Source organism: Danio aesculapii, chromosome 10 (genome assembly GCF_903798145.1).
Source record: "Danio aesculapii chromosome 10, fDanAes4.1, whole genome shotgun sequence".
Taxonomy (NCBI): domain Eukaryota; kingdom Metazoa; phylum Chordata; class Actinopteri; order Cypriniformes; family Danionidae; genus Danio; species Danio aesculapii.
The window spans coordinates 2,385,565-2,457,653 of NC_079444.1; the positions used below are offsets into that span (position 1 = coordinate 2,385,565).

Below are 72,089 nucleotides of genomic sequence, written 5' to 3' on the forward strand. Positions count from 1 at the left end.
TGCTGTTTGATGAATTGAACTCATCTCTTTCACCAATTTGGAATTTTGCAAATATTTGTCAACGCTTTCAAGTTGGTTACGCAAATATTAGTGCATTGACCAACATGAAGACAATAAATAAATAGTAATAAAAAAGACCCCTTAATAAGTTATGAGAAATACAGAAACGAGTGCTGTTTTATCCAAAAGTTAGCACATATATTAGTCTGATGTTCGTCACATTTCAGGCACAAAATTGTGTGGGTTTTTTTTAATGTTTTTCCAACTTCACTCATTCATTTTCCTTCAGCTTAGTCCCTTATTTATCAGGGGTCGCCACAGCGGGATGAACCGCCAACTATTCCGGCATATGTTTTACGCAGCGGATGGCCTTCCAGCTGCAAACCAGTACTTGGAAACACCCATACACACTCATTCACACACACTCATACACTACGGCCAATTTAGTTTATTCAATTCCCCTATAGCACATCTGTTTGGACTGTGGGGGAAACCGGAGCACCCGGAGGAAACCCATGCCAACATGGAGAGAACTCCACACAGAAACACCAACTGGCCAAGCCGGGACTCAAACCAGCGACTTTCTTGCTGTGAGGCTACAGTGCTAACCACTGAGCCACTGTGCCACCTGGACTTTACTTGAACAGCACATTTGCGCATCACAGAAAAAATCTGCACTTCAGCGAGTGTTTTTTAATAAATAGTTTGGCTCCTTTGCTTCATTTAGGAATGAATCAGCCTTTTTGAGTGAATTGATTGAATGAATGAATTATTATAACCACCTAATTCAAATTAATTTTGCTTATTGAAAAAATCCTGAGGATGTTTGTTGCACAACCATAGCATCTGAAATGGATCATACTGACAGTCTACTGTGTGTGTGTATATATATATATATATATTAGGGCTACACAATATTGGAAAAATCTGATATTGCCATATTTTCTGGGATAAATATTGCGATATGAATACAGTCTCACAAGATAGTTTAAATAGCACTGTGTGACGCTTTTCAGTGGAGTCTAACAGTATTCAGGTATAGAAATGGAATAATCACAAAGCAAACAAATGCTTTTCTTTGTTTTGTCTCGTTTTCTAGTCCAAATATTTAAGAAAAATTCCTAGAGCAAGATGAAATATTGTTTCATTTTCACCGTCAGAAGAAATAAGTCAAAATTAAGAGATTTTCCTTAAAATAAGCAATAATATCTGCCTCTGGGGCAGTGTTTCCCAACCCTGTTCCTGAAGGCACACCAACAGTCCACATTTTCAACCTCTCCCTAATCAAACACACCTGAATCAACTCATCAGAAGATTAGAAGAGACTCCAAAACCTGAAGTTAATGGGTCAGAAAAAGGAGACATCCAAAATATGTACTGTTGGTGTGCCTCCAGGAACAGGGTTGGGAAACACTGCTCTAGGGTATGTGAAATAATCTTCTTTTCGCTTTGAAATGTAGATATTTGGACACGAAACAAGACAAGAATTCTAAGATAAACATTTTTTTTTTGCATAAACATATAAATTCTATATAATTATAGTGATTAAATCCAATTCTGTATCTCCTGGTCAACTAAAATTCAGACTCAACATTGCATATCTCCTGCGATATGACTATTGCTGATGCGCACATTGCAATATCGATTCTGAAATAATATATTGTGCAGCCCTTATATATATATATATATATATATATATATATATATATATATATATATATATATATGGCAAATTCTGTTACTTTTATTAAACGTTACACTGGAAATAACACAGGCTTCTCCCAAAGATAATAAAATGATGTACAAGAGTCATCATTGTGTTTTATTTACATTTAAACGATAAACTTAAGTTAGAATTTGCCTGGGGTATAAATAATTTCAGGCTTGTCTGTGTGTATAAATATAGCAAGATTTTGTCAAGGTTTTTATAATGTGCCTGCGCCTTCAAATCTCATTTTGCGTTTCACAGAGAAAACTAAACCACACGCCGCCATGCTGAAACGACATGATGCTGAGTAAAGAACCAACAGCGAGCGGCTCCTTTTAAAACACCTGCTCCGATTTGGCACCATCCAAGATAGAGAACAACGATCCAAAAACAAAACAAAAAAGCCTCCTTAAATAAATAAGAGAAACAAACACTCTAATACAATGGATTGCAATAAATAACAATAACTTAATTAAATCTCAATAAATACATTTTCATATATACTATATATATATATATTGATAGCTTTCTGGATATTAAAGATTTGCAGTCTGTTGTCATCGTGTTGGCGTCTCTCTGACATCATAAACGTGATAATAATCCCACTGAAGCTTCCTTATTCCACCAAAACAACAGGTGTTTGTTGCTCAATGAACGCTCGTGGTTCGGTAACAAAGTGAATACTGAAAACACCCTAGTCTCTTCTGGTGAGAGTCCTGTTAGTGCGCGGTCAAACACAAGCACACTTCTTAGCGGAATGCTTTTTCAGCGTGTGATACTCCAAGCTGTCGTCCAGAAAGGAGATGTCGTCATCGAATGCGATGGGCCGGCAGCAGGTTCGGGACGGCGTGTCCTTGTCCAGCTTCTTGTTGTGGGTGAGATTATTGAGGATTTTGTCGTAGTTGGTCTCGGCGTCGTGACACGGCCCGCTGCAGTAGCGGAAGATCAGCTCCTCTTTGGTCCTGTAACCCAAGTCCAGGTCTGTGACGTTCAGATGGATCTCTTTGAGAAGGCAGCCGCGGCCTTGACCTTTGACCCGGTCGTCTCTGCTCCGGGCCCGTCCGCGGCTCCTCTTGCGCTCTCCTCGCCCCCGTCCTCCGGATTTCTCAGTGTTTGCTGCTGCTGCTTTCTGTCGGACCCTGTCCCGCTTCATCTGAGGGTCTACATCTGAGGATCTGCGCAGGCGACCCAGAGTGGCTTCGATGAAGTCCATTACGTCCTCGAACTGCTCCGGGTACAGTCCCGTTAGGTCATCTTCAACAGATAAAACAACATGCGTCAGATTCTGTATCGCATTTGGCTTGATGATCCTTAAACAGCCTATTTGCAGGTTTCCAAGAGATATATGTAGAGGACACATGAAATCAGAACTAGCCATATTGATGTTGCTAGCTCACATTGCTAGTTCTGTGGTGAACAACTCATCTGTGCATGTCATTAAGATAAACAATGGTTTGCTCTTGAAATCTTTCATTGAAATCTGAAAATGCACTTCCTGTTTGTTTTCTCTTAAATTCTCAGATTAGGTCTGTCTGAGGTATTGGGCGGGGCTTACACACTTAAACACGCCCCTACAGCTGTCAGTTTTGACAACAAACCGAAATGGTGAGGAGGAGGAGTCTGTTAGGTTGGATTAACTCTCCTCAAACCCTTTCCCCCATCTTTCTGAATGAAATACCTACTTAACTACATCCAATCAGCTCGCAGTAAAAAAAACAAGCCACACCCACTATTTTCTCATTTAATATTCCATTTCTCTAGGAACTGCATCACAATCTAACAAATAAAACCTCCGGTTCATTCTGACTTTAAGACTTTTTAAGACCTTTTGTAATGCCACACAGAATTAAAATTGGCACCAGTTTTATAGTCAAGCTGGTCATGTGGAATAGTGGTAGATTCCGGTCCTTGGCCGGTCGATCAGTGCATCTCTAGATCTCTGTTTAATAATGTATGGATTACTCTCGTAAGCAAAATCTCAGCAAATGTCAGTTACTTAAGCATAATCCTCCCCATGTGTATTTTATTGGGTTCCTCCTCTTTGAAACTGACCCTTATATTAATTTATTTTTCTGATTTATGTATCTCTGCCATGATGCCAGTACATAATTTACTAGATTTTAAGATACTACACTCCCTGACTAAAGTCTTGTGGTCGATCCCAGTCTTAAGAGCAACTAATAATAACTTGACTTCTAGTTGATCATTTGGAAAAGTCTCAGAAGGTGGATTTCTCTGCTGAATCATCTGTTGAACTGCATCTCAATCATCACAAATACTGCAGAAGACCTACTGGAACCTGCATGCACCAAGATTTTCACAGAAATCAGTCAAGTTTGGTGAAGGAGAAATCATGGTTTGGGGTTGCATTCAGTATGGGGGCGTGCGAGAGATCTGCAGAGTGGATGATCAACATCAACAGCCTGAGGTATCAAGACATTTGTGCTGCCCATTACATTACAAACCACAGGAGAGGGCGAATTCTCCAGCAGGATAGCGCTCCTTCTCATACTCCAGCCTCCACATCAAAGCTCCTGAAAGCAAAGAAGGTCAAGCTGCTCCAGGATAGGCCAGCCCAGTCACCAGACATCAACATTATTGAGCACGTCTGGGGTAAGATGAAGGAGGAGGTGTTGAAGATAAACACAAAGACTCTTGATGAACTCTGGGAGTCCTGCAAGAAGGCTTTCTTCACCATTCCAGATGACTTTATTAATCAGTGATTTGAGTCATGTCAGAGATGTATGGATGCAGTCCTCCAAGCTCATGATGGAGTCAGACACAATATTCATTCTGTTTCCACTGCAGCATGACCACATATTCTATACTGGACATTATTGAAGGTTCAGTGAGCAGACTTTAGTCTAAGCAGAGTCAGACCTTACTGTCCTAATGAAATCAGTCAACATCAAGACATGATCATATTTTACTGTGGTAAAATAAGCATAATCTAGAGGCCTTTACCTTTCATATAAGCCACTTCTGATACCAAATCATCAACTAGAAGTCAAGTTAATATTTGCTGTTTCTAAAACTTGGATAGGCGACAAGACCTTGGTCAGGTAGTGTAGTATTCAGCTTAAAGTGACATTTAAAGGCTTAACTAGGGTAATTAGGGTAAAGTTAGGGTAATTAGGCAAGTCATTGTATAACAGTGGTTTGTTCTGGAGACAATCCAAAACTAATATTGCTTAAGGGGGCTAAAATATTGACCTTAAAATGGTTTTAAAGAATTAAAAACTGTTTAATTCTAGCCGAAATAAGACTGTCTCCAGAAGAAAAAATATTATAGGAAATACTGTGAAAATTTCCTCGCTCTGTTAAACGTCACTTGAGAAATATATTAAAAACGAATGAATATTTCCCAGGAGGCCCTCAGCTGTATTTGTGTTACACTGTTTATCTGTCATCCTGAATAACGGCGGATGAGATCTCGCTCTCCGCCGGACAGACCAGTCGTGTTTTCATCTCAAGACGGCGATGGAAAATCTTATAGATGATGACATTGAGGTACAGCAGAATACATCTGCTCAACCGCAAACTCGAAACATGCATGCCGCCCTCGTCTTTCACTAAAGCGAGCGCTCGTTTGATCTGCATGTATTACACCATGATTTCATTACAGTCAGAACTCCAGAGTTGACCCGCGCCGCAGTCGACCCAATGGACGCAGCGCACTTCTTGGAAAAGCTCTGATGCGTGCATGATACATGCAGCAAAACTTTCTCTTCTCCTCATTTAATAGGATTTATCCTCAAAATAAACGAGCAGTACGTTTGAAGAATGCTGTTTTATCCTACATGGAGTTGGTCGTCTCATGATGGACGCTGCACTGAGGTCACATGACCTGCTCGAGTGCTCATTTTTAGCACTGACATATAAATATGCGATATATTTATATACTTTAAATCCACTTTAAATTGAAATTGCACTAAATTGGCTATATGAGTGTGTGTGTGTTTGAATATGAGAGTTTATGAGTGTTTCCCACTTTCTGGGTTGCAGCCACTGTGTAAAACATATGCTGGAATAGTTGGTGGTTCATTCCAATGTGGTGACCCCTGATAAATAAGGGACTAAGCGATGGAAAGTTAATGAATTTATATTTTATTAACGCCATTATCAAACCATTAAGGCTTTTAGCTTAATAAACTACTAATTAGCTGAGTATAGTTAGTAAGGTGGTAGTTAGTTGGGTTTAGGTTTGGGTACTGGCTAGGATTAGGGATGTAAAATAAGATCCTACTTTATAAGTGCTAATAAACAGGTAATATCTTAATAATTAGGTAGGTAATAAGCTAGTAGTTAATGGTGTGAATTGTTCATTCAACTGAAGTGTTACTGTTTATTCTTAGTGAATAAATGTATTGACTAATTTAACCTTGTTGTGACCCACAAAACACACTCAATAGACTTGTCTTTTTAACGGAGCAGGTGTAAACACTAAGACTTTAAAATATGCACTATTTTCAGTATGATTAATATGCATTCAGTTAATAATATTAGTAATTAGCAGACTTTAACTGTTAGAGAAGAACACGCTACTGTGATTTAATGTAAGAACATGAGAAATACTGAATTCCATTCAAATTCAAGTGGAAATTCTGTCCTGATTTGCTCATCTTGAGTTGTTTTTTGTTGTTGTTGTTGTTGTTGTGTTGAACACAAAAAAAGATATTTTGAAGAATGTTGGAAACCTGTAACCATTGACTTCTATAGTAGGAAAAACAAATGGAAGGATGGTGACAGGTTTCCAACATTCTTCAAAGTATCTTCTTTTGTGTTCAACAGAAAGGAAAATCAAGCAGTTTTAATACACACACTTTTTAGTGATGTTTTTGGTGTTCAGGTCTTGACGCTTGCATCTACACTAGCATAGACGCAAGCATCTACAATATACAATGTTTTTCATTATTATTAATATGCCTTATTATTAATATACTAGTAAGCAACAGATTTTAACTGTTAGAGAAGAACAAGCAACTGTGATTTAATGCTAGCAAATAAAAAACATATTAACTGAAATATTAAAATATTAACCAGAACAATAGCAAATTCTATGTTAAAGGGATAGTTTGAAAAATGAAAATTATATCATTGCTGAATTCAACAGAAGATATTTTGAAGAATGCTGGAAACCTGTAACCCCGGGGTGTCTAAAGTTAGTCCTGGAGGGCAAGTGTAATATTCAAATATTCAAATATTAACCTGGAAAATAGCACATTTCATGTAAAGGGACAGTTCACGCAAAAGGGAAAATTCTGTCATGATTTGCTCATGAGTTTTCTGCTGAACACAAGAAAAGATATTATTTAGGAAGAATTCTGGAAACCTGTAACTATTGACTTCCATAGTAGGAAAAAAAAACAAATACCATGGAAGTCATTGGAAACAGGTTTCCAACATTCTTCAAAATATCTTCTTTTATGTTTAACAGAAAGAACCACACTCAAAAAAATAGCTAATTCCAGGTTCAACGGTTAATTCCTCCAAAAAAATGAAAATTCTGTTTCATTCTGATTTGCTCAACCTGAGTTTTTTACTGAACACAAAAGAAGATATTTTGAAGAATGGTGGAAGCCTGTAGACACAAAAGAGGATATTTTGGAGAATGTTGGAAACATGCAAACACAAAAGAGGATATTTTGGAGAATGTTGGAAACATGCAAACACAAAAGAAGATATTTTGAAGAATGTTGGAAACATGCAAACACAAAAGAAGATATTTTGAAGAATGCTGGAAGCCTGTAAACACAAAATAAGATATTTTGAAGAATGGTGGAAACATGCAAACACAAAAGAAGATATTTTGAAGAATGGTGGAAGCCTGTAGACACAAAAGAGGATATTTTGGAGAATGTTGGAAACATGCAAACACAAAAGAAGATATTTTGAAGAATGTTGGAAACATGCAAACACAAAAGAAGATATTTTGAAGAATGTTGGTAGCCTGTAAACACAAAAGAAGATATTTTGAAGAATGTTGGAAACCTGTAAACACAAAAGAAGAATATTTGAATAATGTTGGAAGCCTGTAAACACAAAAGAAGATATTTTGAAGAATGGTGGAAGCCAGTAAACACAAAAGAAGATATTTTGAAGAATGATGGAAGCCTGTAAACACAAAAGAAGATATTTTGAAGAATGTTGGAAACCTGTAAACACAAAAGAAGATATTTTGAAGAATGTTTAAAAGCTGTAACCATTGACTTCCGTAGCAGGAAAAAAAAAACACTATGGAAGTCGATGGCGACAGGTTTCCAACATTCTTCAAAATATCTTCTTTTGTGTTCAACAGCACCAAAAACTGCTTTGGAACTAGTGAATGCTGAGTAAATGATGACAGAATTGTCATTTTTAGGTGAACTATCCCTTCATAAACATTGCAGTTCACTTCAATGTAGAAAGCTGCTCTAACACCAGTTGTAAACTATATACTACACTACACAAAACTCTTGGACACTCTTTTCAGTGATTTCTGTGGCTGTTTCTGCATGCAGATTTCTCTCGCAGCACATCTGACATGCACAAACACCTGTTTCATGTTGCACAGGCACCATATGGCAGGTAAAGTCTCTGCAGGACGGAGCGCGGTGTGAATTTTCGTCTTGCCGGAGATGTTTATATGAGCTCCTGAGTTGCAGGCATGAAAAGAGGTGCCAGAATCAAGTAACCTTTACGCTGGTGTCATTTGTGTAACCCAGTTGGTTATATGATCTACAGCAGTATCAGATGAATCCCACAAACACTGGCAGCGTCTCAAAACTCTCCGCGCTGACTTTATAAACAGCATTTTTTATTATGCATCCCAGGACTAGCAAACGGCGATAAAAATGAAACAGGCAGACTTGCCTTCAATCTCCCTTTCTTTCATTTTCTATCCAAAAATTCAAGCACTGAACTAACAAGTGTAATAGAGCTTTTCAATCTAGTTGTTCCCTTTCTATACCTATCTTAAAAATACTATAGTAATTTATGGTAAAATTCATGGTAAGTCTTTAAACCATACTATAGTGAAGTACTTGAATTATCTGTTGTGGTGATTATATAGTTGCTATGGTAACACAACTATGACAGCAATGTACAGTGTTCGGCATACGCTAACTGGCCACTTTATTAGGTACACCTGTCCAACTGCTCGTTAACGTAAATTTCTAATCAGCCAATCACACGCCGGCAACTCAATTGCGTTTAGGCATGTAGACATGATCAAGACGATCTGCTGCAGTTCAAACCGAGCATCAGATTAGGGAAAGATGATTTCCCCGCTCTCTCATTGGCTGTAGGTGATCGTCGATGTTATTTTCGATCAGAACACATTTCACATGGCATGATCTGAATCGCTGACAGCTCCGGATATTCAGCATGCCAAATATCTGACAGGGCGTCGGCGACTCATCGGCGATCCTCTCAGATCGTGTTTTTAATAGTTCACACTGTGTGATTGACACACGTGTGAACAAGCACCGATTTGCCTGCGATTTCATTTGTCGGCAAAACAAATTCTGCGCATGATACGTAAGACGATTTTACCCGTGTCATATCCGCCTGCCGTTTATTTACTTTCCGCTTCTTTGAAACGGCGAAAGAATCAGTAAACGTTCCCTGTGCTTTGAAGAGAGGCGATATGGAGCATCTACAAACTGACATTAATCCTTTAATAAATCTGTCAAAGCGGACAGCATCCAAAACAACGTCCACCATGTCAGCTGGATTGGTCACATGACTAAAATGCAGCATTGTTTTTGGAAAGCCTCTGCTTTTACGGTCCACACTTTGGACAGCGTTTTCAAAAAGATCCGTTTCGGTTTCCTAAAAACGCAGTCTCTGTGTAGACCGTGTAAAAATCTGCGCTTTTAAACCTGTAAGTGTGGACTTGGCATGGGTTCCGCTGCATTCATTCCTCTATGGCGAGGTGCCACACCAAAATTCATCCCGCCACGGCTACATTTCAGCTTCTCATTCAAAACATTCAGCCCTTTATTTAAAAATAGCGGGTTATAATGCCACCAAAACGTATTAAAAGATAAGTGAATTATAACAGCGCAAACTTTTCTGTAATCATAGTAGTGCTGTGCGTTATTTGTTTAACCCTATCAGGCAAGAGTCACCAAACTTGTTCCTGGAGGGCCGGTGCCCTGCAGATTTTAGCTCTAACCCTAATCAAACACACCTGAAAAAGCTAATCAGGGTCTTACTAGGTGTACTTGAAACCCCCAGGCAGGTGTGTTGAGGGAAGTTGGAGCTAAACCCTGCAGGGACCCCGGCCCTCCAGGACAGAGATTGGTCCCTGCTGTAAAATGGCGTGCTGACTGACTGACTGACAGGTGTGTGACGCATGAGGCCAGCAAACACGACGAAGGTTTCAGCTATGATGAGTACACTTTCCATAATGACTTTATCTTGCTGGAGTTTATAACCGTTTCACTTTACTCCATGATGCATTAATGCCGCTCTGTAGGTCTATCAGAGACATTCATAAATATTCCAATCTAATAAATGTTGGAGACGTACTCGTTACATAAACGCACTAAATCGCACTTCAGCATCGAATATTTGAGAGCGCACAAGACAATCTGCACTTGAGCAGTGTATATTTGAGGGCGCACAAGAAAATCTGCACATGAGCAGTGTATATTTGAGGGCGCACAAGACAATCTGCACTTGAGCAGTGTATATTTGAGGGCGCACAAGACAATCTGCACTTGAGCAGTGTATATTTGAGGGCGTGGAAGTTTTGTGCACGAACAGAGGAAGTCGGCGCTCGAGCACAGAGATTCACGCATGCTCGTATTACATGAATGCGATCTCGACTTGTAATACTGCGCTCACGACATTTGTCAATGAAAAACGCCACAGGTAGTTGGTAGATCTGTGTAAAAGGCCCAACAGAGTCTGCCGCCACAGCTGGAAGAAATCCCAGAGGAAACACTGCATGGTATGAATGAATTTAATGCAGACACCAGAATGTATTCGGCCCATTTGAAGGGACCCCTGTAAAAGTCAGGACAATAGACGTTATATGTTACTACGTTACGTCATTTTAAAAAGTGATCAGGTTTCAGCTAAATGTAGTAAGTTATATGCTAAATTTGACTTATTATGTTTACTTAAATTACCTAAAGATATAGTTCACCCAGAAATTTGATTGGCTCATTATTTACTCTGCCTCATTATTTAAGTGGTTCCAAACCTTTATGATTTTCTTTATTAAATGACATTCATTTTCCTTCAGCTTAGTCCCTTTATTTATCAGTGGTCGCCACAGCGGAATGAACCGCCAGCTATTCCAGCATATGTTTTACGCAGCGGATACCCTTCCAGCCGCAACCCAGTACTGGGAAACACCCATACGCACTCACAATCACACACACACTCATACACTACGGCCAATTTAGTTGATCAATTCCCCTAATAGCGCATGTGTTTGGACTGTAGGGGAAACCGGAGAACTGGACCACAAGGAGAACATGCAAACTCCACACTGAAATCCCAACTGATCCAGCTGGGACTCGAACCAGAGACTTTCTTGCTGTGAAGCGACAGTGCTAACCACTCAGCCACCGTGAGCCACCATATTTTGAAGAAAGCTGAAAACCGGCTCCTGTTGAATTCCATTACTATGGATGTCACTTGGGTGAACTATCCCTTTAAATAAGCCTCTGCTGAAACACTACCCTCACAAACACATGCAATTACATAACAAACCCCAAAGCATCTGTTCAGCTACAACTGACTTCCATTACTATGGAAGTCAATGGTTACAGGTTTCCAGCTTTCTTCAAAACATCTTCTTTTGTGTTCAACTGAAGAAAGAATCCTGAAATCAGTAAAAAGGTGAGTAAATGAAGACAGAGCTGTCATATTTGGGTGAACTATCCCTTTAAAGGTCTAGTGAAGTTAGTCTTATGGATATCTATAAGCTAGTGCGCTCCAAAACAGTGACAAAATTTGCATTTATAAGATATAAACCTGATATAAACATCTAAAGTTTGCAGTTTCTTACGTCCGCTTATGTGGATCAGTGATTTTTGGTTGTTGCTAGATCAGATAGGCTTGTGGCTGGAAGTTAGCGAGAATTATTTATGTTATTTATTAAATTTCCCATTTATTGTATTTTATTAACACCTACCCCAACCCAAACCCTAAACCAAACCGTCACAGTTCTGTAAAAATATTATGTAGTGAGGTTTCACTGACTAAAGCTGCGGTCACACTGGACTTTTCTCCCCATAGACTTCCATTCATACGCACGCCAATGCGTCAGACCGGAAACGCAAGCTCGTGCCACAAGTTTCGCAGGTCGCTGCGTTGCAAAATTCAAGCTTGGTGAACTCTGACCTGCAAAATGGCATCACTTGACTGTGTGAGACCAATCGAGGATCAAAACTTGACCTCTGTGGACAGAAATTTAAAACATGGACCAATCGCTTGCTTTTTAAAATGTTTAATCCCGCCCCTTTTTGCAGCACCGTACGACAGAATTTCCCAAGTTCAAACTCAAGTGTGACCGCAGCTTAATTTCGAGAGGAGCACATGATATGATTGATCGCCACTGGTCTTTCATCTGTAATCATTAGTAAGCCAATCGGATCAATCCAAACTCACTATACATAGCCCAACTAACGTTACTCCCTCATCCACCCCATCTCCCCCTTTACGAGGGGGAGCTCTCGAGAACTTCCTGATCTCGTACTCCCTTAAAGGATCAATTATCTCCGAGCTCAGGGTTCTCTCCTGGGACAGCATGTCAAACCTGCTATTATTATCAAGCATCTCTAAGTGTGAGCTCTTGAATTGTTATACAGTGTTACTGAAATGATGCTATATTAATGTGCGTATCCACAGCTTCTAGACTTTACCAGGATTTTTTGACACCACCTCATACTTCAGTTCCTCATTAAAATCTTCTGACCAACCAAATGCTCTCTAGTATCTGACATGCCCCGCCCCTTCTTCTCATTGGCTTTTCATTTGAACACTTGAGCTCAATCACTCTCACTGGCTGAGCTGTGAGAAAAACAAAACGCTATTGGCTGTTTTTAATAAAGAGGAGGAGCTACTCGATGCCCCGCCCTCTCTTTATGTTTCAGTTGAGATTAAGCCAAACACCGAGTATAAATACACTTCACGAGAGCTTTAAAGCCTCATCTTCATTGCGTCAGACTGCAGAATTAGCTAAAGCGATTGACCCGTTTTAGTGTCTGCCAATCTGCCATTTTCAGTGATAGCGAGCGAATCCACAACACACTCAAGTCACTGAGCGATTCAACATGTGTTTGTTTTCTGCGGCTCCCATCGTATGTTTCTTCAGCACGCCTCACATTATGCAAGGCTCTGGCCCAAGGTCCCACTTGAAGAGTTTTTGGGAAATAAATTCATGCATATTTTACGAGCCAGATTGGTCGGGGGCCTTAATGGAAACCATCCCACGTGCAGAGCTTGACTTGTTAATGCTGTAATTTAGCAAATTCCCACGACGGCAAAAATGGCGATTGAGGGCCAAGTTCAAATGTTGTTCACGTCGAGACTACTGTGCAGAAGATGAGTCTGCTATTAAACATCTGGAGCAGCTGCTGTCATCTATAGTTCATGCCTTTCTTGTCACGTCACTATCTGCTTACTTGCGAGAAAAAAAAGGTCTGCTCGACTGGAAAACGGCAGAAATGTCAACAAAATGTACAGAGAAATGCCATATTCAGCTCAAGTCAAAATCCCGCATGATTAGAAGTGGTTTGTGATAAAACGTCACCAAAAAAAAAACAAGCTCAACCTGTATTATAAGGCCAAACGCCACTTTCAGTTTCGGATTTTTCTTGCAGCTGAACAGACGCGCTTTGGGGTTTGTTATGTAAAACGTGCGGTTGTGAATGTAGTGTTTCAGCTCAGTCTTACTTAAAGGGATAGTTCACCCAAAAAAAGGACACTTTCACTCATTATTTAATGACCCTCAAGCGCTTCCGAATACTAACGAATATATTTTGTTAAAGATGTGTAACCATTGACTTCCATAGTAGGAAAAGTACTGCATTGTAAAAAATTGCTGTAAACTTGACAGTATTACTGTGCTGTAGTTTTACAGCACAATTGTAATTGTTAATATACAGTGCACTTGTACTACTGTATTACTGTTAAAATGCTAGTAATGCTGTAAAATTTACAAGTCCAATACAAATAACACTTGCACTTGTAAATTTTACAGTATTACTGGCAATTTTGGTTGTCAGTAATACTGTAAAATGTACAAGTGCACTGTAAACGGCCAATCACAACTGTGCTGTAAAACTATAGCACAGTTGTAATTGCTTATTTACAGTGCGCTTGTAAGTTTTACAGTATCTTTAGGGTGAACTATCCCTTTAATATAGTCTTGACCAGTATATTGTCACAGTTGTGGTTTACTCAACATGCAAGTAATTGAAAACAGCTTGTAGTAATATCCCATTGCAATTGAAGTAAAACTACAGCACAGTTGTAATTGTTAATTTACAGTACACACGTGCAAATTTTACAGTATTACTGGCAAACTACAGCACAGTTGTAATTGTTAATATACAGTGCACTTGTACTACTGTATTACTGTTAAAAATGCTAGTAATGCTGTAAAATTTACAAGTCCAATACAAATAACACTTGCACTTGTAAATTTTACAGTATTACCGGCAGTTTTGGTTGTCAATAATACTGTAAAATGTACAAGTGCACTGTAAACGGCCAATCACAACTGTGCTGTAAAACTATAGCACAGTTGTAATTGTTTATTTACAGTGCGCTTATAAATTTTGCCAGTGCTAATGTAAAAATTGCTGGTAATACTGTAAAATTTACAAGTGCGCTGTAAATTAATAATTACAATTGTGCTGTAAAATGTAAACAATTTTAAGTGCACTTGCAATTTTTACAGTATTACTGGCAACCACAATTGCCAGTTATACTGTACATTTTACAGCATTTTTATTACAGTCTATATACGTCAACGGTGACAGGTTTCTGACATTTTTCAAAGTTTCTTTTTTGTACTTATAAAGGTTTGGAACCAATAAAGGGTGAATAAAGAAATAAATGATGACAGAATTGTCTTTTTTTAAGCTGAACTATCTCTTAAATATAGTCTTGACCAGTATATTGTCACAGTTGTGGGTTGCTCAACATGTAAGCAATCAAAAACAGCTCGCAGAAATTCTCCAGTGGAAATGAAGTAAAACTACAGCACAGTTGTAATTGTAAATGTGCAGTGCACTTGTAAGTTTTACAGTATTTTTAGGGTGAACTATCCCTTTAATATAGTCTTGACCAGTATATTGTCACAGTTGTGGGTTGAATTGCAATTGAAGTAAAACTACAGCACAATTGTAACTGTTAATTTACAGTGCACGTGCAAATTTTACAGTATTACTGGCAACCAAAATGTTTACAGTGTACTGAAGTCAATGGTGACAGGTTTCTAACATTTTTCAAAACATCTTCATTTTTTGTTTAACATAAGAAAGAAGCTTATAAAGGTTTGGAACAAATAAAGAGTGAATAAATAAATAAATAAATAAATAAATAAATAAATGATGACAGAATTGTCTTTTTTTAAGGTGAACTATCCCTCTAATATAGTCTTGACCAGTATATTGTCACAGTTGGGGTTTCCTCAACATGCAAGTAATTGAAAACAGCTTGTAGTAATATCCCACTGCAATTGAAGTAAAACTACAGCACAATTGTAACTGTTAATTTACAGTGCACGTGCAAATTTTACAGTATTACTGGCAACCAAAATTAAGAACTGGCAACCAAAATGTTTACAGTGTACTGAAGTCAATGGTGACAGGTTTCTAACATTTTTCAAAACATCTTCATTTTTGTTTAACAAAAGAAAGACGCTTATAATGGTTTGGAACAACTAAAGAGTGAATAAATAAATAAATAAATGATGACAGAATTGTCTTTTTTTAAGCTGAACTACCCCTCTAATATAGTCTTGACCAGTATATTGTCACAGTTCTGAGTTGCTCAACATGCAAGTAATTGAAAACAGCTCGCAGAAATTCTCCATTGCAATTGAAGTAAACAAATGACACTAAAAACAAAGATTTGCTGCTTGTTCAAACTACTTGAAATTACTAGCTGAATCAACACAATTCTTGAGGTTTTTGGGGGGACAACTTGGTTGTTTTATGTTCAATCCACTAATTCGGGACAACATGAAGGGATTGTGTGGAACCCACCATTTTTGACGGTGAATAATTAAATGATTTTCATTTAGGCTGAACTATCCCTCTAATATAGTCTTGACCAGTATATTGTCACAGTTCTGAGTTGCTCAACATGTGAGTAATTGAAAACAGCTCGCAGAAATTCTCCATTGCAATTGAAGTAAAACAAATTAACACCACACAGTGTTTCGGACATGCATGAGTTTCTGTGCAGGCTCACTGACTTACATTGTTCCTCCATGGAGGCTTGTTTTGGGTTTGAGGTTTCAGGTTGGGAGTCGATGATGGGGTCCAGAGCGGGGCTCTCACTGCGGACCACAGCTCTCTTGGATGGCTGCAGTTTGTGGAAAAGGGGACGTGTGGACACGGAGCTCAGGAGCAACAAACACGTGGCTAGAATGTCCCATAACTTCATTTTAGACTCAGTTCCTTTGAGGGAAGCTGCAACGGTGCAAAGGGGAAAGAGTGAACATCTGCACAATGACAAAATCCGGCATGCAAAGACTTCATTTACAGCTGAAGCCTCAATTATTTGCATTTATTTTCTTTTTTAAGTATTTCCCAAGGCGGTTTTCACAGTGTTTCCTTCTGGAGAAAGTCTGATTTGTTTTATTTCGGCTAGAATGAAATCATTTTTTAATTTTTAATATTATTAGCCCCCAATATTTTGGATTGTCTACAGATCAAACCACTGTTATACAATGACTTGCCTAATTACCCTAACTTTACCCTAATTAACCTAGTTAAGCCTTTAAATGTCACTTTAAGCTAAAAACTAGTATCTTAAAAAAATATCTAGCCAAATATGATGTGCTGCTATCATAGCAAAGATAAAATAAATCAGTTATTAGAACTATTATGTTTAGAAATGTGTTGAAAAGATCTCTCCATTAAACAGAAATTGGGGAAATACATACAGGGGAGCGATAATAACTTAAACTGTATTTCATGTGCTCATTTGATGGATGCTGTGTTTGTTTTCTGTGCTGGCTACTGAAAATCCTCCCAAAGGGAAGCAGTTCAAGATTAAATGAGAAAAAGTGCTGAATTAAATATTCTGATGAAGCCCTTTTTAGTCCAATGTGCTCTGTGGGCTGCAGCCCAGCTAATGCCGAACAGATTTCTGTCAATATTACAGAGCAGAAAAAATGTGTGTTTTCTGCCAGAGTTTCCCCCCATCCTGGATCCCAAAACTCCCGTTGATGAAAAGGCAAATAAAATCTAACAGTTTCACGAATGCAATGATGTTTACAATTACGTTTATGGCCTTTTATAACCGGGGATGACGCTTTCCTCCAATTGTTGATCGTTAAAACCTGCTGGTTGTACATGCAATTATTCAATTACAGCTTTTTTGATACTTTATAAGCCCCATAGTCGTGGGATCAGGAGGTTGAGCTATTTAGTGCATCCCAGCCGCGTACATCCCCCCACAATTGGCACTTATAAGTGTTTTGGCTATTAAAATCAGTCCATTTAAAAGCATACCGATTCATTTTTAAAGGTGCTCGTTTTGCCCCACATTGTGTTGTGAGGTAAACAGTGTATTTGAAAGCACACAGTAACTATATTTCCATCTGGTGACCCACAGCCCTCTCCACCCAGCAACACTCGGCGAATATATAAAGGAGAGCAGTGCGCTTTTTGGAAATAAAGCTTTCAGATTTTTGTTTCAAAACTATTAACAATGATTTATCGAGGTAAAGTGTGTTTTATATACGCACATTCGTTCATTTTGGAACGAAGTGACACATTGTGAGACGCTCCCTATATTGTTTACCATGTCACTTACTTAAATCGCATGTAAACATGACTTCAAAACAACATTAGCCTTATATACTTGACTTTGATAGTCATTGGCTGTTAATATGATTTCTCTATTCAGAAAAATACTGTATTATTAAGAAGAAACTCCCAAATGTGCGAATATAAAACCAACTTTACATCAATAAATGTTTTAATGTTGCTTCATTGAACCTAAAAAATAATTTAAAAAATCATATAATATAAAGCTTTCAAATTCCAATAGCCAGAATAGTTTTAAAAATGATTATTAAGAAGTATAACAACTAACTATTTTCTGTCAATATGATGGAAAAAAACATATAAATTCACCTTAAATGGGCTCCATACAGACCGGAGCTTCAGAAAAGCCAAATTCTCAGTAAATCATGCAACATTGAACAGATCCAATAGATAAAATCCGTGAGTTATCCTACAAATATCAGTGTCCCAGGTCCATTCACAACATGTTATCCGCTAGATCCAAGTGTCCAAAGGACGCGCGCGCCGCTCAGCTCACCGCGCGCAACGCAACGCGACGCGCGTGACCGTGATGCTGCCGCGCGCCGCGTTTGTAAAATAAGGAAAAATCAGCAGCAGCAGACGCTCGCATGAAGACATCGGGATCCAAACACACACATCCAACAGCCGCACTAACTCTGATAGTTTCCCGTGTCTATTAAAACGCGCCGCATTCTGCCTCCAAAACCCAGCGCACAGGTGAAGAAATCCAGGTGAACGTTCACCAATATCCGCTTTGATCAGTTGAGAGTGTGCGTGTGCGTAGACTAGCTGCAGACCGATGATGTGTGCTTGTGTCTGTCAGCTCACAGCAGTTACGATCCACACGCGCGTCTCTGAAACGCGTCTGACGCTCCCGCTGAGCTCGGAGCGCTTTTAAACACGCTCTCGGGTTCGAGCGCGCTGACGTCACGCACAGGCACCGCCCTCGTTTTTTTGAACTCCGCAGCAGCACACATCTATCCATCACTGTTTCCATCCGCACTGATACAGCTGTGTGTCAGCACCAGCAAAATCACGTGCATAATGTAAAGAACATAAACAAACAGGCTGTAGAACTTTGTGCTGAATTATTTGCATGAATTAAAAGCAGCTTTGGAATAATCATATAATTATGCGAAGCAAAATCCTTATTATTACACTAAAAATGTTTACAAAAAGTCTTAACAAGCAAATATTTTTGTTACTTTAACTTAATTCAACAGGTTAATCAGGTTTCCGCTGAATGTTTTGTAGCTATACAAATTTAACAACACATTTTTAGTCAGTTTGACTGATTTCATTTGAGATGACTAAGTTCATTTGAGTTGACCTAACAAATGAAGACAGGAAGAACTTTTTTTTACAATATGTAAAATTTCTGGTGGGGCGACATGATGCCTTAGTGGTTAGCTAGTGTCACTTCACAGCAGGAAGGTTGCTGGTTCGAGTCCTGGCTGTTCAGTTGGCATTTCTATGTGAAGTTTGCATGTTCTCCCCATGTTGGCGTGGGTTTCCTCCAGTACGCTTCCCCCAGTTTTTGTGTTCGTGAATCCACCAGAGGCCGCTGTGTACGCTTTTTTAGATCTCAAATTTCCAGAGTGCCATTCATGCCTGCTGTTCTCACGTAAATCCACCAGAGGCCGCTGTCGACTGACTGACCGACTGACCAATACCCCAACCAACCCTCTTTCCTAAACCCAACCAGCAGTGTTTTTTAAAGCAATCCAAAAAAAGAAAAGCCCTCACGGCCGCCTAATTTTTACAACTTTTTCCGATTTTACCACATTCTTATCTTATTTACTTGTTTATTTCCTGGATTCTGTTTTTGTCTTGTTTTCTGGAATCGTTCTCCAGACTCGAACCCCATCGTCACGGTCAACTCTTCTCCAGGGCCGTTTGCCTTCATTGGCTAAGGTGCCACTCTTGCTCAATCCCAAACCCTCCCTGCTCTTCACTTTGCGATCGCATCCCCCATGCTCTTAACTTTGCAATCGCACCCTGAGCCATACGTACTTCTGGGTACACAATTCACGTTCTCCAGAAATGTATACGAGGGTACTTTTTTTACAATAGCCGCATTTCCACTATCGGGCCAGTGCGAGCCAGGGCTTTAATTGGGCCAGGCCGGGCCAATAGCCCGGGAGGTTGAGAAATGAGGCCGAAATCATGTCGCGTTTCCACTGTCGGGCTAGTTGCTCGCAGCGCGTCACGCAAACACCGTCCCCAGAACGTCCCCCGAATCAAACGTCACACAACCCGTCACACAACCCGCCCACTTCAGCGGGAACAAAAAACTCAAATTATAACCACAAACACAACCTGGCATCACTACGAGAGCTGGAAGATGGAGAACACCGAAGCGATTGCTTTTTTACTGTTTGTGGTCTGTTGGTGTAAGGCCAGACAGCGATCCCTGGATAAGGACATTCGAGTTCGGCGGCATTTACTTCGAACACAGATTTTGACTGCAAGGCTAGCGCGATAGCAAAACAAATGTAAGGGAAGAAAGCATCTTGTCTCCTCTTTACCTGACAGGAAAACTCCGCCTTTGTACGTAACCCCGCCCCGAAGCCCCAGTTGGCCCTCTTTGGCCCAAGGTATTCGGCGGGCCGAAAAAGGCCGGACGCTGGCCCCAAGGAAGCCCCGCTTTGGCCCGATTACGCCCCGGAAGTGATAGTGGAAACGCGACTGGCCTTGGCTCGCCCTGGCTCGCTCGCTTTAGGCGCGATAGTGGAAACGCGGCTACTGAGCCTGTGTTGGTATTTCTTTACTTTTTATTAATTATATATATATATATATATATATATATATATATATATATATATATATATATATATATATTTGGTATTTTGTATTGAGATATGGATGTAATTACTGCAATAATTAAATCTTGGCATTATATGTGGGAAATAAATCAATCATAAACCTTAAAGATCAGAGTTTAGCTACATAATTCACGTTCTCCAGAAATGTATACGAGGGTACATTTTTACAATGAGCCTGTGTTGGTATTTCTTTACTTTTTATTAATTAATTATATATATAATTATTAATAAAAAGTATATTATATTATTAATAATTATTAATTTTATATATATATATATATATATTTGGTATTTTGTATTGAGATATGGATGTAATAACTGCAATAATTAAATCTTGGCATTATATGTGGGAAATAAATCAATCATAAACCTTAAAGTCTACAAATGCAATCTGAAAACATCACTAAATAAAAAATTAATTTGATTCAAAAACTACAGAAAAATTATAATTAACTCTATTTTTACAGCATGATCCTTATAAATATTAATCATGGTTTGATTACCAGTAAAAACAAAAACAATATTGTTAATATTACCATTTATATTGTTAAACCCTGCAGCTACATATTAACAATGGTTTTGCTATACTTCACAAAAAACTACACTATTATAGTTATAAAAACCATAGTTCATTTTAATGAGGTAAACCACCTGACAGCATTGAGTATTACACACCAACATGGCATAAATGATCTATTAAAACAAGTTTAAATAATAAAAAATGATAGTCACGTGTCGTAAACGCCCATAAAGCTATTGTAAACACATTGTCTAACTTCCCATACGATTCCTACAGCATTCTTTGAAGTGCCTCGCTGTGTCTGGTAAAAATACCATGGTATTTAGTATGGGATGTTTGTGGTGTTTAGTGTTGTGTTTGAGTTTCATTCCACAGGATTTATCCGCGTCATACAGGCTTTATTAAAACCATCTTTACTAAATCAAAGCATCCGTGACAGCAGTTTGTTTAGGGCTTTTGTTTAGACGGTCTGTCTTTATAAATGAAGCTCAGAATTCATCATTTAACCCTGACCTCACACACACACACACACAGAAATATAGACACCCACATATCTATAGTTTATATACAGTACAGTTTGTAAAAACATGTCAGGCATATTTACAACTAAAATCATTTGCAGACATATTCAAAACTCTATTTAAGGATCCCTGTTTGGTCCCCAAACACTCAGTAATTGTCTGAAACCTCTGTACGTTGTCCCTTATACCTATCCTAAGATATTTTTAATCTTTTAAAACAGAATCAAATTTAGTCTGATTATCCTTTAATATGGGTGGCACGGTGGCTCAGTGGTTAGCACTGTTGCCTCACAGCAAGAAGGTCGCAGCTTCGAGTCTCAAATCAGTTGGCGTTTCTGTGTGGAGTTTACATGTTCTCCCCGTGTTGGTGTGGGTTTCCTCCGGGTGCTCCAGTTTCCACAGTCTAAACACATGCGCTATGAGGGAATTGATGAACTAATGGCTGTAGTGTATGAGTGTGTGTGTGAATGAGTGTGTATGTATGTTTCCTTGTACTGGAAGGGCATCCACTGCGTAAAACATATGCTGGAATAGTTGGCGGTTCATTGCACTGTGGCGGCCTCTGATAAATAAGGGACCCCGCAGAACTGGATATTTTCTCTATGTCGGACCATTCTCTGGAAACCCTAGAGATGGTTGTGCGTGAAAATCCCAGTAGATCAGCAGTTTCTGAAATACTCAGACCAGCCCGTCTGGCAGCAACAACCATGCCACATTCAAAGTCACTTAAATCCCCTTTCTTCCCTATTCTGATGCTCGGTTTGAACTGCAGCAGATCGTCTTGACCATGTCTACATGCCTAAATGCATTGAGTTGCTGCCATGTGATTGGCTGATTATTGAAATTTGCGTTAAAGAGCAGTTGGACAGGTGTACCTAATAAAGTGGCCGATGAGTGTAAATTAACATACAGTTGAAGTCAAAATTATTTGCCCTCCTGTGAATTTTTTTTCAAACATTTTAGACAGAGCAAGGAATTTCTCACAGTATTTCCTATAATAAAAGTCTTATTTGTTTTATTTCGGCTAGAATAAAAGCAGTTTTTAATTATTTTAAACCCATTTTAAGGTCAATATTATTAGCCCCCTTAAGCAACATTAGTTTTTGGATTGTTTACAGAACAAACCCCTGTTATACAATGACTTGCCTAATTACCCTAACTTTACCCTAATTAACCTAGTTAAGCCTTTAAATGTCACTTTAAGCTGTATAGAAGTGTCTTGAAGAATATCTAGTCTAATATTATTTACTGTCATCATGGCAAAGAGAAAATAAATCAGTTATTAGAGATGAGTTATTAAAACTATTATGATGCGTAGATAAAATGTTTACGTTAAACAGAAATTGGGGGAACATATACAGGGGTACTAATAATTCAGAAGGGCTAATAATTCTGGCTTCAGCTTTAAATAATTCAGTGCTCTGTGTAAAATGTGTCAGCGTGAGGAGGGTTTCCCCAGCTGAGTCTTTTTTGTCCCTCCCAAGATTCCTTCTGACAGAGTCATCATCTCATCTGAGGGAGTTTTTCATGCTACTGTCATCTCTGCTCTCCCTGAGGGAGTTTGTAAAGCTCTATTCATTCCGGAGCCGCGCTGGAACAATCTGTATTGTGAAGCGCCCCATACAAACAAATTGAATTGAACAAACTGAAATGAATTAAAGCATTAAAAAGCGAAGCTCTCTAAACATCCTGCCATGAGTCTGAAAGCACAACCATGCACAAATACACCAGGGGTTGAAGAGACTGAAACATGCAGATGTGGCTGTTTGAAAGGTAATGTTGAGAATCAATCTATCTATCTATCTATCTATCTATCTATCTATCTATCTATCTATCTATCTATCTATCTATCTATCTATCTATCTATCTATCTATCTATCTATCTATCTATCTATCTATCTATCTATCTATCTATCTATCTATCTATCTATCTATCTATCTATCTATCTATCTATCTATCTATCTATCTATCTATCTATCTATCTATCTATCTATCTATCTATCTATCTATCTATCTATCTATCTATCTATCTATCTATCTATCTATCTATCTATCTGCCTGTCTATCTATCTATCTATCTATCTATCTATCTATCTATCTATCTATCTATCTATCTATCTATCTATCTATCTATCTATCTATCTATCTATCTATCTATCTATCTATCTATCTATCTATCTATCTATATCAAGTGGTTATGGAAAGTATTCAGTCTTCGCTAAAATCATTTAAGCTCATTTGTTTCCTCATTAATGTCCACACAGCAGCCCATATTGACAGAATAACACAGAATTGTTGATATTTTTGCAGATTTATTAAAAAAGAAAACCTGTAATTTCCTCAGTATTCAGACCCTTTGCTGTGACCCTCATATATTTACCTCAGGTGCTGTCCATATCTTCTGCTCATCCTTGAGATGGTTCTACACCTTCATGTGAGTCCAGCTGTGTTTGATTACACTGATTAGAGTTAATTAGGAACACACCTGTCTATACCACAGCTTACAGCTCACAATGCATGTCAGAGTAACTGAGAAACGGCCTGAAGAGCTCAGAGACAGAATTGTGGCCAGGCACAGATCTGGCCAAACAATTACAAACAATTTTTGCTGCACTTAAGGCTCCTAAGACCACAGTGGCCTTCATAATCCTTAAATGGAAGACGTTTGGGATGACCAGAACCCTTCCTAGAGATGGCCAGCCGGCCAAACTCAGCTATCGGGGGAGAAGAGCCTTGGTGAGAGCGGTGAAAAACAACCCAGAGATCACTGTGGCTGAGCATCAGAGATGCAGTCAGGAGATGGGAGAAAGTCGTAGAAAGTCAACCATCACTGCAGCCCTCCACCAGTCGGGGCCTTATGGCAGAGTGGCCCGACACATGAAAGCCTGCATGGAGTTTGCTAAAAACACCAAGATCCAAGATGGTGAGAAATAAGATTGTCTGGTCTGATGAGACCAAGATAGAACTTTTTGGCCTTAATTGTAATCAGTGTGTGTGAAGAAAACCAGGCACTGCTCATCACCTGTCCAATACAGTGCCAACAGTGAAGCATTGTGGTGGCAGCATCATCTTGCTGTGGGGGTGTTTTTCAGCTGCAGGGACAGGATGACTAGTTGCAGTCGAGGGAAAGGTGAATACGGCCAAGTGCAGGGATATCCTGGATGAAAACTTCTCCAGAGTGCTCAGGAGCTCAGACTGGGCCTAAGGTTTACCTTCCAACAAGACAATGACCCAAAGCACACAGCTAAAATAATGAAGGACAACTATTGACTGTTTTTAAATGGCCCAGCCAGAGCTCTGACTTAAACCCAATTGAGCATCTCTGGAGAGACCTAAAAATGGCTGTCCACCAACGTTTACCATCCAACCTAACAGAGCTGGAGAGGATCTGCAAGGAGGATTGGCAGAGGATCCCCAAATCCAGGTGTGAAAATATTTAATCTTTAAATACTTCAAGCCTACATATGTAAATTATTCCAGAATTGCGGGTCCATTTAAACAGATTTCCATTTAATTTTACGTAAACTTAAGTGACTCACAAGAAATGTGTATTTGACAGTAAATTAAATCATTAAGGTAAATCAATGCAAAATGGTTAAACCTTTTTAAACCACTAAGGCTGCATTTACACTGCAGATCTTCATGGCCAATATCGATTTTGTGACTGCATCTGATTTATTTTTGATGACCTCCTTACATCATATTTTAAAGGTGACACCTATCCGATTCTCTGCATTTACACTGCACACAGCAAAAGTGAAATGACCTGGAAAAAAAGAGCGGGCGCTGACTGACAGCTGTTAATAAAAGAGCCCTCGTTTCTCCATTCGTGAAGTTTAAAATTTTAAACTAATTTCGAGAGGAGCATGTGCTCATGATTGACCCAGCTGGTCCACATTAGCTAATCATGATCCTCCAATCAAAGGATCCCAAGTCACTATCTATATCTTCATTTCCTCTCTACGACTACCTTCGTCTGGAAGAAACCCTCCTCCTCCCCTTCTTCCACCTTTATCCAGAATGGGCGGCACGGTGGCCCAGTGACTAGCACTGGTGCCTCACAGCAAGAATACCAATGGCGTTGGGTCTTCACTGGGCCATCTGGTGTTCCTGTGCGGAGTTTGCATGTTCTCCGTGTGGGTTTCCCCCGGGTTCCCCGGTTTCCTCCCACCATCCAAATGTGCTCTATATTATAGATAAAATAAGCCTAAATATTTTTTCTAATGTCTTACTCTCAGGAAGTTCACCTTGGCCTCAGCAGCGGGGGAGTTTCAGATCGACCTGAGCTCAGTCTCCCCTCGCCCTGTGAAAGGAGGGAGCCCTGGGCTCGAGGATACCTTGAGCTCAGGGCTCTCTCCCGGGACAGCACGCCAAACAAGCTATGTATAAATCGTGAGCTAAGTGTGAACTCTTGAACTGAATTTAATCCGTTCACAGGGTTTAATATTTTTATTCTTAATTTCTTTTATAGAAAAGTTCTCATTTGGCCATCTTCTTTTATTCTAGGCCCTTTTAAACCAGTAGGCATCTTAATGTAATGTCCATGGCAAAATTTGTGCACGTGATGTATGCAACAGTTTTATTTATATTGTTTACATGTTGGATGTAGCTCTCTCTCTCTCTCTCTCTCTCTCTTTCTCTCTCGTTAACATGCTTAAATACTTGTGCTACATGACAATATATAAGCTGTTTTAGTCCTCGTGTATGAGATTTAAAGTTTGGACTCTGCTGAAGTCTGTTCTCAAATGAAAGCATCGTTGACGTCTTTCGCTACGGTTTTTGATGATGCATGACCCACAATTGACAGATGAAAATCCGATGGACTTGCTTACACTGCAGACATGAGGGCACCGTCCGATCCGATTCATATCAGATACATTTTCACATATGAGGCCTGAATCTGGCCTGATTGACTCAATCTGAATCCATGTGAGTTTTTTTGGTCCTGCTTAGACGTACATGGGCCATATCCCATCTGTGCCACATAGAAAGAAATTGAGTCACTTGAACCATGCAGTGTCAATGCAGTTGACATTGTCCACCATTTTGTGCTTTAGCTCAAGATGCTAACCTTAAACTAGACACCACATTGCATGTCTAAAACCAAATATTAAGTATATTCATCATATTATTATTATTACTCTTAAAAAGTGAAATGAGAAATTAACTGAAATATCACAGTAACAGAGTTGACATAACTAATCTGCTATTGGTGTATCCTTAACATTTTAAATGAGAGACGAATGATGACATGCCTCAGCGGCCTCCACAGGAAGTGACATCATTTCTAGCAAGTAAGATGCTTTTTCTATCAGCACTTTACAGATTGTTTTGCCTTTTTATAGCCAATGTAAAAGAGTTGACCAATTGCTGAAATTGCAAACAATGCTAAAAATCGATGCTCTATGCAAATGTTAATTTAGAGTAATAGTAGAGTATTAATAGTAGAGTAAACACACAAAAGAAGATGGAAATTAGACTCAATTATTTCACGATAATTCAAGCTAACAGACAAAAACAGGTATAGTGAGTTTTTGAGCTCTTTCATACACCCGGCTCAAGGCGCAAGACTTGTTTGGCGCAACTTGTTGCTATTTTCAGACCAGCGCAACAGTCATTTTCACGTTTTGCGCCATGTTGTTTAAATGGCAAATCCATTTGCACCACTTTGTGGACTCGTGTGTGCTGGTCTGTAAATGAGGTGTGTTAAGGAGCATTGTTGGAGCATTGAGGAACTGAAAAAGACAGCGCCATTGGCCGACTAAAAGCTGCTCTAAAGTCCAGCGCAGAGCGAGTCAGTTATGCACCTATGCAGATCTAAACTCTTACACACTGCTGAATACACACAGGATGAACAGCAACACACAAATATCTTTACAGATGAAAAGGATTAAAATGTTACAAAAATTATTATTTTCTGCAAAACCCAAAACCTTCATGCTTTTTTTCAGTTTATTCATGCCAATCTGCATCTGTATAATGTTATTATTATTAGCAGTATTATTTATTATATGCAGATTTATATTTGTTTGAGTAAAAACAAGTTTAGATTTGTCCACCTGTGGTGTTTTGGAGACGTCTGCATCACCATAAGGGGCATAGAAACAGGACGTGTGTTTGGATATAACTCAGTGTTTTGATCACACTTCATTATTATTGTTCATTTATTCCTTTGCTGGAGATTAAAACTGTATTTAGAAATAGTTTTTACACAAATCTTTGAGCTTAACAAACTAAATTAAACATGTCGGCTAATGGATGTGTTTAGTGGAGTGAGTTTCCACCGTTTCCTCACTCCACCAAAGTAAAGGAGTAAAAGTAAAGAGAAAGTAAAGAGGCTGAATGGAGGAGGCTCGTTCCTCACTCCACCAAAGTAAAGGAGTAAAAGTAAAGAGAAAGTAATGAGGCCGAATGGAGGAGGCTCGTTCCTCACTCCACCAAAGTAAAGGAGTAAAAGTAAAGAGAAAGTAAAGAGGCCGAATGGAGGAGGCTCGTTCTTTATCCTCGTGCTGCAGATGCTCTGTTTAACTATTTTCTCTTCAGTTTATCCACTTACAAAGTCTGCCATGTAAACACAAGTGACTCTTAAAGTGAATAAGAGATGAGACTCTGATTGGCTTAATGCACGTTATTCTCAAAACACACCCAGAACTCATTAAGAGAATAAGCACAACCCTGTTAGACCATGCTCTGGGGCACAGAGCATATTTTTTCCGTCCTTAAAATAGCAAAAATTAATTCGGACACGGCCATAATGCTTTAGCGCCATGTGCTACAGACTTTCTGCCTAGATCTTTAAAATAGAGCCCTTTAAGTTAATATTTTCAAGGCAAAATGTCTATAAATGCACATACAAACATATTTTTTTAGAGGTAACTTGACGTTATTTGTGTTATTATACAAAACCTAAACATAATTTTATATATAAAAAAAGGTTTATCTTGAAGATGCATGATGTATATCGCAAAACAAGAGCTAAAAGTACTTCAAGTAAGAGATTTTCGTATTTTGTACTCGTATTGTCTTGTGCATTCAGTGATGCCTACAAGAGTGTGTATTGTGAGGGTAAAAGCAGTGCTTGTCATTATGATTTCCTAAAGAAATCTGTCATATAATACATGAAGGGCCAAACCCTTAAATTCAACACTCAAATCCTGAAAGGCAGGATGCGGCATGTTGTCTGTGAATAGGTATTAGGTTGAATATTCAGAACTTGGACGGGTTTATAAAGCATGTTCGCTTTTAACCTTCTGTTGCCAGCGCTTTCATAATGCAGGTATGCGTGTTCCAGTCTGTCATGACGGTCTCTCTCCTTTAATTCCAACAAAATAAAGCATGCATGTTGTTGAATTGAGATCAAGCGTTCATATTTGCACCTCTTCAAACAGTCATATGTGCTTCAACGGCACAAATAAACACCAGTGTCTCTGCATTGAAATGTGCATTAACGTGTGCCCGGGTATCCGGTGTTCTTCAGCTGTGACATTGTGGTCCCGTAGTGAAGTCCGATCTCCTGTCCTGCATTTAGATACATGAGTGGGGTTATATTTAAGCAATTTTGTCATAATTGGCCGTAAGCCCAGTGCTCCTGCTTCAGCTCCTTCATTGATCTATTTTCTCACTCTGTCTTTCACAGCGCAGATCTGACACTCACTTTTTTTTTGCTGTTATTGACTGTGAATTTGACACTCGGAGGTGTAAACAGCGAGTCTAGCCTAGTTAAAACATCATGAGGATGGAAAAGAGTCCTTTGAGAGTTGCATTGTGACTTAAAGATGGCACTTTAAGGCTGCAGTATATCCGATTGTTTCATTCAGATATCCAAAAAGCACTGTCTTCTGCTGGACTTATGTTAACCCAAATGGGGTGAAGAGGTGGCACAGTGGGTAGCACTGTCACCTCACAGCAAGAAGGTCACTAGTTCGAGCCTTGGCTGGGTAAGTTGGCATTTCTGTGAGGAGTTTACATGTTCTCCCCATGTTGGCGTGGGTTTCCTCCGCATGCTCTGGTTTCCCCCACAAGTAGAAACACTTGAGGTACAGGTGAATTGGGTAGGCTAAAATGTCCGTAGTGTATGTATGTGAAGGAGTGTGTATGGGTGTTCCCAGTGCATTCTACTGTGGCGACCCCCGATTGTTGAAGGGACTAAGCTGAAAAGAAAATGAATGGAGTTATGAATTAACAAAGTTCAGTAGCGGGACCACGCCTAAACCAATCAGCCTCCTTCGTCTACTATTTAGAGGAAGTGGACCCTCCCTAAACTGTTTGATTCTCCCTCCCACCCAAATTCCCTCTAAAACTCATCCACCCATCCCCTACACCCCCCCCCCCCCCTTCCCCTCTCCATACCTCTTAACATCCCTCTCTTCCTCCACAGGCTGCATCGGGGGGGGGGATTTCTTCTAAAGGTTCTACTTTAACCTACGAGACAAAGCCCCCACTCTGAGTCTCCCTGGACAAGACTCCCTCATCAGCCAGTCCAAGGATCATCCATACTTCTCTTCTCAATCTTCATAAGCATTCCCTACTTCTCCCTACAACTAGTAACAAAGTTTCTCAAGTAACGGTTGTAGCGTGGTCCTTAATAGTGAAATGATTGATAATTAGTTTAATATATAAGGAAGAATGTTTAAATCCAAATGCTGGATGTTCATGCTAATTGCGTCACACATCGTTCATCGTTTGGTTTTTTATAGAAAAATGGAAAATATTTAATATTTACTTTTAAATATTTTTTATTAATATAATGTTTATAGGCGACAGTGTGGCGCAGTAGGTAGTGCTGTCGCCTCACAGTAAGAATGTTGCTGGTTTGAGCCTCGGCTGGGTCAGTTGGTGTTACAGTGTGGAGTTTGCATGTTCTCCCTGCATTCGCGTGGGTGTCCTCCGGGTGCTCCGGTTTCCTCCACAGTCCAAAGACATGCGGTACTGGTGAATTGGGTAGGCTAAATTGTTTGTACTGTATGTGTGTGTGAATAAGTGTGTTTTCCAGTGATGGGTTGCAGTTGGAAGGGCATTCGCTGCATAAAACAAATGCTGGATAAGTTGGCGGTTCATTTCGCTGTGGCGACCCCAGATTAATAAAATGACTAAGCCGAAAAAAAATGAGTGAATAAATGAATAATATTTATAATTGAACAATTTATTAAGAATGTTTAAATCCAAATGCTGTTTGGTCATGCTAACGACATCACAAACCCTTCAACAGGAAAAAACAAACAAACGCTTTAATATTTCAGTCCTATATTTATTTAAAGACTCCAAAAAAACAGCCTCTGTTTGCATTTACTAAATTTTAAGGTCATTTTAAATTTTTTTTTTTACAAAAATTTATTAAGATCAAGGTAATTTTTAAGGTAAGTGGTTGCAAACAATTTATATGGGCTGAATTTAAACAAACATATTTAATTTAGTAGTGTTCAACTTCTTTTGTTTACATTCAGCCCATGTAAATAGTTTGAAACCACTCACCTTAATGAGAATTTAGTAAATCCAATGAATCCTTTTTTTCTCAGTGTTGCAAAACTTCAGTAGGTGGTATTTTAATGCATCACAGTTGCATTGTAATTACAAAAGTCCTCCTGTGCTGATGAGTTGCGTGTGTTTTATTTACGCTCATAAGATGATGAAAATCCCTCACTCTTTCAGGCAGATCCATAAAGCAGCTTTGAAAGCGAAGCGCAGTTTAGCATGAATGTCAAACACATTAATGACGATTTGGAAAACATGCGTGAGTAATCAGAGATCATGAATGAAGCGCTCCGGATAATGGAATTACAGGCGTATGGGTGCAGGGAACAAAGATCAGACTGAGAGAAGGGTGTTTCCCTTGCACTCGCCACAACTCAATACGGTAAACAATTAGATAAAATAAATGTTATTGCAGAACGCCAACGATAACATCTGCCGTGTTGGTGAGGTACCAAAGTACACACTGATGATGATGATGATGATGATGATGACCCACAAATCACAGCGTTTGCATGCATAGCTGCAGAACACCTGTGAATACAACAATAGCCATTTTTATGAATCATGCCGACCTTTATCCCACATTTAATTAGATGTGTTTGTAAACCTGGCGCTGTTTTTATTTTTGCTTCAGCTGATGTGGCATCAAGGTATTAAAACGGGTTTGCTCTTCTATTAAATGCATATAATAAAGAACTAATATCAGATAAATGTGCATTACTGTTGACAGCAGATAAAACTATCCAAAACATTCTCTGTATATTTGTTTTTAGCTCTAATTATGTTAATAAAAGGCTTTTCTTTGGGGTAACACTTTACTTGAAGGTGGTGTTCATAAGACTTTCATAAATCCTTTGTAATCATGACATGACATAAATATGAGAGAATTTTTTTGAATGCTTGTGACAGCGGCGGTCATTAAGTGTCATTATTGGCTCAGTTATGTCATTTTAAATGCAAAGGTGACATTGACATTGAAACTTGACAAACAAATGCATAATAACCGGTCTATGTTATGACAACTTGACCTAAACGAATGCATCATAACATGTTTGTCATGACAACTTGACATGACCAAGACAACATAACTTGTCATAAATCTGTCATAAACATGATTGTCATGAGGCCATTATAATTGTGTCATCAATTTAAAAACAGCATTATTAATTTTGTTTACCTCAACTACTTTGGGGCAAATTGAATTTGTCATTAAAATGTGATGACATGTCATTAAATATTAATATTTATACACTTTATTAATACATTTTTAATTCATTAACTGTTTATTTTATTAGTTTTGACAAAGTATTGACACTTTTTAATGTCATATTCAGATTATTCCACTGGAAAAAAAGATCAGAAAAATATTCATGACACAATTACAATAGCCTCACGACAATCATGTTTATGACAAGTTATCATGTATTTGGTTATTTTAAGTCATCACAAAAGCAATGCCAACAGTGTAATCTTTGCATTTAAAAGGACATAACTGAGCTAATATTACTTAAGCATGCATGGAATCTCATTCATATTCATGAGATATGTCAGGGGCGTTGCTAGACATAAAGCTCTACTGGGGCACCGCCCCCAACTACCAATATACATATATATATATATATATATATATATATATATATATATATATATATATATATATATATATATATATATATATATATATTATATATATATATATATATATATATATATATATATATATATATATATATATAAGTATTCTTGTTATTATACAATTATTATTCTAAATAATCTTAAATGTAACTCAAATACAATGTTTAGACACAACTGGAGTGATATGCTAAGATCATTTAAGAAATATTTTGCATAAATATGTAATAAATATTAATTTCATTTGAATGAAATTCTATAGACAATTCAATAAAATACCAAAAAAAATGATGTTTTATAGAATTATCTGTTGTCTTAGACTTGACACATGGCAGAGAATTAGGTTTATTAAGTCTTACCTCCCTGACTCCTCATCCTTCCTCATCTCCTCATCCCTCCTTTTTGCTTCATACTAAATAAATCTATCAGGAGGCATGCTTGGTAAGATCCCCGTCATATTGTTTAAACTTTAGTTTTGTCGACTAGCTAAACAAAAAGGCCTTTACGCCGGTTTTACAACGCATGAGCGGCGCGTGACAAGCAAGTAGCCTACTTTTTAGGTGCGCATGTTAACTACCAGGACTCGCACCGACAGAAGAGCAGCGCGTGCGAGAGGCGCGCGGGTTCTCTGCGCACACGCGGAGATGCATCAGTTTGCTTTTTGATTAAACACATTGCTTTGACCAGCGTTGGTTTGGTTGCACATAGAGAGTAACGTCTTTATTTCTGAATTACCACTCTTAATAAAAACACTTGAAGTAAATCACATCTCAAAGCATTTACTGGGGCACTGGAGTTTTTACTGGGGCACGTGCCCCAGTAAAATGGGTCTAGCGACGCCCCTGAGATATGTCATGATTATAACGGTGTTATGACAGTCTTATGAACATCCCTTCTAGTAAAGCGTTACCAAATTTTAAACCTGGTTTTATGCAATGCTCCGATTTATGGAATTGCGTGAAAATGTGTCCTAAAAAGGTCAAGAGTTGTGTTGTTTCAGCTCATTTGAACAAACTGCAAACCTCACCTTTTTTGAGTGAAGGTGCATATTTTATTAAAGATTATTTTCATATTTAAACAACGTTTTATAAAACTTTATGTAGAATTCCTAAGAGCTATTTTTTTAAACTACTGATATTATATAGTACAACCCTGAACCAGAAAAAGTTGGGACAGTATGAAAAACGCAGTATGAAATAAAGAGAGTAGTGATTTGTAAATTTACTTTGATTTGTAATTCATTGCAGGCAATACAACAAACATTATTTAATGTGTTCCTCATTATTTTTATTGTTTGTTTGTTTTCTAAATAAACGCATATTCCAATTTTGGTTCTTGCAAAACATTTCAAAAATACTTTGATCAGTAAAGCATTTACCACTGTGTAATGTTGCCGTTCCTGTTCACAACGCTTAAAAGACGTTTAGGGACTGAAGACACCAAGTGATGAAGTGTTTCAGGGGTCATTTTGTGCCATTCTTCCTGCAAACAAGTCTTAAGGTGGACAACAGTACGGGGTCTTCATTGTTGCATTTTACACTTCAAAATGCACCACACATTCTCTATTGGAGACAGGTCAGGACTGCAGGCAGGCCAGTCCAGTACCTGCATCCTCTTCCTCTGCAGCAGGACTCTGTAATGTGTCAGAATGTGGTTTTGCATTGTCTTGTTGAAATATGCATGGACGTCGCAAAAGAAGGCAGCATATTGTGCTCCAAAATCTCGATGTGCTTTTCAGATATAAGGGTGTAAGAAGTGCAAGTTACCTTTGCCAAGGGCACTGACAGAACCCCATACCATGACAGACCCTGGCTTTTGGACTTGTTGCTGGTAACAGTCTGGATGATCCTTTTCTTCTTTGGTCTGGAGCACACAGCATCCGTTTCTCCTGAAAACACCTGAGATACTGATTCATCTGAGCACAGTACACGTTTCCACTGTGTGATGGTCCATGCCAGATGACTCCGAGCCCAGAGAAGCTTCTGGACACTGTTAACATAGGGCTTCCTTTTGGTACAGTACAGTTTTAACTGGCATTTGTGGATGTAACTCTGTATTGTGGTACTTGACAAAGGTTTGCCGCAGTAGTCCTGAGCCCATGTGGTGATCTGGCTTATAGATGAATGAGGATTCTAGATGGGGGATCGGAGATCATGGTTGTTCAGCTTAGGCTTGCGCCCTTGTCCTTTACGCATTGAAACTCCTCCAGATTCCTTCAATCTTTTAATGATGTTCTGCACTGTTGAAGGTGAAATATCCAAATGTCTTCCTCTCTTTCTTTGAGGAACGTTGTTTTAAACATTTCAATCATTTTCTCTTGTATTTGTTGGCAAACTGGTGATCCTCGGTCCATCTTTTGCTCCTAAAGGACTAGACCTTGATGCTGCTTTTGTACCAAATCATAATTACAATCACCTGTTGACATCACCTGTGTCACATCACATCATTATTTCAGCAGTTTACCTGATTACTGCCCTAAACTGCTCCTGTCACAGCTGGTTTTGGAGTGTGTTGCAGGTCTGAATGACATGAAAGGATGGATATTTACAATTGAAATGAAGCTGACCAGACAAAACATCAAATATCTTGTGTTCATATTGTCTGATGAAATATCAGTCAAAGTAAATTTGGAAATCACTACTTTCTACTTTATTTGCGTTTTCCATACTGTCCCAACCCTTTTCTGATTTGAGGTCGTATATTATTTTCTTGTAATATGCTAATATGCTGGCAATTTCTCAGTGAAAGTTGAACGTGATTAAATCACAAACTCTGTAAGTACGAGTAATATTGATAAAGCAGATGTTGCATGAGCTGTATATGATGCTGTTAAACAATCTAGGACAGGTTACTATTGGACAAAGTGATTCTGACCTTCGCTAGCTAAAGTGAAGTATTGCATTAGCGTGCAAGTAAGCACATACCTCAGGGAAACACTTATTGCTTTTTAGATAAATGAGTGATTATATTATTGTGGGTACCTTTTGGCATTTCAAAAAGTTAGGGAAAAACTCTTCCCTTCCCTAAACAACAATTATTTTCCCCAGGATCTTATTGAAAGCTTAGTCAATTAGAATAATTCAGTGCTTTTTTTATGTGCACTGTAAAAATGCTGGGTTCCACACATTCGATTTTTGTTGGGACAACATGGAGGAATGAAGTTAGTAGTTCATGATTTTTTTAAACAAATTTAGGTGGATTGAACTTAAAGTTGTCCCCCTAAAAAAATTCAAGAATTGTGTTTCAGCTCATTTTAAATAAGTAGTTTGAACAAACACAAACAGATTTTTTGTATAGTATTTTTTGTCAACTTTGTTACGGACAAATTAGGTCATGTGTGGAAATAACTGCATAATTATAGCAAGAATAACCCTTGTTTGTTCAGTTAGATGACCAGTCTTTATACACCAAAAAAAAAAAATAATAATAATAATTTCCTGCTTGTTTAAACTAGCGGTGGTGCAGTGGTTAGCACAATCGTATCACAGCAAGAAGGTCGCTGGTTCAAGCCTCAGCTGGGTCAGTTGGTGTTTCTGTGTGGAGTTTGCATGTTCTCCTCGTGTTTGCGTGGGTTTCCTCCGGGTGCTCCGGTTTCCCCCACAAGTACGAATACATGCGGTATGGGGGAATTAGGTAAGCTAAAAAAAATAGTCTATAGCAGGGGTCACCAATCTCGGTCCTGGAGGGCCGGTGTCCCTGCAGGGTTTAGCTCCAACTTGCCTCAACACACCTGCCTGGATGTTTCAAATACACCTAGTAAGACCTTGATTAGCTTGATCAGGTGTGTTTGATTAGGGTTGGAGCTAAAATCTGCAGGACAACGGCCCTCCAGGAACAAGTTTGGTGATCCCTGGTCTATAGTGTATGTGTGTATGGATGTTTCCCAGTGATGGGTTGCAGCTGGAAGGGCATCCGCTGCATAAAAGTTTGCGGTTCATTCCGCTGTGGCGGCCCCGGATTAATAAAGGGGCTAAGCCGAAAAGAAAATGAATGAATGGATGAATGAATGTTTAAACTGCTTATTTAAAATGAGCTGAAACAACACAATTCTTGAGTTTTTTGGGTGGACAACTTAATTGTTTTATGTTCAATCAATATAAATTTGTAAAAACAACATGTTGGGAAAACATGAAGGAATTGTGGAACCCTGCATTGTCACATTTTGCACTTCAAAATGCACCACACATTCTCTATTGGAGACAGGTCAGGACTGCAGGCAGGCCAGTAAAGTACCTGTATCCTCTTCCTCCGCAGCCAGGACTTTGTAATATGTGCAGAATATGGTGATGGCACCTGTGGACACTGTTAACATAGGGCTTCCTTTTGGCACAGTACAGTTTTCACTGGCATTTGTGGATGTACCTACATACTGTGGTACTTGACAAAGGTTTGCTAAGGTAGTCCTCATCTCCCGATGACGGTTTTAATCAATTAATAAAATAAAATTGAAGTAATGCATCAAAAGCTGTAACCATTGAGTTCCAATAGTATTTGTTTTTCCTGCTATTGATAATTTTCACCTGACGTCACACCATTAGTGATACACCCCCTGGTGGGCAAAACATTACAATCTCCTGCTTGCGATCGTGGACTCGGACATCCCAAGTTGGCAATATTCATTTCCGGGTGAGATGGAACTGATTTGCGGGAGGTTGCAGGAGTTTTCGCAACCAATCTGAAAGGCTGAGGGGAGGGGTGTTGGGTGTGCATGATGTATCTGAAGAGCAGGGAGGGATGCGGGACGTATTTGAGGACCAGGCGGGAGACATACGAATTCTGGGAGATTATCATTCGTTTGCGGGCATCCGGGAGTCTCTATGCTTTTGCGGGAGACTTCCGGGAGACTTGGGATGTCTGTGGATGGAATGATTTCCAGGTGATTGTGCTCCCTCACTTCACATTGAAACTTTTTGATAGTGGCTAATACGCATGAATTTGCACGATCTCATTCATTTTAATACGGTTCACTCATCTCCCAATGAAAGCCCAGGTTGTGTTTAGGGGCGGAGTTTGGTGGTTGGTGGTGCCATGCCTCCTTTTAAAAATCATGCATTTTCAATGCAACTGAACATGCGAATTAGCCGAATTACGAATTAGCCACTCATCTGACAAAACGTAAAATAGTTACGTTTCCTCGTGAGATCAGGCTGCTGTATCCTGTTTGTTTATCTGTTATTTGTTTATCTGCATTTTCATGCACCGTTCCCGGTTCTCTCTGCAGGATCCGGAGGGTAAAGTCTAGAAGAGATACAGCTGTGGATACTCACATCAATATAGCATAATTACTGTTCTTACATTACTGTTATGCTTTGATTAGGGGTAGACACGATTAATGGATTAATAAATACAATCAATGGATAATTTAATAATAAATAATTGTAAATATTCTCATTAACTTCAAGCCGAAGCTTTATCCCCTCTAGCAAGAACCGAGAGTCCTTGTGACCTGTCCAACAGGAAATGACACCATTTGTCAACGGCCGCTCTGCCATGCGTCTGGGTAAAGTCTAGAAGGGATACAAATGTAGATACTCCCATACTCCCACCAATAATATTTTTACATTACTGTGAGGGTTAGGGTAGGGCTAGGTGTCGATAAAATACAATTTAATGGGTAATTTAATAAATAATATGAATAATACTCTGTATACTTACTGTTTTTGCATTACCGTGAGGGTTAGGGTAGGGCTAGGTGTAGATAAAATACAATTTAATGGGTAATTTCATTAATAATATGAATAATACTCTGTATACTTACTGTTTTTGCATTACTGTGATGGTTGGGGTAGGGCTAGGTGTCGATAAAATACAATTTAATGGGTAATTTCTTAAATAATAGGGTTAATACTCTGTATACTTACTGTTTTTGCATTACCGTGAGGGTTAGGGTAGGGCTAGGTGTCGATAAAATACAATTTAATGGGTAATTTCATAAATAATATGAATAATACTCTGTATACTTACTGTTTTTGGATTACCGTGATGGTTGGGGTAGGGCTAGATGTTATTACATTATAATTTAATAGGTAATTTATTAAATAAAACTCCGTATACTTGCTGTTTATTGTGATTGTTGGGTTTAAGGTCAGGGTAGGGCTTAGACGTTAATAAAATGCAATTAATAAATAATTTAATAAATAATTCTTGTTAACTTCCAGCTGCAGCTGTATCCCTTCTAGCAACAACCATGCATCTGCTCAGGGTGTGTTTCTGCTAATAAAGCCAGATAACACCCGTATAAAGTTAAAGAGCATAGATACGTTGGACTTTCGCCACTATTCAGGGCTGTGTGTGGAATTAATAGTGCTCTGACTTTCTATTTTTACCGCACGAGTCCAAAAGGCAGCGCAGTGAAAGGCCTGTCAGGTAATGATGAAAGAGAAACTGGATTCTGGTGAAAGTGACTCAATGGCGTTTCTCAGAGGAAAGTGTTTATTGTCGTCCATCGGGAGACTTTATGGGTTTGGCTCGGCATTTGATCAGATGTTTTCCTAAGTAAAAATAGCCTGGAATGAGTCAATAGTTGACCCAGAGTAAAGAGTATATTGAGCTGTAAACTGAACGCAGAGTGGCTCGGATCATTTGGTGAGAAATGTTTGAGATTTTTGACTATTGATTGCAGACAGCATCTGACGAGAAGAATCTGCATCTGAGCAGACCTGTATCTTATCTGCATTTCATTGCACTGTTGATTTATTAATAAGATCTTGTTTGTGATTTATTTTATTTCGAGGTAGTTTTGACTTCAGTGTGTAATCAAGCTAGCTCATCTGATCTTTTTTTTTTTTTGATTGAGATGACTGAAATACTGATTCATCTGACCCGTTTCCACTGTGTGATGGTCCATCCCAGATGCCTCAGAGCCAGGAGAAGTAGGCAGCGCTTCTGGACACTGTTAACATATGGCTTCCTTTTGGTACAGTACAGTTTTAACTGCCATTTGTGGATGTAACTCTGTATTGTGGTACTTGACAAAGGTTTGCCACAGTAGTCCTGAGCCCATGTGGTGATCTGGCTCATAGATGGATGAGGATTCTTGATGCAGCGCCTCCTGAGGGATCAGAGATCACTGTTTTTCAGCTTAAGCTTGCCCCCTTGTCCTTTGATTCCTCCCGATTCCTTGAATCTTTTAATGATGTTCTGCACAGTTGAAGTTGAAATCTTTCTTTGAAAAATATTGTTTAAAAAAAATCGAATAAAACAAACGGTGAAACACTTACCATCTCCATTCAGTCTCATTAGCCGCGTTTCCACTATCGCGCCTAAAGCGAGTGAGCCAGGGCGAGCCAAGGCCAGTCGCGTTTCCACTATCACTTCCGGGGCGTAATCGGGCCAAAGCGGGGCTTCCTTGGGGCCAGCGTCCGGCCTTTTTCGGCCCGCCGAATACCTTGGGCCAAGGAGGGCCAACTGGGGCTTCGGGGCGGGGTTACGTACAAAGGCGGAGTTTTCCTGTCAGGTAAAGAGGAGACAAGATGCTTTCTTCCCTTACATTTGTTTTGCTATCGCGCTTGATCAACTCACTAAGAAGAAGAAATAAATGGATAGCAGACAGTACTGGTCAGTTGAGGACACCAGGGCTCTTCTGAACATTTGGGCCGAGGAAAATGTTCAGAGGCAAATAGACAGCATTAAATGCCGCCGAACTGGAATGTCCTTATCCAGGGATCGCTGTCTGGCCTTACACCAACAGACCACAAACAGTAAAAAAGCAATCGCTTCGGTGTTCTCCATCTTCCAGCTCTCGTAGTGATGCCAGGTTGTGTTTGTGGTTATAATTTGAATTTTTTGTTCCCGCCGAAGTGGGCGGGTTGTGTGACGGGTTGTGTGACGTTTGATTCGGGGGACGTTCTGGGGGCGGTGTTTGCGTGACGCGCTGCGAGCAACTAGCCCGACAGTGGAAACGCGACATGATTTCGGCCTCATTTCTCAACCTCCCGGGCTATTGGCCCGGCCTGGCCCGATTAAAGCCCTGGCTCGCACTGGCCCGATAGTGGAAATGCGGCTATTGTCACTACGTGAAGTTTAGTTATAAGCTAATTTCGAGAGGATCATGTGCTTATGATTGCTAGCGGCTGGATCCGCTTTATCCAATTCTCAATGCACCAATCAGATGACTCCTAAGCTACTACAAATACCCTGGGTTACGTACCACCGCTATCTTCGTTTTGAAGAATCCCCCCATCCATCCCTACTCCTCCTTCTTCCTAGATGGGTGACACGGTGGCCCAGTGCTTAGCACTGTTGCCTCACAGCAAGAACGTCTCTGGTTCTAGGCTTTACCAAACAAGCAGACATTTCTGTGCAGAGTTTGCATTTCTCCCCGTGCTCACGTGGGTTTCCTCCGGGTTCCCCGGTTTCCTCCCACCATCCATAAAACATGCAACATAAGTTAATTAACTAATCCAAACTGGCACTACAGACATGCTCCTAGTAAATGGTTATCTCTCAAGAGCAATCACTGGCTGTTCATTGATTATTACAGCAGGGGAGTTCTCGAGATCTACCTGAGCTCAAACTTCCCTCTCGCCTTGCAACGGGAGGGAGCCCCGGGCTCGAGGATCTTATGAGCTCAGGGCTCTCTCCCGGGACAGCATGCCAAACAAGCTTATAATCAATCATCAGCTCAAGTGTGAACTCTTGAAATGAGTGATATCATTGTGATTTCGTTCTTATACAGTAGTTGTTTTATTTTTGGCATGAATGCAGAATTCATCACTTGACCTTTTAGAATTTTACATTTTTGTTTTTAATGGGGTAAATGCCGAGCTAGTGCGTTTCCCATACTGATAAACCTGCGGTGACCTGTTATTGTGAGTTTTTTTTTTATATGATTCCTTCTACAGCATGGATGTTGAAATTTAATTCAAATACAATGAGTTAAACAGACTTTGGCATTCATTTTGCTGCTCAAGCGTAAAACGAAACAAAAAGCCATTTACTCGCACGCGCCTGTCAGAATCGGCAGGCTAGCGCAGAAGCTCCATTGATTATACTGGGGTAAAATAAATGCTCATATTATAAAGACATGGCAGGGAAAATGTAATTTAATGCAGTGCTTCTTGTACAATCTGAGACCCACTTTATATCGGATATCACTCAGCCAGTGGAGATCGCTGATTCTCAAAGAAAACAAGACCTTAAACTCGCTGATTTTGCATTGGCATACACCTCATCGGAAACGATTAACCCAGGTTACTGGCAAATTAAAAGTCCTATTAGCATGATTCAGCATATACCCTATTCACTTTTCTTTCATTTTCTTTTCTTTTTTATTGCATATTGTTATTTAGAATTTCGAAAACACCTTAGGGATTCCTGAAATGTTCAAAATAAATCGACTCGAGTGAGTGACAGCATAAAGAGCAATGAAATAAATGTGCAACAGTTGCATTTTATTGATGCATCAATAGACCTGCATCATCTCTGTGTGCGCGTGTCTTCGGCTCTTGTGAAGATTTCCTGCTAATTGATGCAGTGGATCAGAGCTGAATGCTGACTGGAGTCCTGATGTCCAGAGATCTGCATGACGGATCTGGGAATGATGCTGGGAATTCCTGGCAGTTTGATTCCTGTATGTGTGTGCGCGCGTGTGTGTGTGTTTGCTGGTCTGCATAAAGCCCTGAGCAGCGGCAGTGTCTCTCTGCGGTGTGGTTGCAACTCTTTCTGACTCCACAGACATGAACTCATCACATGCCTGTGCTTTGTTGTGGAACCTGTGAGCTTTAATGCTGCAGCAGCTGCTGGTGCTGATGTTCCCACAGGAGGAGCTCACATTCCCCATCACTGCACAACACACAGAAGCATGCATGATCCTTTTCTATTTAGATTATTTTGCAGGTGTATTTTTTTCAAATATCTTTATTTATTTATATATATATATATTGAGTTTGGACAATGAAACTGAAACTCTGGGCAATTTAAGCTGCAGTTCTCGCACCAGACTTCCATTTATAAACGTATGAATGTGGCAGACCGGAAACGCAAGCTCATGCAACAAGTTTCGCATGTCGTTGCATTGCAAAGTTCAAGCTTGGTGATTGATAGATCAATAGAAGAAGAAAAAAACATGACCTCTTTGTACAGAAATTTCAAATATGGAGCAATCACTCACTTTTTAATGTCTATGAAAAAAGCATTGCTCATTTATGAAGTGTGCCTCACACAGGTGAGTGGGCTTGACAAACCACCTGTAGAAAACACAGTCTTTCATCTCGCTTACACTTTAACCAACACTTGCACCAATTTTGCAGACACTTTCTTACAATCACTTCATATTTCAATAAAAAGCATTGCTCATTTATGAAGTGTGCCTCACAGGTGAGTGGGCTTGACAAACCACCTGTAGAAAACACACTCTTTCATCTCGCTGACACTTTAACCAACACTTGCACCAATTTTGCAGACACTTTCTTACAATCACTTCATATTTCAATAAAAAGCATTGCTCATTTATGAAGTGTGCCTCACACAGGTGAGTGGGCTTGACAAACCACCTGTAGAAAACACAGTCTTTCATCTCGTTGACACTTTAACCAACACTTGCACCAATTTTGCAGACACTTTCTTACAATCACTTCATATTTCAATAAAAAGCATTGCTCATTTATGAAGTGTGCCTCACACAGGTGAGTGGGCTTGACAAACCACCTGTAGAAAACACAGTCTTTCATCTCGTTGACACTTTAACCAACACTTGCACCAATTTTGCAGACACTTTCTTACAATCACTTCATATTTCAATAAAAAGCATTGCTCATTTATGAAGTGTGCCTCACACAGGTGAGTGGGATTGACAAACCACCTGTAGAAACAAAAAAACACTCTCTCCTCCTTACTCTAGCCCTTGATTTGCTGAGCACTAACAGTAGCTTTGTACTATCAGCACTTCGTGAGTGTATTGTTGATTTGCTGAATGCCTCCTCAATAGTCGCTTTGGACAAACCTTAGCGTCTGCTAAATGACAAAATGTAGTCCAGTTTGACTCTGCGATTGACGTTCTCCTCATCCTTGTTTCACGCGCTCTTCGTATTTCCCCAGGGCTATTTTGATGCTAACCTCTAGCATTCGACATGCTAAAAGTGCACAGTACACGGACTTAGTCTTGATTACATGTAACAAGGTTGCACTAATTGGAGGAGGAAGTGCCGGGGATGTTTAGTGCTGAGGGTCCAGGAATTGATCTGTGCCCGAACCGGATCCTGTTTCGGCCTCCGATTCCTCCAGGTCTGTTTTAATCCTCCGGCAGGCAAGCACAGATTTTGGCAGCACCTGCAGTAGGAGGATCAAACAGGCCAGAGTTAAGCACACACTGGATCCGTGTCACCGGATATCCACGGATATTATGGATATTATGTGGCCCTCAGCAGCTGGTCTGTGGACATTGGCGGATCATGTGTGGCTGTGAGATCCTCTCCCAAATCAGGAGGCTTCTCAAGGTCAAAGATGCTTCTGGATGCTCCACAACACCACACATGGACTGCAAACACTGCTAATTTATGTGTTCATAGCTTCAACTGGTCAGGAGACATCTAAATCTGCATCAGAGTCATCAGATTTAGCCCTCCTGTGCAATATTTATTCTATTGCAAATGTTTCTCAAGTGATATTTCATTGATTAAGGGATTTTCCCACAGTATTTCCTATACTTTTTCTTCCGGAGAAAGTCTGCATCCCTTAAAGGGATTTAAAAGGGACTTTTTCAAACTAGGTTCATTCTGAAAACGTTCCTCAGACGTTTCTGGAGACCGCGAGATATGTCCCGGCGGCACGTTTTTCTGCAGTTTTTGTTTTCGCGAATCCACCAGAGGTCGCTGTGTACGCTTTTTGAGATCTCTAATTCCTCTCGTGAGTGCCATTCACGCTTGCCGTTCTCGCGTAAACCCACCAGAGGCCGCTGTCGACTCACTTTTTGACTGACTGAGCGAACGATCGACTGACCCACCCTCCCCCTTCCCTAAACCCAACTAATTTTATAGATTGACCCGCCCACCCACTTCCCTAAACCCAACCATCACGTTTCAAAAGCAACCCCAAAAAAGAAAAACCCTCATCTGATTTATTTTTTACCACGTTTTCAGATTTTACCACATTCTCACCCTGCTTTTTTTTACTTCTTTGCTTTATATTTTGGATTCTGTTTTTGTCTTACCTGCTTTCTGGAACCGCTCTTCACCAGACTCGAACCCCGTCTTCATGGTCAACTCCTCTCTGCGTCTCAAGTCCACCGATGTACATAGTGCGCTAACAGGACAAACTGGTTGCAGCTGGAATGCCGTCCATAAGGAGATAAGCGGTCAGCTGGTAAACGCGAACGCCGTCACACCGCCCCATAGCGTTTATTTAAAAAAAAAGAAATGCAGCCATACGTACCTCCGGCTACGTAATTTGCGGCCTCCAGAAACGTCTGTAGGGCTACGTTTTCACAATGAGCCTGTGTTTGACTTTTTCCACTCAGTTTCTGTTTAAAGGAAAGAAGATTTTAACACATTTCTGAACATAATAGTTTTAATAACTGATTTCTTTTCTCTTTGCCATGATGACAGCACATAATATTAGACTAGATATTCTTCAAGATACTAGTATTCAGCTTAAAGTGACATTTAAAGACTTAACTAGGGTAATTAGGGTAAAGTTAGGGTAATTAGGCAAGTCATTGTATAACAGCAGTTTGATCTGTACAATCCAAAACAAATTTTGCTTAAGAGAGCTAATAATATTAATGATAATAATAATAATAATAATAATAATATATATAATTATTTTATTTTATTTTTATTTATTTATTTATTTATATTTTTAATTTATTTATTTTTTTAATGATAGGTAATATAACTTCCAAGTATCCAAGAATTACAACTGTGGTGAAAGCCAATGTTGTTTAACTCACAGCTCTGCCAGTCCCATAGGATGATGAAGAACAACTAATAATAATAATAAATAAATAAAAAACTTACTCCTTACCTTTACATAGCACTTTTCTGGTCACTCAAAGTGCGTTACACACTTCTGGAGGGAATCTTCTCATCCACCACCAGTGTGCAGCATTCACCTGGATGATGTGATGGCAGCAATATTGCGCCAGACCGCATACCACACACTAGCTGATTGGTGGAGAGGAGATGGAGTGATGACGCCAACTATGATACAGGATGGTTAGGAGGCCATGACAGACAGAGGCTAGTGGGCAAGTTTGCCCAGGATGCCAGGGTTAAACCCCTACTTTTTTTTTTTTTTTTGAAGGACATTCTAGGATTTTTAATGACCACAGAGAGTCAGGACCTCCGGTTGACATCTCATCCGAAAGACAGCGCTCACTGAGCAGTACAGAGTCCCCATCAATATTCTGGGGCATTAGGACCCGCACAGACCACAGGTTAAGCGCCCCCTGCTGGTCTTTAACACCTCTTCCGGCAGCAACCTAGCTTTCCCATGTGGTTTTTCCCATCCAGGTACTGCTTGGCTTCAGTGGGCGACCATGTACGAGCCACAGAGAGCTAGCTGCCGGCAACTCCCATGATTCCACACTCAGTCTCACCATCACCAAAATACACCTGTGTTTGTTAAGAATACACACAGTCTAGTGGCAAAAATGATGCTACTTTTAAATCTATTTCCATCCAAATATGCAAATTAGATTTGTGTGCAAAACTAAAACATCGCTATAAACTTTTGCGAATAAAGCAGCACATTGTAATTCCTGCTAAACTTGCACAGATATCACTGAGAGAAGTGTCGTTTGATGCACGGTTGGGATTTGCCTGGTGTGTTTTTTTTTCTCTCTAATAAATGAGTTGCGCCTCAGAAGATGAAGACTAAACAAACACTGCAAATGCGGTAGCTTTTGGAGACGTGAAACACTCTTTAGGAGCGCAGACAGATGCTGATGACAGTTCTGTAGGGAATAATAATAGCAGAATAATAATACTGAAGCACTGCGATGACAGACTGACGGAGGGCTGAGGCATTTTACAATCAGCACAACAACATTTCACATCTGCAACAATGGAGAGCTGGAAACATCTGCTGCTGACTTTTTTAAGGCACTTGCTGGAATTTACTCTGTAAATGTGTTTCCATCATAGCTTATGCACATTTCTTCTTACCAGATAAAGAGCTGATCCTATTCAGTTGTGTGCATATGATTTTTAATGTGTATTTTCACGTTTTGTCTGCATCTCAGCATTTCCATTAAGCTTTTTTTTTTTTTAAATGTATTATTACTGTAAGATTGGGTTTTAAACCACAGCGGTTCGAACTGTAGTTCTGCCGAATGACTAAAAAGTTATCAGTATTGATGGTAAAAAACTGTACATTTCTAGTCAAACCATTCTTCTGCAATCTTATATGAGTATTAATAGCTCTAAATGTGGGAGAGCGTTAATAATATGTGATTGTATTGTATTGCAATATGGAACAGTTAAATGTTGATGTTAAATCAAAAGTAATTCACAAATACTTAAAAATGAAAGGATTTGATGACAATAATTCTGTATGGTTACAACTGAATTAATTATAAAATAACTGTATAAAATGATCAAATATGGAATGATAACACATATGATATAAATTGTACCCAGCTTAAATGTATAATTAAAGTTACCAGAGGTAGAAGGAGAGACACAGGGGAGGGAGAGAGAGACAAAGAGAACAGGCCCAGAAGTTAGCCTGATTGCAGTAGAGTCAGAGAAGATTCAGAAGAGGAGAGGAGCAGAGGAGGAAAGCAGACCAGGAAAGACAGGCCAGGAAAAGAAAAGAGGCAGAGCAGCGTTTTACTATCTATTTTGTATCTTTCTTGACCATGTGACTAAAGCCCAAATGCTGAGACATTCAAACTGACCAATCAACATGTGACCACATCGTAAAACCCCCAAAGTCCACACACCAGGTCATGATCTTATCAGTAGCCGCATTTCCACTATCGCGCCTAAAGCGAGCGAGCCAGGGCGAGCCAAGGCCAGTCGCGTTTCCACTATCACTTCCGGGGCGTAATCGGGCCAAAGCGGGGCTTCCTTGGGGCCAGCGTCCGGCCTTTTTCGGCCCGCCGAATACCTTGGGCCAAGGAGGGCCAACTGGGGCTTCGGGGCGGGGTTACGTACAAAGGCGGAGTTTTCCTGTCAGGTAAAGAGGAGACAAGATGCTTTCTTCCCTTACATTTGTTTTGCTATCGCGCTAGCCTTGTAGCCAAAATCTGTGTTCGAAGTAAATGCCGCCGAACTCGAATGTCCTTATCCAGGGATCGCTGTCTGGCCTTACACCAACAGACCACAAACAGTAAAAAAGCAATGGCTTCGGTGTTCTCCATCTTCCAGCTCTCGTAGTGATGCCAGGTTGTGTTTGTGGTTATAATTTGAGTTTTTTGTTCCCGCTGAAGTGGGCCGGTTGTGTGACGGGTTGTGTGACGTTTGATTCGGGGGACGTTCTGGGGGCGGTGTTTGCGTGCACGCTGCGAGCAACTAGCCCGACAGTGGAAACGCGACATGATTTTGGCCTCATTTCTCAACCTCCCGGGCTATTGGCCCGGCCTGGCCCGATTAAAGCCCTGGCTCGCACTGGCCAGATAGTGGAAATGCGGCTAGTATCTGCCTTTGGAGCCAGTATGGACCTTCTTGAGTCAAAAAGACATGTTTTGTCATGTAAACAAACACATATAATAATTTAGCCTCTTACATTACAAAATGTGCATAAAAATAGGTGGATGGACACATAAATAGTGACAACACACTACTAACACAACTCCTTGAGAAACCTTGAGAGAAACCAGGCTCAGTTGGGCACGATCATTTTAATTTCTCCGCTGGCCAAACGTCTTGTGCAGAGCTGCAGTCTCAGTGGCGGAGGCTGGAAGCTGGCCTCAGCGAAGACTCGTCTGTCTCTGGAGCGTCACAGGGATCAGTCTCATGTTCTCCACTCCTCCATGACCATCGCAGTAGTTGCTCAGGATTCGGCCAGGTCCAGGATATGGAAACCTTGGGATCATCTCGTCGTTGGTCTTGGATCTAATCAGTGACTCTGCATAGTCTGAGGGCCTCGGGAAGAGTATCCCGAGGTGGAAATGGAGAATAAAGAAAATAATTAGCGTAGCTGCTGTTCACAGTGTATATCAGCAAGATGCAGAACCTGTGTGGAAGCCCCCAAGTGGTGCACTAAGTGTATGCTTTACTGCAAAACATATCGGCTTATTTTCAGAAAGAATAGGTCAAAATGAAGTATGCTTTTCTTTAAAACAGGTAACATGCTTTTGCTTTGAAAGAAGATTATTTTAATTAGCCCATTGGCTGATTATTTTGCTTGTTTTAAGGAAAAGCGTACTTAATTTGGACTCATTTCTAAAAACAAGACAATATTTTTTACTTATCTAGAAAATGCCGGACGACAGGTTGGCTCAGCGGATAGCACAGTCACCTCACAGCAAGGAAGTCTCTGGATTGGGCCAGCTGGCATTTCTCTGTGGAGTTTGCATGTTCTTCCCGTGTTCTTGTGGGTTTCCTCCGGGTACTCCGGCTTCCCCTACAGTCCAAACACATGCGGTATAGGGGAATTGATTAAACTAAATTGGCTGTAGTGTATGAGTGTGTGTGTGAATGAGTGTGTATGGGTGTTTCCCAGTACGGAGTTGTGGCTGGAAGGGCATCCGCTGCATAAAACATATGTCGGAATAGTTGGCGGTTCATTCCGCTGTGGCGACCTCTGAAATGGAGACTAAGCCGAAGCAAAATCAATGAATGAAAATGCTTCCGGATGCAAGTAGTTGTAGATATTTAGACTCTACGAGCATTTTATCAGTGTAAACCGTAAACTCCATTCCTGGAGGGCCGCAGCTCTGCACAGTTTTGCTAAATCCCTAATCAAACACAGCTTATCCAACTAATCAAGGTGTTCAAGACTACTAGAGCCTGTTAACAAAGTCCCTTTAAGGCAAGTCATTTCACTCAGCGGCCATCTTTGAAACGCCTCTCGGGCAGTATGCTCGAGCATTCGGTTTGAATGGGGAAACATCAAATTCTCCATGTTGCCAAGATTACAATTACATAACACATTATGAATCACCAATAAAATAAAACAACAGCTGTCTATTTCGTTTCATTTCTAAATGTTCGTATCACACAAAGTCTGCAGGAACTCATAGTCCAAGCCCCTCCCCTGGAGAATTGTCATTCTATAGCCATCGCTGATTGGCTTATGTATTAGAAGGCGGGCTTTATTCGCCATATAGTGGTCGCTGATTGGCTCATGTTCCAGAAGGCGGGGCTTCATTCGCCATATTGACTGTTGCACTTTTCCCCATTCAAAAGTGTACGAGTGACACGGCTTGTGTATTCTGTAGTCTTTGCTATTTAGCAGGTGTGAGTTGGAGGTGGTTGGTGCTAAACTACGCAGAGCCATGGCCCTCCAGGAATTGAGTTTGAAAATGTTGGAGAAAACAGAGTTGAAAGAGTAAAACAAGAGTGAAATTTTTAAGACACCTTCTTGTTTAAGACAAGAATGGTTATTGATTAATAGTTTTAAACAATTATCTTAAGCTTTTCCCATCCACTTTAATTGTTGACTACTTTAAGAAGCATCGAGTGAGTTTTCTTCTTGTCGTCATGTCAGCGGCTTTTTTATTTGCGCCTGAGGTCTTGTAAACATCACACTCAGCTCTTCAGGTCAAGCTGTACAGCGTTATCTACATCTGTATGCAGTGTCTCTGTCATACTAGAGCGCAGTGTCCGTGACACATGGTGTAAAGGTGCACTGGAGCACATGTGTCTCTCTGCGTGCTTATAAATCAGCAGCAGAAACTTCTCTCTGAAAGCGGCATCAAACACATCGTAATAGAGCCGTCGTTCGCTCCTTTGTGGAGTTTGGCTCGCCCGCATAAACTCTGGAAGCTCTCCGTTACCTTAATGTTATTCTAGCTCCTCCGCACAATGAGTGGCCATTACTAATAATTAAGATTACATAATCTAAAAATAGCACTGCAATTAGGCTGAAAATGAACGGCATGTGTTCTGCTGTCAGATAAGTCCGGCTGGATAAGAAGTTAATGATTCGTGTGTTTGTGTTTTCTGTAGGAAAGGTGCGTTTGAGGGCTTCGTAGCTCTCGTATTACTTAACATGCTGTTTTTAAGCAATTATGAAGTAATAAGTAGGCCCACACAGAATTTGCGCAGCCCAGAGAAATCTGCATATTTTGAGCCCTTCATTGAGTCTGTTAATTTACTTGTGTAAGTGTGTGTTAATATAACGTTTAGTTTTTAGATTGACTTCAGTAATATGCAAATGTATGCACAATTCACTTTACAAAGTAATATTTAATAGTCTTTATATACAGTTGAAGTCAGATTTATTAGCCCCCCTGAATTATTAGCCCCCCTGAATTATTATTTTTCCTTAATTTCTGTTTAACAGAGAGATGTTTCAACACATTTCTAATCATGATAGCTTTAATAACTCATCTCTTTATTTTCTCTTTGTCATGATGACAGTGAATAATATTAGACTAGATATTCTTCAAGACACTTCTATACAGCTTAAAGTGACATTACAGGCTTAACTAGGTTAATTAGGTTAACTAGGCAGGTTAGGGTAATTAGTCTACAGAACAAACCATCGTTTTACAATAACTTGCCTATCGAAAAAAAAAGCTTTTTAATGGGCTGATAATTTTGACCTTAATGGTTTAAAATAATTAAAAACTGCTTTCATTCTAGCCGAAATAAAACCAATAAGACTTTCTCTAGAAGAAAAAATATTATCAGACATACTGTGAACATTTCCTTGCTCTGTTAAACATCATTTGGGAAATATTTAAAAAAAAAAAAAAATTCAAAATGGGGCTAATAATTCTGACTTCAACTGTATATATATATATATATAAGGGCTGCACTATTTATCGTTTCAGCAATAGTCAATAGTCAAATCGCAGGATCTGCAGGTCGAATCAAGAGTATAGTTGACCAGGAGCCACAGTTGATTGTGCTTAAGGCGTGTGATTGTAAGCATTTAAAGCATTCACACACAAGAAATGAAAATGTTTTTAACTGTTAGATTAATTGTATTTAGGTATATACACACACAATGAAAACCACACTGTTATTTTACATTTGATTACTCCATTTGTGTACCTGAATACGGCTAGACCCCCCCCCTCCAAAAAAAACCAAACAAGCCAAATATCTGTTGTTGTTTTTTTCCAGTTATATCTTTGCTCTTCAGTTTTTATCAATACTTTTGGCTTATTCTGTTTAATGCAGATGCACTCTACAAAATGCATCGTAATCGATTATGTAAATTCTTTCCAATTAGAGCTATTCATTTCAGCTAGTGAAATTATATACAATATCTCAATATGTATCTCATTCAATCATTCATTTTCTTTTCGGCTTAGTCCCTTTATTAATCTGGGGTCGCCACAGTGAAATGAACCGCCAACTTATCCAGAATATGTTTTACGCAGCGGATGAGTGGAAAACACAATACAGTGACATATCTGTTCAGTGAAGTAGTTATAGAAGTCTTTTAACATGCAGATGTTAAGCAATTCACATCAAGGACCGGAACTATCAGGTTTATTACTTAAGGCTCTGTTTTATAGGCGAAATGAAACGCCACAAGCAGGACACGTCGCTATCAGATGTTTCGGATGATATGAGCACTTCTCTTTGGCATGATCGGTCCTTGAACCCTCATGTGATCACAATCAAACAGTGGTGGAAGGTCTTTTTTTACGTTACTACTGCACTTAAGTACATATTTGAGCTAACTGAACTTCAGGAAACCTTTAATTCACTATATTATAAACAAAATATTCTACTTCTTTATACTCTGCTATATTTCCTTCAAGAGTTCACACTTGGCTGATGATTGATTATAAGTAAGTTTGGCATGCTGTCCCAGGAGAGAGCCCTGAGCTCAAATGGTCCTTGAGCCCTTGGCTCCCTCCCGTTTGCAGGGCGAGAGGGGAGCTTTGAGCTCAGGTAGGTCCGAGAACTCCTCCTTGTTTGATAGGAGCTGATGACTAAAATGATTGCTATGAAGAGATATTCTGCTGGATGAGAGTTTGACTGTAGTGCTAAATTTAGATTGATCAATTCCCTTGTAGAGCATGTTTTTGGAATGTGGGAGGACACTGGAGAACCCAAGCGAGCACTGGAAGAACATGCAAACTTCGCACAGAAACGACAGCCAGCCTGTTAAAGGACTAGAACCGGTGACGTTCTTGTTGTGAGGCAACAGTGCAAACCACTGGGCCACCGTTCCACCCTATGAAAGGAAACGTGGAGGAGGAGTAGGGGTGGAAAGGGGGGATTCTTCAAATCAAAGATGACTGTAGTGAGAAAACCTGGCTCTTTATAGTGGGTTAGGAATCGTCTGATTGGTGGAACAAACATAGTTAATGCAGAACCAGCCGTGTTCAATCATAATCATGTGATCCTCTCGAAATTAGTTTATAAATAATCTTCGCTTAATGAAGCGGAGTAAAGTTATTTTGAAGGGTTGAAATTGTCACCTGTTCAGACATGAGATGAGTGCCAAGATAAATTGGTTCCCAAATCACTCCGAACAATAAATGTTGCTTTTGGACTGACTTGTGTTCATGAGTCGACAGTGTCCAGTAATTGATTCAGTTATTTAAACGATTCATTCAGAGTGAGTCTCCAGTAAATGATTCACTGAATCAAATTATCCATTCAGAGTGAGTCTTCAGTAAATAATTCACGGGTTCAAATGAGTCATTCAGAATGAGTCTCCAGTAAGTTAATGATCCATTCACAGTGAGTCTCCAGTAAATAATTCACTGAATCAAATGGTCCGTTCAGAAGGAGTCTTCAGTAAACAGTTCTCTGGTTCAAATGATTCATTCAGAGTGAGTCTCCAGTAAATAATTCACTGAATCAAACGGTCCGTTCAGAGTGAGTCTTCAGTAAATAATTCACGGGTTCAAATGATTCATTCAGAGTGAGTCTCCAGTAAATGAATGATCCATTCACAGTGAGCCTCCAGTAAATAATTCACTGAATCAAACGGTCCGTTCAGAGTGAGTCTTCAGTAAATAATTCACGGGTTCAAATGATTCATTCAGAGTGAGTCTCCAGTAAATGAATGATCCATTCACAGTGAGCCTCCAGTAAATAATTCACTGAATCAAATGGTCCGTTCAGAAGTAGTCTTCAGTAAACAGTTCACTGGTTCAAATGATTCATTCAGAGTGAGTCTCCAGTAAATAATTCACTGAATCAAACGGTCCGTTCAGAGTGAGTCTTCAGTAAATGAATCACCGATTCAAATGATTCATTCAGAGCGAGCCTCCAGCAAGTGATTCACTGAATATGCAAACTGATCTGAATCAGTGTGATAGATTACATTTTCTTTAAAAAAATAACTAAACACATTTATCAGTACGTACTTTTTCTTAAGGCCATCTTTGAAACGCCTCTCGAGCGGTATGCTCAGGGATTCTGACTAAAAGGGGGACCCTCAAATTCTCCAAAATTGTTAGCCAAGCTTACAATTAAACTACATTTTAGGAATCACCAATAAGATTAAACAACAACTGTCTCCAGTGCTTAATTTTTGAATCCAGAGGTCCCGGAACAGATCGGGGTAAGGGATCCGGCATGTTTCCCGAGGATGTAGAGTGTCGCGGACGAAATTGGAGAGCAGATGTGGGATGGGTTGTCGTGGACAAAAGTGGAGAGGGTTGAGAAGCAGCGGAAGAAAGTGAAAGTGAACAGTGGACCGGGGATTCTGAATCCGGCGTGTCCCGGCACAAATTAAACCCTGGCTGTCTCATAAGTTTCATTTCTAAATGCTCGAATCAAATAAAACCTGCATTTTTTTTTCAGGTTGCCCGAGCTATTGTGCACTCGAAAGGAACGAGGTCACGACACCGACCTCATTTATGGCCGTTCTACACATTATCATCCTCTGCATAATGATCGTCTGCTCTTCTAAAGTAATTCACAACCTGTTCTAGATGGTGAAGCTCCTCCAGAAATGACAGCGACTCTTTAAGTTAAGTTTGTGGGAGTTTGAGTAGCTGCTGCTGTCATGTGATGTGTGTTTGACAGGACAAAAACAAGAAAACTGTTGTGTTCAAGTGCACTTGGTTCATTTGAAAGTAGAGACTTCAAGCTTTATGTGGATATATTTCTTATGTCCGTGAAGCAAGTATTCGCTGAGATTCCAGTTTGTTTGTTGACTATGTAAAACAGGGATCACCAAACTTGTTCCTGGAGGGCCGTTGTCCTGCAGTTTTTAGCTCCAACCCTAATCAAACACACCTGAACGAGCTAATCAAGGTCTTACTAGGTATACTTGAAACACCCAGGCAGGTGTCTTGAGGCAAGTTGGAGCTAAATCCTGCAGGGACACCTCCTGGACTGGTTATTTAAAAAATACGATCTAATAGGATGAAAAACAACTGCTGCGAGGCATTTTCCCCTTTGTGTCAGTCGGCATCCTGTGCCATTTAAATGAAGCCTCGTCATCGCTAAAGTCAACATTTTCTCTTTCTTTCAAACATATAACCAACCCAAACAAATGTGCTTCACCATAATGTTTGACACACACACGTAGCCGACTCTACTGTCCCACTAACACATCGATTAAATAAGTGTCACAAAGTGAAAATTAAGAGGCATTTTGAAATGACAGAAAAACACACACCGTGGTAAATACTACACAACACAAACTAACTTTTGCACTTCAATCACTGTCTGGTTCGGCTCAGCTGCCAAAACCGACCTCCGTAGACTACAGCGAATAGTCCGGACCGCTGAATGAATCACTGGCACAACCCTTCCTACACTTCAAGAACTGTACTCTTCCAGAGTGAGTAAAAGGGCTCGCAAAATCACTCTGGACCCCTCACACCCAGCACACTACCTGTTCGAACTGTTACCGTCTGGTCGGCGCTTCAGAGCACCAAGCACAAAAACAGCCAGACACAGGATAAGTTTCTTTCCTCAGGCTGTCTACCTTATGAACAGTTAAATATTCCCCTACTGTGCAATAAATATGTGCAATACTTTCTCATACGCACTTGTACACAGCATCTTATAACCTGTATATTTATAACAATCTGTACATACAACTCAACATCCAGGTTTCTTGACTAACTGCATCTGTTTAATTTTTGGTTTTGGATTATTGGTCATTTTTGTAAATTGCATGACTTGCATACCTGTTAAGTTTCATGCCAGTAATCTGGTTTGCTCTATAATGCAGTGAAGCATTGTGAGTGAGTGTGTGTGTGTGTGTGCATGCATTGAAGAGCCGCTGAGCTAACAGCTGACAGGTCGGCAAAACATACACACTGTATTTCTGACGGCAGACACGTAAACTAGGAGAACGTTTTTTTTTTTTCTCACGCTTTAACCACACCTAACAGATTATAATGGCTTTAACACACACCTTTCAAAGTCGTGTGTCACAAAAACACTCCGTAATCCACTCAAAACGCTATTGAAACCCATTTTTGAATCGCAAATAACCTGCTGTAAACACAGCTCACAGAAGTTCCAAACATTATACCGGAAGACGCTGGTCGCAGCCAAGAAAAAGGTCTATGATTGGCTCCTGTACTAGTAGGCGGGACTTACCGTTACACTTTTCCCCATTCAAAACAATAGGAGTGACAAGTCTTGTGTATTCTACAGTCTTTGGTTCTGTTTCTATCACTTCAGGAAAATAAAAATCAAGTACTTTGACTCGAGTAATACTTCTACCGCAGTCATATTTTATTAGAGTATCTGTACTTTTAGTCAAGTGCCTGATTTGTGCACTTCATTCACCTTTGCAATCAAAACGCATCAGCGTCTACTATTGGTCATGTTGATAGTCATCTCTAAATGAGCAGATTTATCTGTGTCTGGCCTTGACGGATTATAAAAATGATGTTTTCTATGCCAAGGTCAGAGGAAGTAAAGCACAGAGCTGTTTCCACATTGGCCGTGCTCCAGCGGTGTTACAGTAATACTGCTGTGAATGATCGAGAGGGTTTCAGGACGATCTCTATTTAAAGTCCAATCAGATGTGGCCTCCTGCCAGAGCTTTACTGTGAGCCGCACATACTGTACTGTATAGAGCAGCAGAGAAATGATGGACTCGTAATCCTCTTAGACCTGCACTTGGCTAAATATTTGGACACGCTATTTCACAACCGTTAGTTTAAGAATAGACGCACGACATCATTCATATGACTGGATTTAATAGTAGATTTGGACAATCTGGGCTATATTTATACGAGTGGTGCTTTACTCTGCTAAATGTGCTGGCTTTCTGCTGTTGAAGTGTTTCAGTGTTTTGTTTAATATGTCGCATATGTAATTTTAGGGGTGATGCAGTGGCGCAGTAGGTAGTGCTGTCGCCTCACAGCAAGAAAGTCGCTGGTTTGAACCTCGGCTGGGTCAGTTGGTGTTTCTGTGTGGAGTTTTTTCCTTCACTTTCGCCAATTGGTGAACTTTTATCCTCGCTGCTGTCGCCACTGGCTTGCATGTCTCGGGACTTGTAGAGCTGCGCATCGGTGGATTTGTAGTTCAGTGTTTGAACTCTCAGCAGTGAATATTAAACCACACTGAACTGAGCTAATCTGAACTGAACTTAAACTGGACTGACACTGTTTTAATTCACTTTAGTCTTCTATGTGAAGCTGCTTTGACACAATCACAATTGTAAAAGCGCTATACAAATAAAGATGAATTGAATTGTAATCAGGTCAAGTGTATCTTCACCTGTAAAGCTTTGTTGAACTGTGTTAGAGGGTTGTTGAACCCTGTTGTCTAATTTCAGTTCATCCACTGGTGTTCACGGGATATTTTGGTGATAGTGTATCAGTCAGATACTGGTTTCTACAGTAACATGAGTTTGCGGCACAAGCAGTGATAGAGCTTGATAAACAGGACGGTGATGTTGTTTTTATGGGTTTTTCTCGAGCGTCTCTCCTTCATTATTCAGTCTGAATTCTCTCTGGGTTTGTGAAGTGCATCAGAGAGCCGAAGACTGCATGAGTTTGTCCTCTGGCACCCATATGAACTTTATCATGCTCTGAGCGTTTCCATATGTGAGGAAGAGCCTTCACTCAGCGGGCTGTTTAGATTGTGTTTCTTCATGTGTGTATGACATAGTTTAATACGAACCCTGACCTAGGATCAGTTTTCTGCCCTCATCATGACTATCACTTCTTCTTTAAGCTCAAAACAGATATGATTTTTATGTGAGGTTGTTCACCTTAGCATATAACATGTCACATCGTAAACACATTGCATAATATTATATAATGTTTTCTTACATATGTAATTTTTGAAGAAATAGGGCAGCACGGTCAGTAGTTAGCACTGTGGCCTCACAGTAAGAACGTCGCTGGTTCGAGTCCCGGCTTGGTCATCTATAAGGAGTTTGCATGTTCACCCTGGGGTTTTCTCTGGGTGCTCCGGTTTCCCCCACAGTCCAAACCCATGCACTATAGGGGAATTAAATAAGCTAAATTGGCCGTAGTGTATGAATGTGAGAGTGTATGGGTGTTTCCCAGTACTGGGTTGCGGCTGGAAGGGCAACCACTGCCTAAAACATGTGCCGTGATAAGTTTACAGTTTACAATGTACAGTTATGGTTGGGTTTAGGGGTAGTGAATAGGTATGGATTACAGTTTCCAACAAACAATGATTTTCCAGGATCAACACAGATGTTAATATAGGATCACATCATACTTGGCACAAACATGATGTGCATGTTAACTAAATTGTTGTTACTATCTTGATTGACTCTTTTTTTCAGTATTAAAATGATTATATAAGCCACATACTGTATACATACAGCCAATTGCCAAGGCTAGCTTATATATATATATATATATATATATATATATATATATATATATATATATATATATATATATATATATATATATAGGTCCCACTTTATATTAAATGTCCTTAACTACTATGTACTTACACAGAAATTAATAATTCTTTACAATGTACTTATTATATAAATACATGTATTTACTGTGTACTTATGCTTGGTTAAATACTTGTATGTAATTACATCTGTGGTTAACTTCTGTAATTACATTTGTAAATACACTGTTGACCATCTCTTACACCTTAACCCACCCTTAAACCTACCCACACCACCAAACCTGTCCATAAGCCTACCCCTATCCCAACTCAAGAGCACCACAAGTGTTCTCAAATACATTATGAACACCGTAAGTACATTGTATTTATGTTTTGATGCAAGTACATAGTAGTTAAGGACACTTAATATAAAGTGGGACCTATATAGCTAATGAATCAAAGAAACATTGACTTTCGTTGTTTCTTTGCCTACTTTCATTTAAAATTTGGGTTGGGTGTAATAGTACACCATCTTTTTTTTAGGACTACACCACTGGTGGACAGTATGCATCGCTTAACTGCAGTAGTGTCCTGTAAAGGTGATGTCTGTGTGTAACTACATATTCATTCATTCATTCATTTTATTTTCGGCTTAGTCCCTTTATTGATCTGGGGTCGCCACAGTGGAATGAACCGCCAACTTATCCAGCACAGGTTTTACACTGGTTTGAGCCTCGGCTGAGCCAGCTGGCATTTCTCTGTGGAGTTTGCATGTTCACTCCGTGTTGGCGTGGGTTTCCTCTGAGTGTTTCCCCTACACGTCCAAAGACATGCGATGCAGGTGAATTTGGGAAGGCTAAATTGTCCGTAGTGAACGAATGTGTATGGATGTTTCCCAGTGATGGGTTGCAGCTGGAGGGGCATCCGCTGAGTAAAACGTATGCTGGAAAAGTTGGCGGTTCATTCCGCTGTGGCAACCCCAGATTAAGTCGAAAAGAAAATGAATGAACGAATGATTGTTTAATTCCATTATTCATTTAATTTGACTTGTGATTTATTATCCAGACGCACTGCATAGAAAAATACTTGATCACCCTAGTCGATCTAAATGAATGAAATATTTCCAAATAGAGCTATTCAAATCTTCTGGTGAAATTATAGCAATAAATTGAAATATCCCAATGTCAGATTTTTTTTTTTTTCCAATATCGTGCAGCCCTACAGTGTAGTGTCCTAAAAAAGGTGATGTCTATTTGTAAATACATGTTCAATGAAGTGTATTTGTGTATTAAAAGTAAACAGTAAGCCTCTGTCATTCAGAATCGGAGAGAAAATCAAGGCAATCGACTGACCAGAGTAAAACAGAGCCACTGTTCTCCACGCACACCTGTCTGTGGTCTCGTCATTCATTCACTCACTCAAGATGGCCGATTCCTCCGTGTCTTTGAAACAGACTCTCATCATGTTACTGACACTTGCCGTCTAAAGTGCGTCCACAAACAAAATCTGATGCAGATAGAGATGTGGTTTTCAGCTGTTGTGAATGTCTGCCGACAGCTGTTCAAACTGCAGCACAGACGCCCGTGACCGTCTACAGCGACGTCTTTACCATAACACACCATCACTGTACACTGAAGGAAAGTCAAACTACTGCGTCATCCATTCATATTGGATTGCATGAACGTGTTTTATTCAATTTGCCTTAAAGATGATCGATTATACTCCTTTTTACAAGATGTAAAATAAGTCTCTGATTTCCCTAGAGTGTGTGTGTGTGTGTGTGTGTGTGTGTGTGTGTGAAGTTTCAACTCAAAATAGCACACAAATAATGTTTTCTAACTCTCTGAAACGGCCCCTTTCAGGCTTTGATCCTAATAGTGGCGTTTTGGTGACTGTCGCTTTAAATGCAAATGAGATTGGGCTCTTTTCAGAAGAGGGCGGAGCTACCAACGCCTACAAACGGCATGTGGCAGATTCAAAACTCTTATGGTGGATGGCTGCTTCTCACTCAGGGCTGTTTATGCTAATGAGGGAGAGACAGTCACTAGTGGGCTGGGGTTTCCCCCCTTTGATGACACATACAAAGGGAGAATGTCGATCAAAGTGTTTCTGCAGACAATTAATACATTTTCACCATTCGAGGCTGGATATATTCACACACTGCTGACACATGACTGTGTTTAAACCCCTTATAAATGCAATTTTTGCATAAGAGGTCCCATTTACAGCAAAACAACACCCCTCAAGAAGTAATTAAAAGTATTAGTTTTCTCCTGAAAGTACACTGTAAAACAATTCATTTATGTTGTACCAACACAAATTAACACATGTAAAGTTAGGTCAACTTAAAATTAAGTACATTCTACAAATGCACCAAGTTCAATTAAACTTAAATCTATAGGTTTTGGGAGACCCCATTACTCAATTCAGCTTAATCAGATGAGTTCAATCAGCTTATTAGGGTTTTTAGCGTACATGTAATTAATTAACATTGTAATACATGTAGTTAATTAACATTTCTATGTAGTTAAATGAAACGTTACTCTAATAAAGAATAAAGTATATCTGTAGTATTGCTTCCAAAGCCAAAGATTTAAATTTAAGATGCATTTATGACTTAAAATATCATTGAAGTCTTGTTTTGATTAAATAATTAACTTTGATTAAAACTACACATATTATAAAATGATATGATCAATTAGTCCTGACAGCATGTGTTTTGTGCATTGTAACGTATTAAACTAAGTTAATCATGTTCTAACTTAATTTTATAAGTTATGCAAGCTGTTTTAAGTCAGTTTATCATAATATAAATTAAATGAACCCATACGGTTAATTTGATTAAGGCAACTGGGATTTTTTTTTTAACCGTGTATAATCAATATCTACTATATGCTAAAGTAACTACATACAGTAGAATTACTGAATCAAACAAAGTACACTTAGTCAAGACGTGTCACTCGTATTGTTTTGAAGTGTAACGATCAATATGGCGAATGAAGCCCTGCCTATGTCACGGATTGGTCAGGCTCTCACGATCCCCACTCACGAAGATCACCATCACCTGACTTCTAATGAGCACACAGCTGCATCACATTCACGAGCACCAGATAAAAGCACAGCACTCCAGTCGCTCATTGTCCGGGCTCGTCTCGACGAAAGCGGACAACTGAGCGACCACTCAGCGTAGTCATCCTCAGCTAAAACAAACGCTTTACTTACCTGTTCTCTTTGTATTCCTCCTAGTCTTCCTGGTCCACCCGAATCGTCCTGTCTTCCAGTCCTTCCAAGTCTGTGTCATCCTCTGTCAGCTGTATCTGGTGTGTGCTGTCCATCCTCGTGTATTCCTGTTACCCAGCCACGGAGGAAAAGACCCCAACATCATTCCTGATCCTCCTGGCTATCCTTCATGTGCTCCTTGTTGTCTTTTAATAAACACCCTAACGTTTCCTTACCTCTGTCTCCTGTCCGCTTCATAACAGAAGCCCGGACCTATAACGACGACAACATGAGCACCCCCGATCACTTTCAAGAGCTGGTGGACCAGTTGAAGCGGATTCTACAGCCACCAGCTCCACTTTCCAACGCACCACCAGCACCGAGCACTTCCGCCTCCACAGTTTCTTCTTCGGCCCTTCCTTCCAGTCCCATGGCCCGACCAGCGCCCTACTCAGGCGGAGCGGGGGAGTGCAATGGTTTTCTGTTACAATGTTCCCTCATATTCGAAATGCAACCTTCTCTATATCCCACAGATAAGTCAAAGATCGCCTACATCGTATCACTACTCTCTGGGCCTGCACTTAAATGGGCTGAGACGATCTGGAACCAAGCCGGGCCGGTCATGAATTCCATCACTACCTTCACGGAGTATTTCAAAGAGGTGTTTGGACGTTCTGATGGGGAAGTAGCCGCTGGAGAGCAGCTGTATCATCTAAAGCAAGGTACTCTATCTACACAGGAATATGCTCTCCGGTTTCGCACTCTAGCAGCTGCAAGTGGATGGAATGAGAGATCGTTGTTGACCACGTACCGGCTCGGCTTGGAACCCACTCTCCGAATCCAGCTGGCCACATTAGATGATACTATGGGTCTGGAGAGATTCATCCAACATTCTCTCCGATGTTCCGATCGTCTCCGTTCCTATCAACAGGACACCATCACCCCCTCGTCTGCACTCCTCCAATCGCCTGAGTCAACAGCCTCTCCAGAACCAGAACCCATGATAATAGAGTCTGGAAGACTGACATCAGCGGAACGACAGAGGAGGCTGACCCGGGGTCTGTGTCTATACTGCGGTGTCAGTGGACACACCCGTATGGAGTGTCCCCTTCGTCCCATTCGGACTTCAGTGAGTGTATTCAGTACGAATATTGAACAATGTAAACCACTTACTACCACCGTACAAATAACTACTGCCTCTATTTCTCTCCTTGTCACAGCCCTCATCGACTCCGGGTCAGCAGGGAACTTCATCTCCCAATCCCTCTGTCGTCAACTCCACCTACGTACTGAGGCGTCCTCGCATATATACCAGATACAACCGATAACCCAGTGCACTCGATCTTCGACCCGTATCCATCGACAATGCGAAGACATCCTTCTTCAAGTGGGGTTGTTACATCAAGAGAGGATTCAATTTCTGGTTCTGGAGGGTGCAAATATGGACATCATTCTAGGGCGCCCGTGGCTGGTGAAGCACGATCCCATCATCTCTTGGGGCACAGGAGAGATAAAGAAATGGGGATCTGGATGTACACCTACCTGTTTTCCAAATCTCCCTCTTCAAGGTCGGAACCCCATTTCTTTGTTTACAACATCGGTCGAGAGTCCTCCTGAGAAGCAGTCTATCCACATTCCTAAGGAGTACAGCTCCTTTCATGATGTCTTCTGCCCCAAGAGAGCTTCCCAGCTACCGCCGCATCGGCCATGGGACTGCGCGATCGACCTAGTTCCAGATGCCCAGTTGCCAAGAGGTAGGATCTACCCGCTCTCGCTTCCAGAGAATCAGGCAATGGAAGATTACATAAGGGAGGCTCTGAGTCAGGGGTACATACGTCACTCAAAATCACCAGCCGCCTCAAGCTTCTTCTTTGTGGCCAAGAAGGACGGAGGGCTGCGTCCATGCATCGACTACAGGGTCCTAAATAACGGTACAGTAAAATACCGATATCCCCTTCCTCTGGTACCAGCCGCTTTGGAACAGCTCCGAGAAGCTAAAGTCTTCACTAAATTGGACCTCCGCAGCGCGTATAATCTGATAAGAATACGTGAGGGGGACCAATGGAAGACAGCATTCGTGACCCCTACTGGCCACTATGAATATGAGGTCATGCCTTACGGTCTGGTCAACGCCCCCTCCGTATTCCAAAACTTCATTCATGAAGTCCTCCGGGAGTTTCTTCACCACTTTGTAATAGTGTACATAGATGACATCCTCATTTACTCCCGGAGTGAGGCCGAACATCGCCAACACGTTGCGGAGGTCCTACACACATTGAGAGAACATCACCTCTACCTCAAAGCGGAGAAATGCTCATTCCACCAGAAGTCGATTCAGTTCTTGGGATACATCATTGACCAAACCGGTATACGTATGGATGGGAAGAAAATTGAGGCTGTTCTATCCTGGTCAGAACCCACTTCCATTAAGGAGCTCCAGAGGTTTCTTGGGTTTGCTAACTTTTATAGACGGTTTATCAAGGACTACAGCAGGATTACATCACCTCTCACTAATCTCCTCAAGGGTAAACCCAAAGGACTGGAGTGGACCAAAGAAGCAGCCGCAGCCTTCCGCCTTCTTAAGAAGGAGTTCACAAGGGCCCCACTCCTGACTCATCCTGACCCAAATCTTCCTTTCGTGGTGGAAGTGGACGCATCCACCACCGGCGTCGGGGCAGTATTATCCCAACATCATGATACACCGCCCCGACTGCATCCCTGTGCCTATTTCTCTCGGAAGTTGAGCCCGGCGGAGCAGAATTACAGCATAGGAGACAGGGAGCTTCTAGCAATCAAGCTAGCCTTGGAGGAGTGGCGTCACTGGTTGGAGGGAGCCAAACATCCGTTCCAGGTGATCACAGATCACAAAAACCTCCAATATATCAAAGAGGCCAAGAGACTATGTCCACGTCAAGCCAGATGGTCACTTTTCTTCTCACGTTTTGATTTCTCCATTTCCTATCGTCCAGGACCCAAGAATCTAAGAGCAGACGCTCTCTCTCGTTTACACGAGCATCACGATCATGAAGAACTCCCAACGAAGATTCTTCCCGAACACATCTCCATTTGTCCGATCACCTGGAACGCTCCTCCAGTCGTTGTCACTCCGGAAGCCCCTGCTCCGCCGGGATGCCCTCCTCATCGGCAGTTCATACCACCTGAACACCGGGTAGATCTGATCCACTCCTTACATACCTCGCTAGGCACTGGACATCCAGGGATCAACAATACTCTCTCGCTAGTATCCCAACGATTCTGGTGGCCAAACATGGCAAGGGATGTGAGGCAATATGTTCAGGGCTGTAAGGACTGTGCCCAATCCAAGAGCCCACGTCATCTACCCGCTGGAAAGCTCCATCCCTTGCCGATTCCGAACCGTCCCTGGTCACACCTAGGAGTGGACTTTATCACTGACCTCCCCTCGTCAGAAGGTAATACCTGTATTCTAGTCATCGTAGATAGATTCTCAAAGTTTGTCAAACTAATCCCTCTGAAAGGTCTTCCCACAGCCTTTGAAACAGCCGACAATATCTTTAATCAAGTCTTCAGGTCATTTGGTATTCCAGAAGATATTGTGTCGGACAGAGGTCCACAGTTCATCTCACGTCTATGGAAAGCCTTCTTCAAGCTCCTAGGTGTGGCCGTCAGCCTCTCTTCTGGATATCATCCCCAAACCAACGGGCAGACAGAGAGGAAGATTCAGGAGGTGGGACGGTTCCTGAGGACCTTCTGCAGTGGTCACCAGAGCTCCTGGAGCCAGTATTTGGGCTGGGCAGAATATGCCCAAAATTCACTGCGGCAACCCTCCACCGGACTCACGCCATTCCAGTGCGTCCTGGGCTTCCAACCACCGCTCTTTCCCTGGGATGGCGAACCATCTGATGTCCCCGCAGTGGATCACTGGTTCCGGGAGAGCGAGAGAGTCTGGGACGAGGCTCATCAACATCTGCAGAGGGCAGTCCGTCGAAGCAAGGTAACCGCCGATAGAAGAAGGTCTGAAGAACCCAGATACACACCCGGACAAAAGGTGTGGCTATCCACCCGGGACATACGCATGCGACTGCCCTCTCGCAAGTTAAGTCCCCGATTTGTTGGTCCCTTCACCATCGTGGAACAGGTTAACCCCGTCACCTACAAACTACAATTACCCTCTCACTACCGTATTCACCCTACATTCCACGTATCACTCCTGAAACCCTATCACGATCCTGTTCTTCCCTCCACAGAGCCTGACCACGAAGAGGAACCCCCTCCTCCACTGCTCCTAGAAGAAGGAGCCGTCTACGCAGTGAAGGAGATCTTGCGTTCCCGACGTCGTGGTGGCCAGTTGGAGTACCTGGTGGACTGGGAAGGGTACGGCCCCGAAGAAAGGACATGGGTTCCCAGAGCTGATATTCTCGATCCTAGTCTCATGGTGGAGTTTCATGAGAGCCACCCTGAGTTCCCAGCGCCTAGAGGCAGAGGGAGACCACCACGGCGTCGGAGGTGTCGGCCCTCAGGAGCGGGCCCTGGGGAGGGGGGTACTGTCACGGATTGGTCAGGCTCTCACGATCCCCACTCACGAAGATCACCATCACCTGACTTCTAATGAGCACACAGCTGCATCACATTCACGAGCACCAGATAAAAGCACAGCACTCCAGTCGCTCATTGTCCGGGCTCGTCTCGACGAAAGCGGACAACTGAGCGACCACTCAGCGTAGTCATCCTCAGCTAAAACAAACGCTTTACTTACCTGTTCTCTTTGTATTCCTCCTAGTCTTCCTGGTCCACCCGAATCGTCCTGTCTTCCAGTCCTTCCAAGTCTGTGTCATCCTCTGTCAGCTGTATCTGGTGTGTGCTGTCCATCCTCGTGTATTCCTGTTACCCAGCCACGGAGGAAAAGACCCCAACATCATTCCTGATCCTCCTGGCTATCCTTCATGTGCTCCTTGTTGTCTTTTAATAAACACCCTAACGTTTCCTTACCTCTGTCTCCTGTCCGCTTCATAACAGCCTACTAGTACAGGAGCCAAACTTCGATCGCTTAGGCTGACGTTTCTCTGGGGGAAAAGCTCGAAGCAGACGTGTGCTTTTATGACAGTTTATGGGGACACTGGAATCTCAGTGAATACTGGCTTTACAGAGACAAGAAATATATCCAAATACAGCTCGAAATCTCTGCTTTTAAATGAACTCCTCTTGAAAACAAAAGTTTTCTAGTTTTGAAATCTGCATGAAACAAATGTGAGGTACGGTCCATCCTGTCAAACACACATTACATGACAGCAGCTACTCCAATGCCAACAAACCTTTAAACAAAGAGTCGCTGTCATTTTGTTAGGGAAGCAGACGGACAAACAGGGTGAGCAAATGATGAGCGATGTTTATTATGACAGCAGAGCCACACAAGGAGAACAATAGGGAAGGAGGTTCGGATTGAGTTGATAGTCCTTCTTTGGAGCAGGATGGATGACAGACACTGAGGAAGACCAAATGCACACACCAGAGGGCTTGCGATGAAGACAGACTGACGAAACACACAACTCAGACAGGACACCGGGAACGCTGGACAGACTGGAAGGAAACAGAGATCAGGTAAGTACAAGAGACGAGTTTAGTTGGTATGGAATACCAGGAGATACTTTCAATGAGTCCGCTTCGTATAAACGAGCCCGGACACTGAGTGAAGTGAGGTGTGTGTGCTTTTGTAGTGTGCTAGAGTGATTGGGTGCAGCTGTGCGTGATTAGAACTCAGGTGAAGATGCTCGTTGCGTGATACTGGTGGAAGAGCCTGGCCAATCCGTGACACATTTCTGGAGGAGATTCACCCTCACGACCAAGTTGTGAATTACTTTTGAAGAGCAGCGCGATCCAGAGGATTATAATGTGTAGAACGGCCATAAATGAGGTCGGTGTCGTGATCTCGTTCCCTTTCGAGTGCGCATGCGCAAAAGCTCGGGTATACCTGAAAATATGCCAATTTAGTTTGATTCGAATGTTTAGAAACTAAACTTATGAGACAATTTTTGTTTAATTTTATTGGTGATTGCAAATATGCAATGTAATCGTAAGCTTAGCAAACAGTTTTGTAGAAATGAGTGGCCTTAAAGGGACTTTGACGTAACTTAAAAAAAATTAGTAGTGCAATTATATTTAGATTTAAGTATGTTTAGGTAAACAAACTACAAAGAAAAATCATCACATTTAGTTCAATTGCATTGAAAAATGTAAGTAAAAGCCTAAATATTATCCTTCGGGATGCTGAAAAGCTAAGTGAGGGTCAATACGGAGGTCAATTATCCACCTGAGCGAGAATCTCAACATATTTTACCCCTCTATTCTCTCTCTTTTCCATCTCTCTGCTGTTTTTCAGGTGTCCGTGTCGCCTGCAGGTGAATACGGTGCTGACGGACGGCTGGTGAAACCCTCAATCATTATTTTACACATCACTTTAACAACTGAAGGCACGGCTTTTCACCACGGCACAAGAAAAGAGAAAGAAAAAGAGGAGGTTTCAAAAGAGAAACAGGATCCCTGCGCTTCACAAAGGAGACTTCGCTTAAAGGTATCATTATTCCTGGAGAAAGAGCAGAGTTTCCAAATGCAGATGAGACGTTAGCGTTGTAGCCCGAGGCAAAACACACACACACACACAGGCTCAAAGACCACAAAAAGGTGTAGAAGTGACACATGTCCCAGCTGGGACGCCTTTTCTGGGCCGCCCTTTGGTCTGTCATCCGATTACATGCGGCTCCGTAACACCATTGTACTGTATGTGGGCGAGAAGATGAAAGTTTTAGAGAGAAATGATGATCATTTTGAAGGTAGTTAGAGATGCTTTATGATATTGATGGATCGTTTTGCTAGAAAGGGAAAGATAAAGATGATCAAATGGCCGCTGCTTTGGTCACACTTGTATAGAGCGAGTTGTCGGCTTTTGTGCGGCCTGTCTGATGTGGTGAAAAATTCGTTTTTAGTCTGAGATTAAATGTTGCACCGTCATTTCTGCTCAACCAAAGCTGCATGTTTAATCATAAATACTGTAAGAATGTGTGGTATTAAAAGGGATAGTTTACCCAAACATAAATTATACCTCAGCATTTATTTTCCATCAAGTGTTTTTATTTCTGTTGAACTTAAAAGAATATATTTTGAAGAAAGGAGGACACTGCAAAAAAGCTTTCCTTACTTTTGTTTCAAGAACAACAACGACAACAGAAAAAAAAACATACTGATGCAAAACTTTAGCTATAAAACACAATTCAAGAGTTGACACTTAGCTGATAATCAATAAAGCGTATTTGGCATGCTGTCCCGGGAGAGAGCCCTGAGCTCGTAATATCCTCGAGCCCGGGGCTCCCTCCCGTTAGAAGGGCGAGAGCGGAGTTCGAGCTCAGGTAGGTCTCGAGGACTCCCCTGCTTGTCGCCGCGTGAGAAGTGTAAACTAGTGTAGTTTTCGGTGATAATTTAGTTTAGTCGATTGGCTATGGTTTATGTTTTTGGACGGTGGGAGGAACCCGGGGGACCCGGGGGAAACCCACGCAAACACGGGGAGAACATGTAAACTCCGCACAGAGACACCAACCAGCCCAATAGGAGGTTGGACCAGCGTTGTTCTTGCTGTGAGGCAACAGTGCTAACCACTGGGCCACCGTGTCGCCCTATCGGAAAAAGGGGGAGGAAGTAGGGGTGGAAGGGGGGGAAGCTTCAAGACGAAGATAACTGGAGTGAAAAACTCTGGTTATTTATAATGCTTCCGTAATCATCTAATAGGTCAGATTACGGAGCTAATGAGGAGCCAGCCATGTTGATCATAAGCACGTGATCCTCTCGAAATTAGTTTATAAATAAACCACACTAAATATTGTCCATATAGGACAAAATAAAACTACCTATGACCTCCTGAAATTCCTGGGCTCTATTTTAATGATTTCGGCGCAAAGTCAAAATCGCATGGCGCAAAAGCATTAAAGGCATATCCGAATCTATTTTTGCTATTGTAAGGACTGAAAAACACACTCCGCACCGTGGCGCATGGTCTAACAGGGTTGAGCTTATTCTCTTAATGAGTTCTGGGTGTGTTTTGAGCATAACCTGCATTAAACCAATCAGAGTCTCATCTCCCATTCCCTTTATGAGTTAGTTGCGTCGCACCATGGTGCGTTTGCTATTTACATGGCGGACTTTGTAAGTGGAAAAACGAAACATTTCATTAGCGAGGAGAAAGTACAAGCCTCCTCCATTTGGCCTTTACTTTCACTTTCTCTCTTTCGTGGATAAGGAAACGTGTTGTACGCACAGACATCGATTAGCCTACATAATTAATTTAGTTTGTTACGCGCAAAGATTTGTTTAAAAACTCCAGCAAACGAATAAATGAAGCATAATAACGAAGTGTGGTCAAACAACTGAGTTATATCCAAACACACATGCTGTGCCCCATATGGTCTAAAACCTGACAGGTGGACAAATCTAAGCTTGTTTTTAATAAAACAAATATAAATATGCAAATAATAAATAACACTGCTAATATTAATAACATTATACCAAAGCAAGTTGTCAAGAATAAACTAATAAAGTGATAATAAAACTAATAAAACTAACAAAGTGGCACAAATGGATTAGCTATTCAAACAACTTGGCGGAAAATGGGAATTTTAAGGTTGCACTGGTCTAAAAATAGCATCACGTCATGGAAACACGTCTTACGCCTTATTGGCCCTCTCTGTGTTTCAGCAAATGGGATGATTTTTGATGACAAATCCAGCCTGATCTCACGAGAAAACGTAAGTACTTTACGTTTTGACAGTTTAGTGGCTAATTCGAATGAAATTGTACGATTTTAAAAAGGAGGCGTGGCACCTAACCCCACCCCTAAACCCACCTGTCATTGGCGGATGAGCAAATCGTACTAAATTGTACGAATTAGATCGTACGAATTAGCCACTAAATCCAAAAGTTACGAATTTCAGTGAGATTGTGTTGGACAAATCTTATTTTGACACATATTTTAGAAAAATGCTTTGAAATTTTTCAAAATCTCAACACTCCACTCTTTGCAAATTGACTCTCATACATTTGGTTATGCTAGTGGCTGTTTTTGACCCATTGACTTCCATTATAATCAGATTTTTTGACTGCAAGGCCTTGACAACATATAATGCGTTCTTGATTGTTGAGGTCAAATTTGTGATTTTTACTGCTGCTTAGTTTCTGGCTTTATATGGAGTTACATGGAATATAGTGTGCATGAAAGTGTGTCAGAGAGACCTTTGCACACCTCGATGTCTGAGAAATTCTGTGCAGTGTATTTATGCACACACACTATAATCTGCTGGGTTTTTTTTTTTTTGCATTTTTTTGCACGGCCTATCTAAAGGTTTGACGCTGCCTACTAATGATCAACAGTAAAAATACCACATTGTAACTCTTCTCAACAGGGAAAACCAGCAACAACCAAGAATGCATGATTCATTTTAATGGAAGTCAATGGGGAAAGAACAGCCGCCAAAATGACAAATGGGTAGTCAATTTAAACAGTACACAAGGAATAAGAGATTAGAGATAGACATGTTTGTTTACTTGTAGGTTAACCTGGAGGTTAAAAAATGTATGTAATAAATCATTCAAAAACATTTCCCGTACGTCAAATAACCATCAATGCGAATTCATTCATTTTCTTTTCAGCGTTGTCCCTTTATTAATCTGGGGTCACTACAGTGGAATAAACTGCAAAATTGTCCAGCATATGTTTTATCCAGCATATGTTTTACCCAGCGGATGCCCTTCCAGCTGCAACCCATCTCCGGGAAACATCCATACACACTCATTCACTACAGACGATTTAGCCTACCCAATTCACCTGTACCACATGTCTTTCGACTGTGGGAGAAACCGGATCAAACCAACATGAACGCAGGGAGAACATGCAAACTCCACACAGAAATGCCAACTGACCCAGCCAAGGCTCGAACTAGCGACCTTCTTGCTGTAAGGCGACAGCACTACCTACTTCGCCACCGCGTTGCATCAATGCAAATATCATCGAAAAATACAACTAAAACTGGTTGAATTGTACTATGTTTTATTTATAGTCATGCTGAATACAGGACTATTTGGCACACACAAATGCAAAGTATACAAGTAAAGAGAGTCAGAAAGTGAAAGTACTCTGTCTGTTTTACTAATTTTACAAAAACATAATGCTTTGTTGTATTAATAAATACATAAAAATCTGTGTTTGTCTTATTAATACGATCAAAAATGTCAGAATAGTTGATTTATTATTAATAGTTGATAATGTTATGCAGACTCCAGGGGGGTTTCGTGGGATTGCATTTTAAAAATAACAAATAAAATAAACTTTACCACAAAAGTCTAATGTTGAGACTATTGTTTATA

General features: G+C 40.5%; 1 protein-coding gene across 1 annotated transcript; it reads right to left on the reverse strand.

Annotated features, from left to right (window-relative positions):
- Positions 1 to 1,741: 1,741 nt before the first annotated feature.
- Positions 1,742 to 18,576, reverse strand: gdnfa (glial cell derived neurotrophic factor a). Its single transcript, XM_056467626.1, has 3 exons — positions 18,028 to 18,576; positions 16,141 to 16,353; positions 1,742 to 2,962 (listed from the first exon to the last, which is right to left on the reverse strand). The coding sequence occupies exons 2-3, from the start codon at positions 16,325 to 16,327 to the stop codon at positions 2,439 to 2,441; spliced, it is 711 nt and encodes a 236-aa protein (XP_056323601.1). The 5' UTR covers positions 16,328 to 16,353; positions 18,028 to 18,576; the 3' UTR covers positions 1,742 to 2,438.
- Positions 18,577 to 72,089: the final 53,513 nt, after the last annotated feature.

Coding starts and splice junctions, on each gene's coding strand:
- gdnfa (XM_056467626.1), bottom strand. CDS start 16,327: ATGAAGTTATGGGACATTCTAGCCACGTGTTTGTTGCTCCTGAGCTCC. Junction 2,963..16,140: donor AGCCTCCATGGAGGAACAAT/GTAAGTCAGTGA, acceptor TATCTGTTGAAG/ATGACCTAACGGGACTGTAC.